This window comes from Juglans regia, chromosome 1, assembly GCF_001411555.2.
Source record: "Juglans regia cultivar Chandler chromosome 1, Walnut 2.0, whole genome shotgun sequence".
NCBI lineage: Eukaryota > Viridiplantae > Streptophyta > Magnoliopsida > Fagales > Juglandaceae > Juglans > Juglans regia.
In genome coordinates, this window is record NC_049901.1 from 14,953,073 (window position 1) to 15,016,281 (window position 63,209).

Consider the following 63,209-nt stretch of genomic DNA (forward strand, 5'->3'; position numbering starts at 1 on the left):
ATGGTTTTATCCTTTTAAAGATATTAAATAAGACTTCATCATTTTATTAATGATGAAGGAATATTATTTTATAAACTAAAGTTTAGTTTAAATAATATTCTACCTTAATTCATCTTAGTGCTTTTAATTAAATTAATGTTTACGCATTTTCAAATCAGTATTTCAAACCTATCGTTAGATCGTTTTGTAGATCCCAAGACGAACGGATCAGAATTAAAACCCAAACCCTTTTATATGGTGGATTAGCCCCATGTGATATTAAATAATTTGGATTAGATCCCTCCATCAGATTTTCTGTCTATCTCAGTTAACGGATGACACATGCCATCCCATGAGCTTGCCACTTATCAAATTATTTTTCTTATTTTCAACTTTCAAATTGAAAACAAGAAATAAAGTACCAAGCAGTTTCTTCCTCCCCTATAAAAGAAAAATTCTCTATTTTTTAATCTTCATTCCCTCACAACAAAAAAAGACACCCAAAAGTAGATACTTCCAGAGAGCATTCTACCTTTCGGCCATTTTAACTCGTCTATCCAATAATAATAAATCAAGTAGCCATTTTAACTCGCTGTTTTTGTGGTTCAGCCCTTGTGGTTCTTCTTTATAGTCCACATTCGACTCCCCATCTCATTGTTTTAATATTTTTTTAGAATACAAAAACAAAGGAAAAATTCAAGCAAAAAGGCACGGTGGGTATTTGAACCAGTGCACAACACTTAGAAAGAATAATTCTTCTCATTAGCCATTATTCATCATCCTACACCTTAGACCTTATGAAAAAAAAACTGTCAGGTGTGGAAATGAATAGTGACTGATGTAATGCAAACTCACTTGGAAAAGGGGGCCTTAACCGCTGGGCCACATAAAGTGTTGCAACCTTTGGTTAATAGAAAACCTTTTAAATGTGCTCATTTCAAATTGAAAAGTTATGACTTTTCACAAGTATCTTTTTGTTTTACAAAAATTGGAAACCACTTCCTCCTTCATTTTGTGTCTTTCTTTTTTTAGATTTTGTCTATTTTATATTGAGCTCAAGAATCTACTTTTTGTGTGGATCGAAAATGAGATTAATGAGAACCGACGTTATTGTATCTTAGGAGTAGACTGTCAACAAGCCTAGTGGATGTTAAGATTTTGAGGCGGTGGAATCTACCTTAAGGAAAACGTCCACCACAATGTGCACCATCACCAGATTCTCTCTTTCTAAATTATTTGTGTTATTTTATTTATTTTCTAGTTTACAAAGCATATGCACATAAATCCTTTATATCTTCCATTCTTTTCACAACAATATTAGGGTAGATCTCTCTTTCTTAAAATAGAGTTCCATTGTTAATTGATTGGTTATAACCATGATTTCTAACAAACATATTGTAACGCCCCATACTTAGATAAGTCGGAGAGTTACTACCTTTCACCTAAAAGCATGTCTCCCAAATACAAATTTAAGCTCCAAATTCTCAATTACATATAGATTTCAATGTTTTAAACTAACTATTCCAAAATAATTAACTAAAAAGTCACAAAGTCTTAATATAAATGTCAACCTCTCAACATACCACGTTATCAGAACACAACAAATTTATTGAATAACATTCTCCAATAACCATGATATCCTTTTGTGCCTAATCCACTATACTTAAATAATCTCTCTCATGCTCCATAATCTTGATCATCAACTAAAATATTCAAATCATCTGAAAAATATTGTGAAAATAAAGTGTAAGTTATCAACAACTTAGTAAGTAGAGAACATATAGTAGTATGTAAACATGAGCATTTTCACAAAGTTTAAAATGCAAAGTAAAACATTTTAGTTTCAGAATGCAGATCCCAAAAACATGTTATCAAAATATTAGAGCGACTGTTTAAAATGTTCATATTTAAAAAAACTTCTTGACATAACATAATTGAACATCATCATCTTATTATATCATAACAAAGACCATGTTTAACTCCAGTGGTTGGGTTTTGCTATCCCTGGTTGCCAAACCAGACAGTATCATAATGTGAGTCTTTCCCTTATTCATTCTCAGAGTCCTGAGTGGGCAAACAGGAAAGACCACGTAGAAAAATCACTTTGTTTTCAAAGTTGGTGCACTAAAAAATTGAAATGTTGGTACCAACTATATAACAGAATCAGAGTCATCAAATCAGAACCAAAAATAGAACTAGATACAGAATTAGAATGTTATGCCTAAAGTTTTCAGATATCAAATTATATAAAAACAGAGTACTGAACAGAATCATATTATCTTCACATAATCAAAATAGATCCAAAGCATCTTCACATATTCAAAATAGATTCAAAGCATCTTCACAAAACATGCACAAATTTTCAGATGTCATATTCGCTCTTTTTGCACAGTTTAGAAACATAATGCTAAATTTTTTGATCATATCTACACCAATCATGACAGAAAATACTTTCTCTTTTATACAAAATTTATGAGTAATGCAAAACACATATTTGAGGTTATTGTCACAGTTATTTTCAAAACATAACATGCATATTTTTCACAAATCAACCTCAGTCCATATCTTTTTTATGCAAAGTCTAGCATGAGAATCTCGTTTATCCAGACTTTTTAACTTCATCTGAATTTCCTCACAACCATACTAAGGGAATTCCAATCATCACCTATAAAATAGTCACGTAACTCGTGTAAATTCCCAATAGTATGTAACAATTTAATTAAGCACCCATTTTCTAATTTAAACCTGAAATTAATAAATAACCTAGACTTCATTTAGCCCATAATCATAACCCAAAATTTAATTAAACACACACTTTCTAATTAATATCCAAAATATCTAATTAATAGCTTAGACTTCATTTAGCCTATAATCATAAGCCAAAGACATCATCACTCCCCAAATAGTTAATATCCACATAATCCCTCCAAATAATCATGTGATTAAACTCTAAAATATCTACAACCTCCAACATCTAATTTCTCCTAGTTTTATCACTCTAATATCATCATAAGTAATAAGCACTGGATCACATATATGTAATTTACTATCTAAGGCTTAACAAAAGACGTGTTTTAACCGATGAAGTGGAGGAGAGAGGCTTACGGGCAGAGTAGTCATGTGATGTGGGTCGTGGGTTTAACCTTGAGCTTCCAGCGTGGGTGAGCAGCGATGGTTGTTCAGGACAGTAGATCATGAGAGAGAGAGAGAGAGAGAGAGAGAGAGCGAAGTGTGGTCGAGAGAGAATTGGTGTGGGGAAGAATGTGTAACTCACGACTTGGTTTTGTGGCGGTTCATGGTGGCCACTATGTGGTACGGTGGTGTAGTGAAGATGGGAAACTATGGCAGCGCAACAGTGGCCTTAGTGCTGCTGAGCAGTGATCAAGGATGTAAGGGGCCTAGACAGGGGCTGCACTGAAGTGCTCTGTTTTAGGTTGTTGGAAACAAAAGGGATGCGGTGGAAGGAGTCTGCCAGTTGGAGGTACTCAGGTGCGGACAGGGCTGCATTCACGGTGGAGGACATACAATACTGATTTAGCAAGAAGTCTTTTACGGTAGAACGGGTGAGGTACTTCACGGTTGGGTATGTCATTGAGGTGGCTTCCTAGTGTGATTCTTGATCTAGTCAACTTGCGGCTCACGAAGACAGAGCAGGGGCCTTCATTCTCAGCTTATTGTGGAGAGAGAGGGCAGCAGTGCAACTGTGGTTGGGTGGTGCATGGTGGTAGTGATGTGGCAGCTTCAGTTGGGTGGTGTGCTGCTTGTGGTTGCTGGAAATGGAGGAGCTTGCAAGGTTGTGTTGGGTGGCAATGTACACAAGGGTGACACTTGTTGCGGCAACCGTATAGCTTGAAGGAGATGAACGTACATTGTATGGGTCTATATATGTGTGTGTTGTGTGTGTGTGTGTTTGGTGGCTTGCGGTTTGGGTTGGCGTGGAGGGGAGGTTGCAGTACAATACAACATGGTCTACCCATGGGGAGGACGTGTGACATGGGACTGTTATGAATCACTGAAAATCCTAAATATGTAATGGAGGCAGAGATGATGAGCAGTGTTCGTGTATGGTTTTATACACGGGTTTGGATGTCGAGTAAATGGGTTTGGCCTTTTCGTGGGTCTTTGGGTCTTAGGCTTGGTTCATGCTTTTGGGCTTTAAATGATCAATTAGTCTATTTAAGAGCCAAACTAAATTTTTTTGGACCCGTAGCCTATTCAAAATTACTAGTTAAAATTCAAATGAGCTTCCCATAAAAATTAATCTCAATAAATTTCTCAATAAATTAATATTTCATGGGCTTGGGCTTGGGCTTGGACTTGGTGCTGGGCCTGAGTGTTACATCTATTACACCCGAAAAATTTGAAGGAGTCAATTTTAAGCGTTGGTTAGAAAAGATGAAAATCTTTTTTATAATGCATGGATTATATTTTGTTCTTGAAAATCATCTTTTTTCTGATCATTAACATGAATCCGCATGTACTATTGAATTGCAAACCTACATAGAAAATGATAACTTGTGTAGATGTATGATTTTAAATCATTTAAGTTATGCACTTTTTATTCTTTACCTACACCTTAAATCTGCCGAAAAGATTTGGAATACTCTTGATAAAAAATAATGTGTATAATATGCTAGAATGGATAAGTATATCACAAGTATATTTCTTGATTTTAAAATTGATGATTCCAAATCTGTGCTATAGCAAACTCATGAGTTATTTACCATGAATCGGACCAACGGGGAATGGGTATTATCGAGCATCTCGAAATTGCTTGTAGAATAAACAAGTCGACTCCTTTATGGAAAGATTTTGGTATATTTCTTAAAGATAATAGTGAAGACAAGAACATGAAAACCTTAATCTGTGTAAATAGGATCCAATAACAACACTTGAAAAATGATCATATCCCACATTTGATTTCTAAGTTTCGGTCGAAGACAAATATTGTAGAAGGCCAAAGAATACATGGAAATCTATTATGCCATAGATACAAATTCAATAAGGGTAAAACTAGTTATAGGCACAATTTACAACCAAAGTCATATATCAACAAAGATGATAAAAGATCCATTTATTTTAACTACCACAAATTGGGTCACTGGCTAAAAACTATCGCTGCAAGAAGAGGAAAAATCAAGACAACGAACAACCCAAGATTGCTTAACCCACAGGCTTATATGGTGCTTACAGGACTGACTCCGTTGGAACCAATGAACAGTATGTAACCATAAGTCTCCTAATTTATTTGACTTGTAGTTCTTATGATTGAAAAGTAGACACAAGAGCTACCGTACATGTCACTTCTAACCACAATATTTTTTCAATGTATCGGAATACAAACGGCATGAAAGTGAAGATGGTTAATTTCACATATGCACAAGTACTTGGAGTAAAAAAATTTGAACTCAAACTAACATTAGGAAACACCATTCCTTTAGAATAAGTGTTTTATGTGCCAGAAGCAACGAAAAACCTAATTGGTGGATTTTTACTAAGTAGGGCAAACTACACATTGTTATTTCAACCTAAGGAAACTATTGTAACTAAATATATGTCATTTGTGGGAAAAAAGTTATGTGAGTGATGGTTTATTTGTCATAAATGTTCAAAACAATGTCGTAGACAAATCCGATTCTAAGAATAGATTTGCATTTTCTAATTGTTCTTCTTAAGGATGACATACTAGATTAAGTCATGTTAATTATCATAATGTCAAAAAATGATGGATTTAAAAATTATTCCTACAGTTCTTATTGATTTAGATAAAAAATATTTAGTATGTGTTCAGTCAAAACAACCTAGAAAACCTTTAAACTTGTTTTAGGAAATCTGTCACTGCTTAAATAAATTCATAGTAATGGTTGCCATTTAAATGGTGTTTTGAAATGTGGTAATAAATAACTTAATTACTTTTATAGATGATTTGCCCAAGTGTTATCTCTACTTGTTTAAAACAAAAAATGAATCTTTTAATAAACTTTTTATCTATAAAACTGAAGCTGAAAATCAACTAAAGTCTAGAGAGAAATATTGAGATTATCAGGTCTGATAGAAGAGGTGAATACTGCTCTAATCAATTGGTTCAATATTGCGAGGAGAATAGTATTATACACTAGGAAATCCCTCCATATTCTCCTCAACCCAATGGTGTTACTGAAAGAAAAAATAGAATCTTGGCAGATGATCAAATGCATGCTTTCTAATTTTTGCCTACCCGAGCAATGATGAAAGGAAGCAATACTTATATCTTATTTTATCTTGAGTAGAGTACCATTCATGTGATCTGACAAGACACCATATAAATTCTGGAATGATAGAATTTCCGATATTAACTTCTTTAGAGTTTGGGGTTGTCTTGGCAAGGTTAATTTTTCAAAAATTACAAAAATAAAATTATGTCTCAACACAATAGATGCATTATTCATTGGATATGCTAAACATATCATGCATATAGGTTTTTCATTATCAAATCAGAAGCCTAATGTATTGAACCCAACACCATTATGGAGTCTAGGGATACAACATTTTTTGTAGATCTATTTCATTTCAAAACTAAAGTAGAAAGACCTTTATCTACATTTAGTTTCCCTTCCAACAATAATCAACCTATAACTTTATCTAATCCAGAGAGTTCATATGGATTAGAAAATAAATTTGGAAGAGGAAAACGAGCGAGAAAGAAAAAAGATTTTGGACAGGATTTTATACTTATTATGTGGAGAAGGACCCTTTGACTTTCAATGATGCCATGTTTTTTATTGATTCTTCTTTTTGGAAAGAAGAAGTAAACAATTATATGGAATCTCTTAAGACTAATGGCACCTGGAATTTATGTGATCCTCCTCCCTGATGCAACTCCATTGGATGTAAATGGATCTTTAAAAAGAAATTGAGATCTGATGGTAATATTGATAAATTTAAAACTAGGTTGTTGCAAAGTGTTTTAACAAATAGAGGGTATCGATTATTTTAATACGTATTCTTCTGTTACTAAAATAACCACAATTTGTGTTCTAATTGCTTTAGGTAGAATCTATAAACTTAAGGTTCACCAGTCCACCAAATAGACGTAAAGACCATCTTTCTTAATGGTGATCTATAAGAGTAGATATACATGCATCAACAAGAGGTTTTAGTGGTTCTAAGACAAAAACAAAGTTTGTAGACTTATTAAATCTCTCTATGTCTTTAAACAAACTTCTAAACAACGGCACAAAAAAATTGATGAAATAAATTTATTTTATGATTTTAAGATAAATGAATGTGATAAGTGTTTATATGCTAAAATAGTTTATGGTGCATATATAAGTAATGCTATATTTTTATGTTGATGATATTCTCATCTTTGGTACCAATATAGAAATTATTATTGATGTTAAAAATTTTCTATTTAAGAATTTTGACATGAAAGATATGGGAGAAGCGCAAGTAATTCTTGGTATTAAGGTAATTAGACGTCGTAATAGTATTAGCATAAATCAATTTCATTATATTGAAAAAATTCTTAAAAAGTTTGGTAGATTCGAATGAAAACCTATTAGGTCTCCTCTTGATCCATGTTTGCATTTAAGTAAGAATCTTGAAAATCCTATTTCAGAACTGAGATATTGTCAGGTTTTTGGTACATTGTTGTGCATTGCTAATTCTACTAGACTTAATATTTCATATGTTATGAGTAGACTTAACAGATTTACTTGTAGGACTGATGATTTTCATTAGAAGACATTAGATAGAATTCTTATATATTTGTGAGGAACCATGACATACAGTATCCCTTATTCTAGGTATTTTATTGTATTAGAAGCATATGATGATACTTGTTGGATAACTGGCATAGTAGACTGTAAGGAAATAAGTGGATATATTTTCACTCTTGGCGGAGCAATTGTGGCCTGGAGATCTTCCAAGCAAACTGTGATTCATGACCTACTATGGAGGCTGAATTTATAGCTGTGAATACTACCGGATATGAGGTAGAGTGGCTTAAGAATTTATTGTCAGAAGTTCCATTAGTTAAAAAGTCAATATCAGCTTTTTTATGTTCTTTGTGACAATGAGGCTATGATAAGTGTTTGTAATAATAAATACTTTAATCATAAGAGGAGACACTTAGTATCAAACATTCTATTATAATATACCTGAGAAAGACTCTTGAATGTGTAAATTCAGAAGATAACTTAGCACTTAGCAAATCATTTGATGAAAGGATTGTCAAAGTTAAAGGTTATACATACATTAAGGGTGATGGACGAAAATCCATTAATTAAGTCACCGGTAGTCAAAACCCAACCTTCCTAACTAGAGACCCCAAGAAGAAAGTTCAATGGTAAGAACAAGCTACTTGAGTGATTGAAGAGCATTATCAAAATATTACTATTAGTACATCCCTAGGGTGTGGGTGCTATGAATGCAATGATAATGAAAACGCTAAATGTTTTGAATGAGTCCAAAACTAAGACGAGGTATTAAATTGTAGGTATCCTTGGAGGACTCACATATGTGATTGTTACTGTGGGGCTATAGTCTATTGTAATTGGGCTATTTCCTAAAGTGCTCATGAATCCAAGATATAATGCACAACATTTATGCACCACTTTGATAGGAACATGATATATGTCATACTATGCGTGTGGTATGAAGAAGTCTGAGTTTAAATATTCTGGTTCCACACTTGGCTCAGCATAAATATTTCAGATGGAAACACGCTAACACTAGGTAGACATTCAAAGCCGCAAACTACCTCTATTGATGTATAGTATTTAGCTTAAAGAATTTATTTATTTTTTAAAATATTTCAATCAAGTGGGGGATTTGTTGATTTTATAGTTAATTGATCACAACATTTTAACCATATTTAGTATCAATATGTGCCCAATGTCATGAACCAATGCATTGGTTCAGTGGTTCGGCCTTTATGGTTCTTCCTTATAGTCCATGTTCAAGTCCCACAAATAGGCACCATTATAATTTGAACCAATGCACAACACTTGGAAAAGGGGGCCTTTACACAAAATGTTGCAACCTTTGGTTAATTAAAAATGTTTTAAATGTGTTCACCGCGAATTGAAAAATTATGACTTTTCACAAGTGTCATTTTATTTTCTGTAAATAGGGAACCCCACCTACGAATTTAATCACTCCAAATTCTATAGAAAATTTAGAGAAACAATTCATCCTTTATTTTGTGTCTTTCTTTCTTTGGGCTTATTTTATATTATGTTCAAAGATATCTTTTTATGTGCACAAAAAATGAGATTAATGGAAACCGACGTTGTTGTTGTATCTTGAGAGTAGATTATTAAGAAGTCTTGTGCATGTTAAGATTTGGAAGTGGCAAAATTGACTCTAAGGAAAGTGTCCATCATAATGTACCTGTAGGAAAATTGGTCTTGGATGATCGAATCATCTGAAAGTGCAAGAAGATTCAAGAAAATCCAAGAATTCTTTTGAAGAGGGAACTATATTCACTGTTATTTTGAAAGTGAAAAATAAGTAAAGAGTTGAGTTTACATATATATATATATATATATATATATATATATATATATATATATACAAGAGAAGAAAACATGTAAATGTGCAGCGCACATGTAATAAAATGAACTTACAACTTAAGTAACTATTTAAAAAATTTACAAAGTAACTATTTATAAGAAAATTTAAAAATGAACTTACAAGAAACTCCCCCTCAAGATGGAGTGTGAATGTCAAGAACAACCATCTTGAACAGAATCTTGGAAAGAACATAAAGAAATTGAGTAAGAGGCAAGGATTTGGTGAATATATCTGCTAGCTGGTGTTGAGAAGTAACATGTAGAGTTCGAAGTACACCAGATTGCATCTTCTCACGCATCATATGACAATCAATTTCTATATGCTTAGTTCTCTCATGAAAAATAGGATTTGCTGCTTTATGGAGTGCAACTTTACTGTCACAGAATAATAATGCTGGATACTGACGAGAAATGCCAAAATCTTGGAATAAAGCAATTAATCAAGTTAATTCACAAGCAGTGGAAGCCAATACTCTATATTAAGCTTCAACTGAAGATTATGAAACTATATTTTGTTTCTATGATTTTCAAGAAACAAGAGAATCACCCAAAATTATACAAAAGCAAGTGACTGATTTTCTGGTGTCTGGACAAGTTGCCCAGTCAAAATCTGTGAAAGCCTTCAAGTGCAATAAGGAGGAGATGAAAGAAAAATGCCCTGACCAGGTTTACCCTATAGATATCTTAATACATGATGTGCAACATCTAAATGTATTTAGGCAGGTTATCCATGAATTGGCTCAAGATTTGCACAGAATAAGCCAAGTCAGGTCTCGTTATTGTCAAATAAAGCAGTCTCCCTACCAACCTTCTATATACTGTGGGATCTTCTAACAATGCAGAATCTGTCTTGGCCAAACGCATGTTAGAATTCATAAGGACTTTAGCTAGTTTACAGTGAAAAAAACCAGTATGAACCAGTATTTCCAAGGCATAATGTCTTTGACATAGTGAAATTCCTTTACAAGATCTAGCCACTTCTAATTCAAGGAAATATTTAAGATCTCCAAGATCCTTAATCTGAAAAGCACCATTAAGAACAGATTTTATGTCTTGGACAACCTTAAGATCATTGCTAGCCACAATCACATCATCAATATATATTAAAAGGGCAAGGAATGTAGAACCAGAAACTCATGTGAATAAGGAATAATCACACTTAGACTGTGTAAAATGATGTTCTAAAAGACAATTAGTGACTTTACAATACCAATGCCTTGAAGGCTGCTTTAGGCCATATAGTGATTTGGTTAATATGCATACCCGAGTCTCCCCCTTTTTGTCATACCTTTGAGGTAGTGTCATATACACTTCCTCATCCAAATCTTCATGGAAAAATGCATTATTTACATTCAATTGATGTAAATACCAATTATGTGAAGAAGCAACGGCTAGCAAACATCTAACACTTGTAAGTTTGGTCACAGGAGAAAAAGTGTCAATAAAAGCCAACCCCTTTTGTTGAGTGTATCCCCTAGCTACAAGCCCAGTTTTAAATCTTTCAATGATGTCATCTTATTTATATTTAATTTGTACACCCATTTACAACCAATGGGGTGTTTATCAGGAAGCAAGTCAGTGAGAATCCAAGTATTACTTTTCTCGAGTGTAGATAATTTTGCTGCCATAGCCTCTTGCCAATGAGGAATTTAAATTCTTGATGGTAGTATTTACATTCAAATTGAGATGAGAGAGTTATGGTGAAAGCACGATGAGTGGGAGAGAGTTTGTTGCAAGAAAGGTAAGTAGACAAAGAATAAGGAGTACTTACCTTGGAAGAAGTTGTAGCAATGGAAGATTCCATGCTTGACAAAAAAGAAGTGATTAAATCATAATAATATTGCTGCAAATATTGTAGTGCATGTTTGGTTCTAGTAGACCTTTTGACAAAATGATTATTAATGAAAGGATTAAAACCTGAAACTTGGTGTGACTGATCAATAGGTAAATAATGGTGAGAATTCTCTGCATTATCAATAGGGTGTAAGACAACAACAGGTATATTTGAAGCAGAAATGGACAACACAAAAGATTTTAAAGAAATTGATTGAAGATCTAAAGAAATGTTGTTGTTGTTTTTATATGAAAAGACATGTTCATAGAATACTACATCTCTAGACAAAAAAAAAAAAAAAAAACAGATTTAGAGTTCAAATCATATAATTTGTACCTTTTTATCCCAAATGAATAACCCAGAAAAATATATTTTCTAGCTCTAAAATCGAATTTGGATCTTTGAACAACATGAGTGTTGGCATAACATAAACAACCAAACACTTTTAAATGGGAATAACTGAGTTTTTGAGAAAATAGAAGTTCATAGGGAGATTTGTTAGAAATGATAGGCGTAGGCAATCTATTTATGATATAAGCTATTGTTAGAACACAATCACCCCAGAAACAAAGAGGTAAATATGCTTGAAACCTTAAGGCACGTGCAACTTCTAGTAAATGCCAATGTTTTCTTTCCACTATTCCATTTTGTTGAGGAGTAGCTACATAACTCTTTTGATGAATGATACATTTAGCAGAGAAATAAGCAGACATATCAAACTCTAACTCATTATCACCTCTTAAAGATTTTTATTTTAGAACTGAACTGTGTCTCTACAATAGCAATATAAGAGATGAGTTTGGATCAAGTTTCAGATTTGGTTTTCATTAAGTATTCCCAAGTTGCTCTTGTGAAATCATCAATAATTGTTAAAAAATTATGGAACCCATCTAGAGTAGGAGTAGAAAATGGGCCCCATATATCACAATGTATTATTTCAAAGGGACAAGGAGTAGAAAGTGTGCCCCATATTTGTCACTATTGGAAAAAACTAATCTAGATTGTTTGGTATAATGACATACATCATCACAGTTTTATGTCTTGAAGGAGTTACAACATGAAAAAGTTTATGTATAAAACTTTGTTTGAGAAAAAAAGGATGACATAGGCGATAATGCCATAGAACCAAATTGATAGATGTACAAACAAAAGGTCCAATAGACGATGCATCAGAGATTGATGCTTTATGATGCAGCAAATAGTAAAGACCACTTCTTTCTTCACCTAGACCAGTTGTCTTCCATGCATACAAGTCCTGCATGAAGCAAAATTTGTTTAAGAAGATTAGGCAACAATTAGAAGAATGGGTACGATGACTAGTTGACAAGCATTTAAAGGAAAATGAAGGAACAAACAAAACATTGTTAAGAACCAAGGAATTTGAAATTTTAATAACCCATGTGTATAATTGGTGCTTTATGGCCATTTGGTAGTGTGAAAAAAGATGAATGCAATGGTATAAGAGGGAAAGTGACACTCAGCTAACCATATGGTCAGTAGCTCCAGTGTTGATAATCCATGGAATATCAAGATCAAAATGATATTGTTTAACAGAGAACAAACAAGGATCAAGATTCACAATAGACAAGAATTTACCTGATTGATTGAAAAATGACTAAGGATTTGGCCGAGATGTGGTACCTACTAAATGAGCCAAGGCAGGTTTTTTAGATGAATTGTGTATCTCAAGCAAAGAAAGTAATTGTTGGCATTGTTCTTGAGTAAATGGTAATTGAGGTATCTCTCTAACTTGTTTATCTTGTGAAATAATATCATACGAGTTACCATCAACTTAATTTATTCTAGGCTTTGTGTTCTTGTAGCCAAGACGATATCCATGTAGTTTGTAACACTTTTCTTTCGTGCGTCCTGTTATTTCACAATGGCTACAAATAGACTTCGATTTTTGTGAATAGAAGTTGGATCTTGGAACATATTTATGGGAATCAAATGTTTGTCTAGTAGAAGCCAAACTAGCGGAATCCAAATTGGAAACTTTATAAATGTCAAGGCTACGATGGCTTTCCTCTTGTAAAATTAGGGGAAAAAAATCCTGTTTATGGGTGGTAGAGGATTTAGCAAGAGAATTTGGGCTCTAACTTGAGAATATGTATCGTTAAGCCCCGTTAGAAACCTCATCACACATTCTTCTTGTTGATATTCTAGTAACCCTTTCAACACACCACAATTACAATTTGGTCCACATCCCATAAGGTTTTCAACTGAGTGTAGTAATTACTTACAGACATGTCTTCCTAAAGTAAAGATGAGATATCCTTATGAAGTTGGCAAATTCGTGGCCCACTAGACTACGAAAACTTCACTTAGAGGTCAGCCCAAAGTGCAGCAGCTGTATAAATCTAAATGCAACTTGCTGTTAATTTCTTCGAGACAGAATTGAGAATCCATAAAAACACCATACCATTGCATCGAAGACAAGCATCGTGCGCATGATTAGAGGAATTTGAAGGAAAATTCAAACTGCCATCGATAAACCTTAGTTTGTTCTTTGCCTTGAGAGCAATCCTCATAGATCTACTCCAAGAATTGTAATTAGCTACATGCAGCAACTGAGAAACAAGAATAATCTCTGGATTTTCGCCATGATGAAGAAAATACGGACTTTGAAGAATCGTCCGTGAGATTCACAGCGAGCGTTGCAAAAGTAGAAGAAGAAGCCATCAAGAATAGAAAATTTCTTCTAATACCACGTAGGAAAATTGATCTTGGATGATCCAATCACCCGAAAGTGCAAGAAGATTTAAGAAAGTCCATGAATTCTTCTGAATTGGAAACTGTATTCACCATTATTATGAAAGTGAAAAGTAAAATACAGAGTTGAGTTTACGTGTATATATACAAGAGAAGAAACCGTGTACATGTGCAGCACGTGTGTAAAAAAATGAACTTACAACTAAAGTAACTATTTACAACTAAAAAAACGTTTGGTGCAATTTAATTTGCCAAATTAACTATCCCTTATTTTTGATGATCAGCTTTGCTCGTTAGTTGTCAGGAGGAAATCAGTTCCATCGATCCATTTATGAGAAATTCGTTTTGGATTGCACCTGAGAGTCTGAGGCCATTTATAAAATCTCGATGACAAGGTGTTTCGTCAAGTACTACAGTTCCATGAGAAGTCATTCTCCGCAGGTGAAATGGTGATGAATTATTTTATTTATTATTGATGGTCCATTTTCTGATTCATTCAGCTCATGAGATTCTGTGCGTGTGGAACTACCATCTGGCCTGGTAATGGCAATCGATGTTTTTTGGTTTTAGATTGGAGAAGTACTACTCAAGCTCCATCTGGGTAACAGAGACAGCAATCAATATTGTTACAGTTTCAGTTAATGGCTGAACCGTTTAAGATTAATCGCTCACTCTATCTTTGAAGAGCACTTGTTTTTGGGTGTTGTCAGCTGGTTGTTGGGAAAATACAAATCATCTTAAATCTAATTATTATGTTTTCACACCCCTTCGGAGCTTTGAAATCCCAATCTCTTCTGCTGAAGTTGTTGATAGCCGACCATTGGGCCCCTTTTGTTCCCAAGCTCTGGTGTCTTATTAATGTAAAATAGCCCCACGCATTCCACGTTTGGTTGTCCGCTTGGAAACCCGTACATGCATTTCTCACACCGTGTATTGCACTGATCTATATACAGTATACACATGCACGGTTTCTACTTCATATGAGTTCTCAAATAAACGGGAGTGGTGAAGCCGCTCAAACTCCTCCTGAGAAATGTTTGAGCAGCTCTGAAGGAGTTTTTTATTTTTTTATTCTTTTGAAAGTTTTCATTTTGATCGATCATTTATTTTATTTTTTTATTATTATTTTTTAACAGTTAAGGAAGTCACTACTAATAAATTTTTATATTATATATATTTTTAAATATTTAAAAAAACAAAAAAAGTAAAATTACACTAGTGATAACTTTGAAGGGCCTCCTAAAACAAAGTTTGAAATTAATAATTGGTTATAAATTTCCTGTGTAGGGTGGGTTTGAAAACAAGTCATATTTTATCTCATCTTATCATTATAAATTTCTTAAATTTTTATATAAAAATATAATAAATAATTTAATTTTTTTAAATTTTAAAATAAAAATAATATTTAATAATATTTTATTTTTTTTTAATAAAATATCTCATCTCATTTTATCTGAATTTTATGTCTAAATCCACCGCATTCCATTTGCTTCCCATGCAGTTTGAAATATAATTTGAAAACAAAAAAAAAAAAAAGAAAGAAATTAGTGCAAGCCTCCAGAGATAGCTTGCTTTTCTGAAAGTACGTCCGACCAAAAAGAAAAAGGTTAATAATGGTACATAATAATGGACGTTCATGAACCAAAAAATAAATGGGGCCGTTTATGGGTTAGTAGTAAGTAGTACTCTCTGCATTAAATTATGGCCCCAATTACCTATGCTGTTAATCCTTAGATTAATGGGAATTAAAGACTACGCCTCACTTGTTGATGTATGTGCTAATGAAGATACATGTCATATTAACACACACATCTAATCATAGCTAGTAAGTCAAAAATATAGATCAGGTATCGGTGCAGCTTTTTATTCCCTTTCCGTGACACCATATCATTATGTAAAGACTGATACAAGATCACCATATTTTATATAGAAATGATATTTACTGTAACTCATTAGTATTCTTTTTTAAAAAATAATAAATTTAAAATTCATATAAAAAATATATTTTTTAATAATATTCTTTTTAAATAAATTACACGAAATTTATACACTTTAAATGATTTGCCGTAAATTAGTGGCCTCCAGAATTTAGCAGAAAACTAAATGCTTTCCATGCATCCATATAACCTTTTATTTCTTTTTCTCATAATTATACTTGTGAGTGTCTATATATATATAAATATCTCATTTATTAATTTGCTAATAAAATTAAGGATGAACTTACTGATATCTCGAAATTATTTAATTATGATAATTACACTTATGATGATATTATCAGTATAATTAAAAAATTTGGTATTAATATGTGTAATGATAAAAAATTGTTTCGTTAACAAATGAATAACGGTAAAAAAGTCAAATATGAAATGAGAAATTTTGTGAATAATTTGACCTTTCTCCTATTGCTTCATCTAGACGTAAGCACAATTTGGCCTTCTTCTACTAATAAAGATCTTGTTTTACTTAAAAATAATTTTTAAGATATAGAATAACAGTTATCCTCTCATTGTTATATTCAGTATTGCTTGGTTTGGAGAAATTAGTAGGTCCATATTAGGTAATATTTTTAGTGGTTCGAATAAAAAGAAATATATTATTTGGTCCCAATATTGTGTTTTTTTTTTTTCCTTGTAATCTTTATTTAAGATCCACATGGCCATTAATAATAGATTTGTACTTTAATCTTTATTCCCTTTTGGGTGTTGTGTGTGTGTGTTTTTTTTTTCTTATTGCGCTTTCTGCTTCTTTTTTTTTTTTTTTTTCAAAATTACTCATTGCGAGCATTTTTAGTTTTTTAAAAACCTTTTCGTTATTTAGAAAATAAAATTAGATCTTATTTTGCGTATATATGTTTTTTGTAATTTTGATTTTCTGGTTTTATGCCTATTTTTTAATTTTTTTTTAAAATTTCTGAGTTTTTCTTTCTATTTTCAAGTTTTTATTCTAAGATTTGTATACACATGATGTACAATTAATGTTTCAACTATCATCGATCATTGATGTTGATATGTCTCTTTTTTTTTGACGATTTATCAAACAAATTTTGATGGAATTATCATTTTAGTCATTCTTGCAATCACAGGAATAATTGAAAACTACGTGACCACTTTTAAGTTCGTATTTGACCCAAAAAGAAAGGCACAAAAAACAATATATAGAGACGTTTTCGTGCTGTTTTCCCCTTTTGGATATAATTAAAGTTAATTCCTAATAAATAACATAAATATATATATATTTTCAGAGTATTTATAAGTATCAAAATATCTCATATTTAATAATAAGATAAATATTAGTTATTCTAAAATTATTCCGACATGAGCTCTATGCAAATAAATAGCTGACCCGCCTAAAAAAAAAAAAAAAATAGCTGACCCTTGCTATCATTAGATTAATTTTGTCCGTATATGATCCCAACTGCAACGATTAGGGGGACTGTTACGTAATTTCGTTATCTCCAATTCAAACCAAGGAGTTGAAAATCATAAATGAAGCTGGTCCAGGCCCATTCTCATTAACCTTTTACTATCATAACTCTTTCCCACGCGCTCTCCGGCCTCACATTTTTTCCATAATTATTTCCTCTATTTTTTTTCTTTATTTGGTTTCCCTATCAGGCTATCATAACGTGAAATCAAACAGTATTTTTAATTCCATGATATTAATTGTAATTCAACGATTCCATTTGAAATTACCGCTTGAAGTTGTGTAAGAAAAACACTCTTGTATAGATTTGTTGCACCTTGTATCCAGTACTATTAATTGTGAAAGAAAAATTTTATTCATCATCTTTAAATTATATATTTATTTTTTATTTTTTTATTTTTTTAATAAGTATGTAGTGTAAAGATGACGAGTAGAAAAACTTATTATGAAATATTATTTTAAAATTATAATTAAAAAATAATTTTTTTTAATTAATTTTTTTTTTCATTTTAAATTCTGTTATTGTAATTATATCAAATTGTATGATCAAAATTTAAAAAGCGGACACAAATTTTTTATAATTATGTTTTACTTGGAGGACAATCACGTAATACAGAGATTTAAATAAAATAGAAAAGTTAAAAAACCTTAATATTTGTTTTATGAGAATATTCAGAATAAAGGATAACATGACTATTTTAAAATAATCTTATTAAAATGTGAATAAAATTTTAAGATAAAAGAGTCGTTTTCCATCTAATCCTTACGTGAGCGGGGTTGGTGAGTGCGGCGCGTGGGGACACCGAATAAGGGATCTTTTCTCTCGGCGAAACTGGAAAAAATAGAGCGTTTCGGGGGTGGCGTTAAAACTTAAAACAGTGGGGTTTTTTTATTTTTTTTTTGTTTTGGCAAGATCTTGTTGGCTGTCATAGTCAAGACCCGAAGACAGACGCAAAAACAACCGTTTTATGTTAGGCAAAGCACCACTGCTGCCAGTGCCGGCCACTCCTACCTCACTCTCTCTTTACTAAGCAGAAACACCAAGGATCAATATCACAGTAAAAGCAATATACATACACATAAAGCGTGTTTTCCCCTTTTATTCGGTTCGGCTAAGGAGTTTTTATTTTTTATAGTTCCTTCTTCTACTTGTTTCTCTGTACGAAACGGGTTCGTCCGAGGTATCTCCTTTTTCATTTCCCACCGTCTTTGTTTCCGCTTTCACATGTGTTTTTCTACTTACCTTTGTCTCACTGTTCATGTCCAAGTTTGTTGTTCCGGTTTCTTTTTTTTGGTCCGTTCGGTCTGAGGGTTGTTGGTTGAATTGTACTGTGGTTTTGAGCATCATGGGTTTTGGATCTTATTTACGAGCTAGTTTTATTTAATTTCTTCATTGATAAGAGGTTATCCTTTAGATCTAATGGATGTGGAAAATGTAGCTCAGGTAGTACTGTTTGTTTGTTCTAGAGTGGCCACCTCAATTTTCTTGGATTTTTTGCTCAATTGAGAACTCTGACGTTGTTTATTTTATTGATTTAGCGACGTCTTCATTATTGATTTGATCAGATGAAGATTTCCTTTTTTACTTTATATTATGTACTCTGCTGTTCTCCTTTTCCTTTTCCTTGTTAGTTGAATTGACTAAAGTACCTGGAAACGGAACTTCTATAAAGACAAAAGATTTATCTTTCTTCACTCAAGATGCCGTTGCTTCAGAATTTTGGCAATTTGGGCTTTTGAATACATAGAATTGTGAACTTGTTTGCACTGCATGCAAATTGTGTGCCATGTATCGATTTGATGATACATTTTATCTGATTTCTATGGTTTGTATGGATTCAATAATCATGAGAAGCATAAATTGCTTAATCCACTTGTTTTTCTTGTAGTTTGTGTAGTTAACAGGCTATTAAATTTGATTTCTCAATCTTAAATTATGAATACGATTGGATGGAATGTCTAACTTTCTCTTTCCGCACCTATAGCCCTCAAGTCTGAGAGTTATTAGTGTTAGGAAATATGTATTGGGACATATTTAAAAGTAAAGTTGTGCAGTCATGTCAGGAAAACCGAATTGTATATTTCTAATAATGCCTTGAGAAAAATTTAGTAAAAGTGGATATTTTATTCAAACCTGTCAAACGGTTCGCAAATTAAAGGAACGCAATCTGTATTATGAGTAATATTGTGGTTAAGTTCTTATGTAGAATCTACAATCTTTCATCTCAGTGCCTGTAACAGGTTCTCTTGCCACACGTTTATGTTGCTCAGAGTTGTAGCATTTGGATTGTTTATTGTTTTAATTAGAAGCTGATTTCCTGCACAAACTAATCCAATTTATCACTTATATGCAGCGTTGAAGTATTTATTCTGTTCATCTAGTTGAAAAGGAATTAACTAGTCAACTCTATGAACACCTAATAATTAGTTACTAAGCATGGATAAAGTATCATCTGACTGTCCGTACCCAGGGTGCTTTTTCTGCGTTATGAAGGAAGGGAATCCGAGTAAGCGCAGAGCAAGTATTCTGAAGTATTTTAGAGAACTTCCTTCACAGGAGGATGACGGTCAGGTTCTCCCAATCAGTGGTCTTTGGAACACTGCTATGGCACATCCAAATGACCCAGAGTTCATCGAGTTGGGAATTTTTGAATGCATGGCTGCACTCATATGGAAGGGCCTAAAAAATCGCCGTTGGCTTTCTCATGACCAAAACATATATATTCCTTATTATGCAGCTCATATTATTGGATCCTATACCATGAACATGGAAGAGTTTGCTGAAAGTTCTGTTCATGCTGGAGTGATCCCTCCCTTAGTTGAACTTTTAAGAGGTAGGTTGACTTGGGTTGAACGAAGAGTAGCAGTTCGAGCTTTAGGACATTTGGCTACATATTCCATCACTTTTCCTGCTGTAGCAAGTCATGGTGAGATTCTTGAGCTTTCCATTCAACTAGCAATGAGTTCCCTGGAAATAGTTTACTCACACTTTTACCAGTACATCGATAGAAGGCCCAGCTATCACTGTGATCTTCTTACACGTGGTATGGGTGGTGTTGAAATGGAGTCCAGGAAGGCAGAGGAATGGGCAAGTCAGTTACAGTGCTGGTCCCTTCAGCTCATTAATTGCTTTGCTTTTAAACCAGAGTTTCTCCCTACTATATGTAAGCCTGAATTCTTAATAAAGCTACCGGGCATGTGGGGTGGACTTGTTAATGAAAACTCACCTGCTGGGATTGGTTTATTAAGAACAATCTGCCATCATAAGCTGGGCAGGGGACCTGTTGCTAGCTGTCCTGGCATCATTGAAGCCTTGTGCAATATTGCGCGATCTTCAGATGATTGGCAATATATGGCTATAGATTGTCTTCTCTGGTTGCTACAAGACCCCAGCACATGTCATAAGGTATATATCCTTTTCACCTGTGTTGTTTATACGTGACCGTGCATCCAATTTTATTTTCCAATGATGATTATCGAGTTTTCTTTTGTTCTCGTATGCTTAACCTCATAAACTTTAGATGTAGAAATTACCTTCCACTAAAGCTTTATATTAACTTCTCTTATGCTTATTCGTTATGTTGAAAACATCACATGTGATGCTTGAGTTCAGTTTTATCATGGACATTGTTTGGACCTATAACAATACGAGATGTAAATCATTTTGAAGGCCTGAATTTTTTCAGCACAATTTGTGTCGTGTTATTCTTTTATCGCTACATATTATTTCTCTCTTTACCTATTAAAAAAAACGTATTATTTCTCTCTTAGAAAGTCCTTCACATGTAGGAGCATATCATTTTATGTAGTTGTTGGGGAATAGATCACTTTTATTGTCATGATAGGTATTCCTTGCATGAGTGATGCAAGATGGTCAAGCTTTCTCAAATTGTTTGGATGGGCATGTCTTCAGTTGTTATCTTTATGAGGTCTTATTTTTTATAGTTGCTGTAATTTTGATGTAGTTTTTGCTTGGTTTAATAGCTAAATGTACATATATAAAACACCAGTATATCACATTAATATTTTCGTGCATATTGAATTTTGAAAGTTAGAACTAGTAGGCGTACTCAAATTGCAGTTGAAATTTCTGCTGTAAAAAGCAGGTTGGACCACCAGCTATCACAGGATATGATTAGGTGAACATCAAGATGAAACTTCTTAGTAAAATCTTCGATTACTCATCAAGAAAAACAAAAGAAAAAAAGATAAGAGGAACTTCTTAGGAAGAAAGCAACCTACTTCTGATTTTTCTGCTCTTCGAGATATAGACTCAGCTAATACCCGCCCATTTAATGCTTCCCAAATTGCTTTTCAGGTGATAGATAAGGCAGTACCAGCACTCGTAGACCTTGCAGAAATATCAGCGCTAGGTGATCACAAGAAGCTTGGTGATTCCATTGTAAATGTTCTTCAGGAATGCATCCAGTCCCAAGGGACTGGACGCAACTCTCTCAGCAACCACACAAAAGAACAGATCGAGGAACTACTAAATTCTAGGCAGAGATTGAAATGGGAAAAAAGTATGCCAAAAGAAGATCTCCACATTAAACAGGCTGCAGCACTAGTGGTCAAGCTTGAAGGAAATTCCCTGTTTTCATCAGGAAATATATCTGGAGCTGCATCAAAGTACTCAGAAGCATTGGCATTGTGTCCAGTGAGATCTAAAAAAGAGAGAGTTGTTTTGTACAGTAATCGTGCTCAGTGTCATCTTCTGTTGCAACAGCCCCTGGCTGCCATAAGTGATGCTACACATGCTCTTTGTCTTCACAACCCTCTTAACTGTCATGCAAAAAGCCTGTGGAGAAGAGCTCAGGCATATGACATGCTAGGCATAGCTAAGGAGAGCTTGTTGGATGCCATTCTGTTCATAAATGAGTGCTCTCAGTCAAACGACCCTGATCTATCATTGAGACAAAATAAGGTTCCTGACTATGCTGAACGATTAGTGAAGAAGCAGATGCGTGCAGCTTGGTTATTTAGGGAGGCAGCTATCAAACATGGGGGTGTCCACTGTGAGGGTGATGCAGGTGGCATGTATGGCCAAGGTACTGATGATTCCGAGTGGGAGACAGCTAGTGAAAGTGAAATAGGAAATGATGGAAGGGATGAGATGGGGGATGAAGATGATGATAGTGAATGGAAGAATGATGAGAAAGATATATATGATAAACCCTCAATAAAAGGTACTGTTTGAGATGTCTAGAATTAGTATATTCATTTACTTGGCATTTTGGATCTTTGAAAATGCTTCGCCAAAGCTTCATGTGAAGCTCAGGAATATTTAGATTAAATGGTTTTGTAGAAACTAATGACTCTCTGGTAACATGAAAAAAAAAAAAACAAAGAGAGACACATTTCTTACATAGCTCAAGAAATTATTACTAGACTTTTCTCTGACTATAATGCTTAATTTATTTAGCTAAGGTAAATATCAATACAATTAGCCCTTTTCTACCTATCAAAAATAATATTAACCCTTTTTTAGGCTATTTTCTAGTACCTGCTTTGCTTTTGTAGTTTTCGAAAAGAGACTTGGTAAACCTTTTGGTGAAGACACATAGAGTTCTAATACTTGCATTACTTTATTGACGGTAAGATTGATGATGTATATTAACTAACATAAGGACCCTGGAGAAATGAAAGGTTTGCAGCATCAATTATCATAAGAGTACATTAAAGATGTCATTTTTTTCGACTTAATTTTTGGGCTATAGATTGGTATTAATTCCATGATTGGGTGTGGATGGTTTAATTACCATTTTACAAAGTGTAAAATTGAAATTTGAGTTTTTTTTTTTTTGTTATTGTTTTTAAAGCTAGGCTGTTCTGCAAAAAGTAGGTTTGTCTTGAATTGATTAAGATTTTATCTAATAGTTTAGAAAATATTCCTCTCTGTGATCAAGACCTTGGACCATAAGATTTGACAGGATAACTATTCACTTAAATGTAGATCTAAATTTATAATGTAACATTAAATCTAATACTATAACATCTATTAATATTGCAACCAAACCAGTCCATTTTGTAGGCAGCTACAGTCTCCATTGTACTTGTTCTTTATCTGTTTATTTCCTCCAAATGTCCCATTCCTTACTAGTTACTATATTTTTGTTTTCCCTTTTCTTCAGTTGAACCTTTCACTTGCAAAGTTTTTATACCGTGCTCATTTTCTTCTTTTTACATATTTTCCTGTCGGACCCTGAATGCTGTGTTTGAATATGGAACAGATATAAAGCATGGATACAAGGTGCAGCTTGCAGGGGATGAACCATGAGTGAGCCATCATCAAATGGAAACACTTACTGTGGCCGAAAAAGAACATGAATTAAGCAGCTCTAGTTTTTTTTATTTCATGTTCAACACCTATAGCTGCCACCTTGATACATTGGCAAGTATGTCTTCTGCGGGACAGTAAAACCTTGTTTGGGTCTGTCTTTTCTTTTTTGTTTCATTGTCAAAAAATACTTTTTCTTTAACCAATTTTTCATGTTATAATTCAACTGTAGAAAAATGATGAGATTTGGAGTCTAGAGCAATACTGGGTCTAAATTATGTGAAGCTTTTCAAGTGATTTAAGAGGCTTGTACATACGAAACCATGGGGTTATTGAATTTGAATTACATCTTTCTGTTTTTGGATGATAATGTCTGGCTATATATTTTTCCAAGTTTTTAGCTGAGAAATATGTACTCTGATTTGCTTGGATTAGCGTCTTTCTGTCTGCCTTCTATGGTGACACTTCATACTTGTGAACGATATACTACTTTGAGGCGGTGCCATTTTTCGTTTTTCTAAATAAAAATATTCTAGTCATATAGTAATTGTACAACAATAATCTTACAAATTCATATACTTTGATATGGTTCATCAGATTGTAAAATTATTTTTATTATAAAATAGATTTGACGGATCACATGAAGTAACGTCAGTTTATAAAATTATTTTTTATAATTTTTTATTATGACGGTAGCGCTTATCTTTTCTAAAACTCCCTAAATGACTGCTTGCAACGCACATGTGAGAATTGTATTCTTGATTTTATTTCTCCAGGGAATATATATATATATATATAATATTCGTAATTGGTTGAAAAGAAGATATCAATATTGGCGGAAGGTGATAGCGGTAGAGTAATAAAGAAACCATTTCATAAATACATTGAAGATTGAAGAATGAGGAAAGGGTAGAAGGGACGAAGATCGGTAGAGGTCAAAATCCAACTAAATGAGGGGTTCAATCCAATATTCAAGGACGCAGCAAATATGATGTGATTTTCTGGGTGACGGGTACGGGACCAGTCTCTAGACTCGACTAAAATCGTCCTCAGTCCTCACAAAGAAGTAAGAAGGGCCGTGCTACACACGCATCGTACCCTCAAAGAAATAGGGACAAATAAAAGCAATGCCCCCACATCGCAGTCGCACCCACCTCAACTCCCAACTAAGATAATACATTTATTCAATTTTAAAAGAGAAATATTATACATTAATCATTATTTATCTTTATATCTTATATTTATAATTTTTTATATAAATATTTTTTATAAGATGTAGAATATGAGATAGTAAATAATGGTTAAAGAAAGGAATTTTTTATTTTAAAAAGAGTTGGACAAAAAAAAATTGTTCAGGTAAATATTAAATGTTGAGCAGGATTAAAATTGTTCAGTTGCGGAGTAGCTGTGCATAGTCAAGCCCCGGGTTGCACGTGTGGCTGACTGACTGTTCATAGTCAAAAGACTTGAAAGTGCGCTACATCATTGAGCCCTTTTTCTTCAACTACAAGTTGTGTTTGAGAATACGATTATTTTATCATTTTATTATTATTCATAAATTATATCATTATTATTTACAAATAATATGAAGATACTTTATATTTAAAGGAAGCCTCGATGAAATCAATTTGAAACCTCTTATAAAAATATATCTCTAATCCGATTATTTTGTTTTTCACGTTTTTCTAAAAATATACTTATATGTGATGTTACAATCTCATATCGACTAAGTATGGGATTGGTTGGTAGTTTATAAGTCCCTAATCATCATTTTCTTGTAAGCCTTGTTACGATCTCACATTAACAAAGTATGAGATTGATTGGTGATTTTTAAGCCTCTAAGTACCCTTTCTTTATAAGCCAGTTTTTAAGGATAAGTTTTATCTAATGAGTTGATAACAAATGATATCAGAGTCACTCCACGTATGCAATCCATATTGGCAGGTTGCAATTGTGCGGCACGGGAGGTAATATCGACATGACCGTGTTCATCCAGAATTAGGAAAGACTTAGCAGCGCATAGCCAGCTCGTGTGAGCTCCGAGGCCATCGTAGAGATCTACTGCGAAGCATGATGCTTGTTACTATCTCACATCGACTAAGTATGAGATTAATTGATAGTTTATAAATTCTTAAACACCATTAGTTGGTAGTTTGTAAGTCTCTAAACGCTATTATCTTATAAGTCAATTTTTAAGAGTGAATTCTACTTAATGGATTTATAACACATGAAATACAAACATGACTGTAAATATAGTCTCTTGCGATAAGACAAAGAGTGGTATTTTCTCTCGATTAATTTTGTTTTCTTAGGCCCCCTACAACATAGCTTTTATACTTGAACAAAAGTAGCCAAATTTACGGCACACATGGTTGGTGTGAATAGTCAGACCCAACGTAGTATCAGGATCATCCAATGTAGCAATTAAATTAGGTATGTTCAATTCCCGATGGAAATAAAACAAACTAAAATTCAATCGCAATTTGAGCCAAAATAAGATCAAAAGCTAACGGTTAGATTGAAGTGGTTGATAGGTAGGCACAGGTGAGTAGTAGCATCAATTTTCTTCGCAAAGGAGCGTGTCATAGGGAGATAAAAGTACAAAGAGAAATTGCTGCCATGTCCTCTGAGAATCATAGCCTATTATCCCTTCATGCATATGCATGTATATAGTAAGCAGAACAGAATAAAATAAATATTGCCCAGTGTCTGAGCCTGAGGGACCGAAAATTTTGCTGGGACTGGGAGAAGGCTCCTCGATTCGTTTTATCATCGCCCGTTATCTTTGCTAGAAAAATCGTTGTAGTGGACCGTGGCAGTAGAAGTTACTCTTTCTCTCGTCTTCCGCTCTTCGATTCGGATGTCCGGTTCTTTACCAGCTATTCAAAGGCTTCTTGTGGATTGGGAAATCCTAGGGTTTTCGATCGGAAAGCTCTCCTTGTCCGCCTGATTTAGTGTCTCGGACGTTTGGCTTGGACTGGTAGATGAGAGTTAGATAGAAGAGAAGAAGGAGCTCCATTTCTTATGGCGGCGTTTCTGTTTCTTGCCGATGAATAATGAGGTACCGGCATACTTTCCTGGAACTTCAAATTCCTATGGACTGTGGGAATTGAATTCCTCTGTTTTTTTTTTTTTTTTGGATGATGTTATTTTGTGGCAATTTATATTGTTGAAATTATATCTGCTAGGTGTCTGGTATTGTTTAAGGGATTCTTGATCTCGGAAATGGTATATGCTAGGCATGGCCGTGCGATGCCCAGCTTAATTAACAATGAATATTCAAGAAACATGTACATACGCAAAAAAAAAAAAAAAAAAAAAGGAAGGAGGAAAAATCTAGTAATAAGACATTCAATTTGAAATTCGATCCTAAAAGCAAAGAGGGGAAACAAAGAACTGAATTGAACAGAGGGAGGGAGGGAGGGAGAAAAAAAAGAACCAGATTGCATGAATGGTTCATCTGAGTTTATGCAAACCTTGATATAGATGATTATCTGATGGTGATATAAATGCACTACAACTTACATGTAGTTCATCATGATCTGATTTTAAGTCCAGTATTTATGGCATTTTTCTCCGCAATAAGGTTTTAGGCTCTTTGAGCATTTGACTTATCTCTAGGCACATGTAAGGAAGTGCTTGGGTTTTCTAATTTGGGCAACACATCCTGGGAAAGTCTCTTTGGGTGCTGTCTAATTGCTAGGAGTATGTGAGGAATTGTGTAGATTTCTAATTTTTTTTTTTTATAAGTAAGAAGTTTTATTAATCCATGTAAATAGCCAATGCCCGAGTACACAAGAAGTATACAAGAAAGAGCCTAGTTACAAACTACTCGATATGAAAAGTAGCATAAAAGTCATAAAAACTCGCTCTGTTCAATACTATAGGTGAAGGCCAAAGCAACAATGTGTGATGGAAAAAAGGTCCTAAAACCATCCGGAGAGCATTCCACGCTTTCAAAACATCGACCATTTCTTTCAATCCATGTCCACCACATCAAACATAGAGGCACCATCTTCCAAATAGCTGTAATATGACCGTGACACCGAATCCCTCTCCAACATGACAATAAATCCATCACCCTCCTAGGCAAAACCCATGCGAGACCAAGCCTAGTGAAGATGTCATCCCATAAAGCCTTGACTACTTCACAATGGAGAAGCAGTTGGTCTGCTGATTCACTGATGTGTTTACAGATGAAGCACCAATCTACTAAGTAAAGGCCACGCTTTTTCAGCTTGTTGATAGTCAATATTTTCCCATGGGATGCCAACCAGCCAAAGAAAGCAACTTTGAGGGAAGCATTGCACCTCCAAATGCTCTTCCAAGGGAAGGCATTAGAGGGGTGAACCGTCAATACCTTGTAATAAGAGCGGATTGAAAATTTCTTATTCCCTGTATGTGTCCATGGTAGTCTCCCTTCCTGCTTGCACTTTCAGCGCATATAAAACATTGTAGAAGTCAACAATGTTGTCCACCTCCCAATCCTGTACAGCTCTAGAAAAACTCATGGACCAATGAAGAGAATCAGCAGAGATGCTCATATTACAGAAGCATCTTTATATGACGCAATCCTATAAAGAGAGGGGAAAACGTTTTTCAAGGCCACATCACCACACCAAATATCATGCCAAAACCTGATTCGCGTGCCCCTTCCCATCTCAAGTATGAAATTACCAAGTATATCTTCCCATCCATTCTGAATGAATTTCCAAACACCCACCCCGTAGGCCCCTCTTACTGCATTAGAGCACCAATCTCCCCAAATGCTCCTGTATTTAATATCGACAATGCTTCTCCATAGAGCATCCCCTTCTTGATGGTACTGCCATAGCCACATTCCAAGAAGAGCCTTCTGCGAGGAGGTGTCATCCTCCATTGGGCTGCCTCGGTTTGAAGGCTACTACGACCCTTTGCTTAAATCTGGTCCCTCTCGACCCTCAGAGGTTCTTTTTAGGGCCCAAGGCCTTCATCCATCGTTTTGTGAATTAGAGACCCCCTCAAGGGTTCTGTGCACAGTGGCAGAAGGGGATGATGAGTCATCGAATGATGGGGTTCTCTGGGATGTTGAGTTTTCACTCGGGTTTGATTTACAGTTAGTTTGCAAGGAGTTTGGAGTTGACACGGAACTGGGGGATTCCGGAGACGTACCTAGTCCTTTATGCTCGTTGCCACTGGCTCTTGGGTTTTACAAAAGGTAGATGAACTTCGTCACTACATTGGGATTTCATGCGAAGGATTTGATGACCAGTTTAAAGCTCTTCTCACTGCCCTGGAAGTAGGACAGCCACTTCTTGCCAAATTTGCCGCTAAAAAGGATAGGGAGCTTAAGAGGCTTGCTTGCTCCATAAACTATGATGCAAGGGAAGGAAGTGCGAGCAGGGGGAGACACGATGATAGGGTGAACCTCAGCATTCCATGTTTCATGGAATGTTTGGGGATTGAATGACACGAGCAAGCGCCTTAGAGTGAAGAACTTATTGCGGGAATGGAAGGCAAATGTGATTTGTTTGTAGGAGACTAAGTTGAAGTCTATTGACAGACAATTAATAAGAAACTTGTGGAATTGCCCCTACGTGGGATGGACCACTCTTGTATCCAAGGGTGCTTCAGGGGGCATTTTAGTGTTGTGGGATAAGAGAGTAGTTAATTTGGTGGAGGATTTCGTCGGCAAATTTTCGGTAGCATGCTCTTTCTCGAATGTAGAAGATGGTTTCGGTTGGGGGTTCTTAGGAGTTTACGGGCCAAATGTCGACAGCAAAAGACAACTCCTTTGGTATGAGATCACTGGTTTGTGTAGTTGGTGGAGTATTCCGTGGTGTATTGGAGGCAATTTCAACGTCACTCAGTTCCCGAGTGAAAGATCAAGGGATTCTAGCATGGGTATAGCCATGGCTGACTTTTCAGCACTTATATTTGAGTCTACCTTTGGCGGGAGGAGATGTCACTTGATCTAATGGAGGGCCTAGTCTAGGTTGTACGGGTTCATTGTCTCTCCCTCCTGGGAGGTCCACTTCCCCAACCTTTGCCAAAAAAGGCTCTCTAGGCTTTGCTCTGATCACTTCCCCCTCTTATTAGATTGTGGGGGTCTTCACGGGGGACGAAGATACTTTAAATTCAAGAATATGTGGTTGAAGGTCAACGGGTTTAAGGAGAAAGTTAGATCGTGGTGGGCCTCTTATCAACCCACGGGCACCCCTAGTTTTGTTTTGGCCGGGAAGCTTAAAGCTTTGAAAAACGATCTAAGAAAATGGAATTGTTGAGAAAATCGAATGCAAGTTGGCTTGGTTAATAATTTAACGAAGTGGCTGCCATCTTGAGCTGCAAGGTGTCATCCTTGCCTATGAAGTACCTGAGACTTCCTTTGCGGGCTCCTCATAAATCCAAGGCAATGTGGGATGGGCTTGTTGAGAAAATCGAATGCAAGCTGGCGGGTTGGAAGAGAATTTACTTGTCTGAAGGCTGTAGAACCACACTTATTAAGAGCACATTATCTAATCTTTCAACGTACTTTTTATCTTTGTTCCCTTTGCCTGCAGGGGTGGCAAATAGACTGGAGAAGATTTACCGTGACTTCTTGTGGGGAGGGTTAGAAGATGATGTAGAATACTGGTCCAAGAGTTAGTGATAAATTGAAAAGGAAAGGTGAATCTGCACTTTGACAGTTACTATGGCCCTATTTAGATATATGATTGTGTTAACTGTCATATATCTCCATTTTATTTCCTAAATATAAGGTTAAGGGTAGCACCAAATTTCATGAGTGATGCAAAATAAAATTTAATTTCCTTTAAAATATGTCTCTCTGACTTTTATTTTCATGCTACCACTTTGATGGTGTTGGTATGTAGAGCTCACAATCTAAATGCATTGAGTGTTCCTACTACTTCTCTCCCTCAAAACCTCTTGATCTCTCTTATTTTTTACTGCAGATTATCATACTCAATTCCTTTTGATGTTTTGAAGAATTTTTGGCTCCTAGAGATAAGAGGAAGCTATCATAGTTGCTGATATTTGTTGATAGGGGAAGGTTGATTTTGAGCCATGCCTTCTCTTCAACTTTTGCAATTAACCGAGCATGGTCGAAGTTTTCTGGCTTCAAGGAGGTATTAACTTCCTTACATGCATGCTTCTACTGATACTCAATCTTGCTACCTGATCAGATAAACCAAATAAAATTGGGTTGTCTGTTTGATAGATCTGGTTCTTGTATTTGTGCTTTATTCCCATTGCCATGATTAGTAACATTGTAGTCTATTAAAATGTTCAATTTTGATATATACAAAATTGGTTGTTTAATGTGCAATAAACAAGCCTAATTAATTTGCTAGTCAATATTCATTAAAATCACAGTTCATTCAAATTATATTTAGGTAATATTGGAGCAGGCCTGGATTGCATCTGGTTCAGACTATATGCTGGCCTCTCTCTACGACAATCAACAGCATCTGGGTCAGAAGCTGTGGGAGAGTCTAGTTTGAGTCTTGTCCTGTCAAGGATGCAACTGAAGAATCAGCAGTTGAAGGGAGTTTCCCTCTATTGAAATCATAGGCTGCCAATAAGGTGGCGATGTTGGCGAATTGCGATGTAGGGGGCAATTCGGGCAATGTAGAGGAGGGGAGTGTGATGGATAAAGTGATGCAAGTAAGGAGCAGGGTATACAAGTAAGTGGAGCTGCAGATACAAAGGGGAAGGTTGTGAACTTGGATAGAACATGCTGGTAAAGCATTTGGGATTTTTTTTTTAATGAATGGTGCTTTCCTGAGGGCCTTAGATTGGGGGCCTACAAAGTTTATGGGCTTTGCAGTTGATGCAGAAAGGGTTTATGAAGAGAAATGAGGCTGGGGGAAAAATTAATCGAGCATAGGAGTACCCAAGATGTATCAAAAAGCTGATATTGACAAAAGATGCTAGAAAACTTTGACATAATTTTGGGGCTGTCCTGTGATGGGTTCAAAGGTGAATTGTTTACCTTTTTTTTACAGCCATTGAACTCGGTCGAGTACAACAACAAGCTTTGGATTTGACTCCTAATTTAGGTGAAAATAGGAATAGGGAATTGAAGCGACTGACTAGCTCTATTAATTAGGATCTCAAAGAAGGTATAGCTCAAATAGGGGCATAGATGAGTGTACATGCGTGTAGAATACTTGTGACGACAAGAATCATGTCTTGGAATTTTTCTTAGAGTGAAAGGCTGACAAGCTACAGCGAGACTTCCTTGGGGATGAGTTAGGTGATTATTTCAAATTTCACCTAGTTTGTTGGGCTAAAATGTGTTCTCTGATGTTTTATATTGGTTTAGGAGCTCAGATTGTGTTATTGCTTAATCTTGCACTCTTAGGGAAGTGGGGTTGGAGTTATCATAATGAGAGAGAAGCATTGTGGAGGTCATTTGTACACTATATATAGGTGTTTGTGGGTTGGGTGGTGTTCTAATGAAGTCCAAGGACCTTCTGGGATAGGATTATGGAAGAACATAAGAAAAGGATGAGGAAAGCTTTCTAATCATGTTAGCTTTGAAGTGGGAGATGATGCCAAGATTAGATTTTGGCATGATGTGTGGTGTGGTGGTAGGGCCCTTAAGGAATGATATAGATTTTAAGGACCACAAGCTGATGATAGAGGAGTTTAAAACTTTCTTTTTAAATACTCTATTCCTTTGGACAGCTTCTACGGACTTTAATGGGCTATTTTCACAATATTCTTCTCTTTTCCTATTTCTAGTTAGGTGTTTCTTACACTTTTTGTATACTTGAGCATTTTGTGTTTTTAATAAAATCTTCACTTAATCAAAAATTAAAAAATAAAATTTATAAGCATAAGAATTTTTTTGGTCAATTGAAGTTTATTTCATTGAAATGATTACTAATAAAGATTTTAACAGTCACTCAATGGTTAAAGTGTATAGAAAGATAGTGGTCACTGTACCTTTTTTTTTAATAGGTAATTAAGAAGTTTTATTCATAAGAGAAAAGGGCATAGCCCAAGTACACCAGAAGTATGCATCAGAAGTGCCTAACTAGGGTTTACAATCGAAAGGAGAAAATCATTTACATTTAGTCCATTGAAATCAAAGACCCCCGCCCATAAGAACAAAGTTTAAAAAAAAAAAAGAACTTTAAGCTCATCCATTGTCCTCTCGTGATCCTCAAAACTTCTTTCATTTCTTTCCCACCAGATGCACCAACGCATACATATAGGGGCCATTCTCCAAATTGCTACCACTTGAGGATTACCTTGGAGACCTCTACAGCTTGCTAGGAAATCTACCAGTTTAAGAGGCATGACCCATGATAATCCAATGCCTGCAAAAAAATCTTACCACATGGTCTTGGCCACCTCATAATGTAGAAGCAGGCGATCTATTGATTCACCATTCTTCTTACACATGCAACACCGGTCCAACACCATTACCCAACATTTCCTCAAATCATCTGTAGTAAGAATCTTGCCCAAGGAAGTTGTTCAAACAAAACAATCTACTTTTGGAGGAGCTTTTGTCTTCCATATATTCTTCCATGTAAAATGGTCATACCCGGGATCGTTAGAACTTGGTAGAATGATCTGACTGTGAATCTACCTTTCTTGGAGTGGCTCCAATCCATCTTGTCTATGATACCCTCAGTCACTTGACGGATACAGTAAAGCAAAGAACTCGGTGATAACGTCCAACTCCCAATCTTGTGCTACCCTAATGAAATCTACATTCCTTTGAGGGGAGCCACGAGAGAGAGCCAAGAGATCATCCTTCGCTCGTACAAGCTCAAAAATGGTAGGGAATGTGTCTTTGAGACTTTGTTCACCACACCATTTGTTGTACCAAAATTTAACATGAGAGCGGTTACCCACCACAATATGTGCATGTCTTAGGAAGATCTCCTAGCCACTTGTAAAAAAAAAAAGGAAGATCTCCCAGCCTTTTTTAATGTTTTTCCACATACCCACCAATATGGACCGCATACCTCATTTCAACAGCATCCTCCCCAAGCCTCCCCAAACTTCGAATCTATAATTGACTTCCATAGGGCCCCCTTTCGTGTTGGCATCACCACAACCATTTACCCAAGAGAGCTTGATTGAATTTCATCAAGTTACGGATCCCAATCTGCCCCTAGATATTGGTGTGCAAATAATTGACCACTTCACTAGATGAAATTTGAACTCTTCCCCCATCGCACTCTACAAGAAATCTCATTGTAACTTCTCAATATGGTTGGCAACCTTTGTGGGGAGTGAGAACAAGGACAGAACATAGGTTGGTAGGTTAGAAAGAGTACTTTTAATCAAACTAAGCCTACCCCCTTTAGACAAGTAAAACCTCTTCCAAGAAGTGAATCTGCACTCCACATTTTCAACCACAACATTCCAAATTCCCTTTGATTTGAAGGAAGCACCTAATGGTAAGCCAAGATATTTCATGGGTGAAGTAGAGAGACAGGCTAGGTTCACCGCTTTTTGGTGTCGAATGAATATGGCTGCACCCACTTATGTTTATCTAGCTTTAGGTTCCTGGATTTTTTATTTTTGATTGGCATCGGGTGTTTGATAACAAAATTCCGACTAATCCTGCGGGTGCATAGGCCCTCGACAAGGAGTTTTCCGCAAGTGCACCTTGGGTAATTCAAGGGGAAGTTTATTTCATTGAAATGATTACTAATAAAGATTTTTATAGTCACAAAATGTTTAAAGTGTTTAGAAACATGGTGTTCATGGTACGCTTTTCTATGTTGAATATGGCTTATGTTTCTCTAGCTTTAGGTTCCTGGATTTTTTTTTTATCTTGATTGGCATCGGGTATCCGAGAACAAAATTCCAACTAATCTCGGGGGTGCACAGGCTCTACGCAAGGAGTTTCCCACAAGTGCACTTCGAGTGATTCAAGGGGAAGTTCCCCTAGTCCAATGACCCCTAGGAATTTTTTGCACTCAAGAGAATTGGAACTTTAGACCTGGAGGGAGCAAACTACCAAGACCTTTACTTCCTTCATTTAGGTTTATTTGGTGTATTGTTCCCTTGTACTTGGATAGTGCCTATTTTGCTTATTAATAAAGCTTATTTACTTATAAAAAATAATCCCTGAAATAATGGACGTGATGTCTGGTTACAATGAAGGCCTGTATTAGATAACGAATAGCTGGTGGACTTGTTTTCTTGTTGGAAAGGGGAATTCCCATATTGCTAATATATGAAGAATGATTCTTTTATGTCATGTGGTATATTTGGCTTGGAATGACCGGAGCTTTGAAAATGGCGCCATCTAGATTAGCTTAGAAGTTTCTTTCCATACTTTATTCTTTGGGCTTCTGCTAGTGTTTTCAACGGACCCAGCTTTCATGACTTTTTTGTGTCACTTTCTAGCTCCTAACTTGTAAGTAGGTGTTCTCAGTTGTATACATCCTATGTACTTGGGCTATGACTCTTTACTTGTTTCAGTAAAAATTTATTTTACCCATAAAAAAAATAATACTAAAGAACTAATAAGGAATATAAATATAGCCGGATATGCTGTGCATTTATTCATCACCTTTTTTTCGTCCAATTAAATTAAAGACACAATGCTGCAAAGACACAATTCATCACAATGCTGCACTTTTATTTTCTTTCAAATAGCTGGATCTGAGATGGATGATGGATTTGTTTTCAGCTTACTACAATGTGCGCATCCCCTGCTTCTGCTCTTTGCATTGCAGCTTATGTTATTATTATTGTTGTCCCACAGGAGAACTCTACTGCTTGCCACTGGTATCTTAGTTGCTGGAGGAACTGCTGCCTATGTGCAATCACGGTTCAGCTGTAGAAAGCCTGACTCTTTCAGTCATCATAATGGGGTTGATGATACTAATAAAAATTCAGAAGTGGTTCAGGGTAATAATGTAAAGAAAACAACCCGAAAGAAAGGAGCATTGAAGTCACTTCAAGTCCTTGCTGGAGTTCTACTGTCTGAAATGGGAAAAATGGGTACGAGGGACCTGTTAGCTTTAGCAGCTATAGTGGTAAGCCTCTTGTGTGTAGATTTGAGACATGGGATTTGATAAGATTTTGTTGTTATTTCCTGTTTTCTCTTGTAAGTATTAGTGCAAACCACTGCAAGCCAAGAGCATTAAAATAAATTTTTGCCATGATGAATCTTTATTGTGGTGGTTCAAGATGACTGTTTTCATTAAAGCCTCGTTTGATTGGCCAATCCAATTTTTAGAGCAGTGGTTAAACATATCAAATCTCTAAATATAAAGGGTCATTACCCAAATGTTTGTTCTACTATAGTGCAATCTTGCGAGGATGGCTTGGATATGGTCCTGCCCTTCAAATGTTTGCATGAAATAGCTGCTCTCAAGACTTGAATCCCTGCACTTATTCTTTATGGCCCGAGACTTTTTAATGTTCAAACTACAAGGAAATCTGCTTGAATCTAATTTTACTTTTGTGACTATATATGATAATGAGCAATTTATCGTGATTCAATTGCTCTCTCTCTCTCTCTCCTAATTAAAAATAATTTTTTTTTTCTTAATTGATGGATAATGGATAAGGATCTAATACAGTCTGTTAGATTGTTGATATATTAACAATTTCTTCTAAAAAATCAATTATGATGATGCTTGTTATCAGGCTTATTTGAAGTGAGAAGACAAGCCATTCTGTGAGGGATATAACAGGTTTTGAATACGCAGCAACATGTCACTACTTAGCATGGAAGAACCAAAAATTTTAATGTTCTCTGGGGTTTCCTCATTTTCATTATATTAAACTTTGGATATTTGTATGGGTAGAGGTTAAAATGAAGGATTTTATACATCGTCTGTCTCAGTATCTTAGAGAAGGGAAAAGAGAACTTTTAAAACTTAAGTTATATGCATCACAAAACTTATTTTAGAATTTCAATTGTTTACTTATAAGGAATGGACAAAACTTTGATCAAGAGTGTGTTATTGGACACCCAGTGTTAATAAAAAAAAAAAACTTGACCAAGAGTGGTTCTTGTAGCATTCTGTTAATAACCATTCTTCCACCGTTTCAGGTTTTTCGAACTGCTTTGGGCAACAGGCTGGCAAAAGTACAAGGATTTTTATTTCGTGCTGCTTTTCTTCGACGTGTTCCATTATTTTTCCGGTTGATTTCAGAAAATATTCTATTGTGTTTCCTTCTTTCAGCCATGCATTCAACTTCAAATTACATTACAGGGACCTTAAGTCTGCGATTCAGAAAAATATTGACAAGACTTATCCATGCTCATTATTTTGAGGTACCCATGGTCACCATTTTGTGTGCAAGATTGCTGTATCAAGGGACTTTTTTCATAGTTAACATCTTGTGCAATTTTTAGGTGTAACATTTTTGTAATTTTTTTATAAGCAATTTATTGTCATTAGAAAATCTAGAAAAAAACTATCATGAGCTGCTATCCATGTGTGGGAGTTCAAAACATTCGTTTTCAGCTCAACCACTGAAGTTGCTCTATCTTCAAAGGCTCATGCATTCCAATCTCTCCAAATACACCACATCAAACATTAAGGAGCCAACCTCGAAACTTTCACAATGTTATGATGTCCCTCCTGTCCACCCAACTCACCAACTCTCGTCTTGGCATAACTCAAATCAACACCAAATAACATAAAGAGAGAACTTTGTAAATTCCTTGCTACTTCACAATGAAGAAGGTGATCAATGGACTACCTACACTTCTCACACGACACCAATCCCCCACAATGATGTTCCACTTCCTCAAGTTATCTAGCATCAATATTTTTCCCAAAGTTTTCTTCCACACAAAATGCCTCTCTTGAAGAGCCTGCATTCTCCAGATACGCTTCCAAGGAAACAGGTTAAAACTTGAAAATGTGATTTCACTACAAACTGTCTTTCTGGAAGGGTCCAACATATACCATGCACACATCCCATCCTTGCTCTAATTTTCTCCATTTTTTTTCACTGTTAACACAAGAAAAAACATTTTCTAATAATTTGAGATGCCTAATGAATACCCACCAAAAAAGTTGCCTAATGAATGCATGATGATGTTTTGCCTGTTCTAACAGTGTGCTCTATTTATTGCTCATTAATCTTTTTTTTTCCAGAATATGGCGTATTACAAAATATCACATGTTGATGGACGGATTAATAATCCTGAACAACGAATTGCAAGTGATGTACCTAGGTTCTGTTCGGAGTTGAGTGAACTTGTACAGGATGATCTAACTGCAGTGACTGATGGTCTGCTCTATACTTGGCGCCTGTGTTCTTATGCCAGCCCTAAATATGTGTTTTGGATATTGGTAATTTTCAAACTGTTGTCTGCACTACTAATCTGTAAAATCTTTCAGTTTTTAGATGTTAGGGTACAGTTGTTTTGCAGACTATCTTCTGATAGTGTAGATTACTGTAATAGTTATTACAGTTAATGGTATGCAACCTCAACCTTCTACTTTTCTTTCCAGGCCTATGTAGCAGGAGCAGGGGCCATGATCAGAAACTTTTCTCCTTCTTTTGGGAAACTTATGTCCAAAGAACAACAATTGGAAGGAGATTATAGGCAACTTCATTCACGATTAAGGACACATGCAGAAAGCATAGCATTTTATGGTGGAGAAAGGAGAGAAGAATCTCACATTCAGCAAAAGTTTAAAACCCTGGTTAGGCATATGGGTGTTGTCCTTCACGATCATTGGTGGTTTGGCATGATTCAGGACTTCTTGCTGAAGTATCTTGGGGCTACTGTTGCCGTTATCTTGATTATTGAGCCCTTCTTTTCTGGCCATCTACGACCTGACACTTCAACCATAGGTCGTGCCGAGATGTTAAGCAATTTAAGATATCATACTAGTGTTATAATCTCACTATTTCAGTCTCTTGGGACTCTTTCTATAAGTTCAAGGCGACTTAATCGTCTCAGGTATTATACAATCCGTTCTTTGCAGCACTTGCAAAAAATAAAAGAGGCATTTTATTATAATTATTATAAGTATCATTCTAACTGCAGTGTTACAGGTCTTTTGGGTGCCATTTATAGCACTAAATTCTTGTGACTTCTTGAATAAAATTCTGAGGTTTTTCTCTATGTTTACAGTGGTTATGCTGACCGCATTCATGAGTTAATCGTCATATCAAGAGAGCTAAGTGCGGTTAACGATAGATCGTCTCTGCAGAGAGATGGGAGCTCCAACTACATTAGTGAAGCTAATTACATTGAATTTGCTGGTGTCAAGGTTTGTGAAATTTATACAATTATATACCCGAGTCTTTTTTCTCATTTTTGTGTTTCTATGTTCTCATAGTAAGTGTCTTCCAGGTTGTTACCCCCTCTGAAAATGTCTTGGTGGATAATTTGACTCTTAGGGTTGAATCAGGATCTAATCTTTTGATCACAGGTACCTTAAGAGCATCTTTATTTGGTGAATTTCATTGTATTTTTTCTTTGCTTTGTGTGTCCTTGCCCATTGAGCATTATTCTATCATCTTTATGTGTGCATATATATATATATATATATTTAAAAATTTGATTCTAAATGATGGAAAGTTCTCAGTGTAACAGTTCTTAGTATATATTTTCAAAACTAAGAGGTTAATTTGGCGTGGTCTTCAGAGTATTGGTAGGTTATGGCTTGTAAAATGTTGTGTTTTAAATCTAGAGACCACGCACGCTAGCTAGGTGGTGTGGCAGAACTGGGGGATTTGTTGATTTGGTGTGGTGTGGGGATGATGTAGCTGGGAGTGATGGTGGAGGCAAGGTAGCATCAATGCTATCCTCTGATGCTATGGTTCCTGTGGTGGCGTGTTTGAGCTAACACTGGTGCTGGCTGTGGTTTTAAGATGGTAGAGTGGTCGACATATGGAGATATAGTTTAAGCTGGAGCTGATGATATTGAATGGTGATTATGTTTAATGAATGGGTGTTAAGGGATGGTGGTCTTGGTTTCAATGTCAATGATTCTGATGCCGATGATGGCAGGGGTGTGGAAGGTGGTAATTTGTTCTGTGCTAGTTGCATGGTTGAGAATTCTACTACCTACTTGGTTGTGATGGTTCTTTTCCAAGATTGAAATGTCTTTAAGTTTTCCATATTGTTGCAGAAGATATTGTGCTGTTAATATATCCTTTTCACCTTCTTGGTAGGTATCTTTCTTGTATGCCTCCTGTGTACTTGAGTTGCGCCTTTTGAGCTTATCAATAAAGAATTACTTATTAAAAAAAAGATATTGTGCTGTTAATGGGTGGCTGCCGCATCCAGAAATATACTTTCTTCTGGAATCTATAAGGTGTGCAAATGTTTTGCTGCACATCAGTATTGGAAATGCGTGTATTTTGGGGGCAGAAGCTTGAGTTCTCTACTATTTATTCCTGCTCTTTTTATTGAATGGGATTTACTGGCCAATAAGTACAAGAAGACAAACTACTGCTTGCAGTAAAATCAGAAATAACAAATCCAAAACCAAGAAATGCAAACTAACAATATAAATGAATTTTTGCAACCAGTAAGTACAGAGCACAAGCTACTGCTTGACAGCAGAATAAGAAATGACAAACATAAACCAAGAAATACTATAACCAAGCAACAGATATGCAATCAAATGCACTTTTAGGCATGAGCAGTTCAATAAAGTGATGTGGGAAAATTTAGGTCCAAAAACATTTCTACTGAGTATCCCCATTTGTGAATGTATATAGGCATTGTTTGTGATTAGATGATAGCCCATAGAGGGCATCATTGATGGCTGTTGAAAACTTACATTAAAAAGGATTGAAATTTTTTGGTTATCGAATAAAAAGGGTAGAAGGGGGCAGCCGGAGGTGGCTTCCCTACCTACGGGTGACTATAGTAGCACCCTACCCGTTAAGAACTGGACAGAAGGGGCTTTTAAGACGGCAAGAACCGTAGGCGCTTCTTCAAGTCGGGTTTGAGACATAGATTATACCTTAGCCTTACGAGGGAATTCAATGAATACTTGGACAGCTATTACCAATACGCAAAGCAGTCAAGTCAGTTCGGAGGGGGTTTGGGGGGATGTGGCCCCGCCCCCTGAAAGGAATGGATTCTTTTAAGAGAAAGTTGATTCGAACGCAGGACCTAGTACCTACCTAACCCAAGGACCATTAAGCCCACCACCCTTAAAGTGTAGAAAAAAAAAGGATTATTACTATTATCTCAATTGTTAACATAGTCACTAACTCTTGTTGTAACGCCCTAATGAAAGGCCCAAACCACATGATCTATACTCCAAAAAGTAATGCTAATCATCATCTCAATTCTCATTGTCCTCTCATCATCCCATGATGTGGTGTTAGATAATTGAAGACTATTTATTATATTTCACTTGTGAACTTATAATTTAATACCACATCATGGGATGATGAGAAAATGGATGATGAGTAGATTTATTCTACCCTAAAAGGACTAATTAATGATACAATTGGAGTCCCATTGAAACCTTATAAAGAGCAAGAACTTCTCATTCCAAAGCAATGTGAGATCCCACACACTACCTACCCTTATCTTTATCATATGGGGTATCATAATCTACCCCTCTTAAATTTCCAATATCCTCGTCGGGCCAATTCGTCGTAGGTGGCACGGCTCAAGTCCCATATTTCTGGTTGGGATAGACTCTGATACCTTTTGTAACGCCCCAATGGAAGGCCTAAACCATATGACCTATATTTCAAAAGAACTAGTCAATGATACAATTGGAGTCCCATTGGAACCTAATAAAGAGCAAAAACTTCTCATTTCCAAGCAATGTGGGGATCCCATATACCACTTATCCTTATTCTTATCATATGTGCTATCACACTTCTTGTTTACAATTAATGCTTTCTGAGGATTATAACTATTATCTCATTTGTCAACACAGTCACTGCCTCTTGTTGTTTACAATTAATGCTTTCTGGGTGTTATACCTTCCTCCATGAGTATATGTAATTGTAAATCAAAATGTTAAAAAAAAAAAAAAAAAAAAAATGCTGTTTCAATATGAATGGGTCTAAAAGGTGTATTTCTTTTTTCTGAGATTCCACCTCGGTGTGTGATTATGTTTATTAATTTCTGCTGAAGGTCCAAATGGTAGTGGGAAGAGCTCACTTTTCCGAGTTTTAGGCGGCCTCTGGCCTCTAGTATCTGGCCACATCGTGAAACCTGGGGTTGGTTCTTATCTTAATAAGGAGATTTTCTATGTGCCACAGCGACCATACACTGCTGTGGGAACGCTGAGGGATCAGTTAATTTATCCTCTTACCGTTGATCAAGAGGTTGAATCTCTCACTTCTAGTGGAATGGTGGAACTATTGAAAAATGTAAATCTTCGATCTTACCCTTTCTCTCTTGTTCTCTTTTGAGCACCCTTTGATGTTTAAACATGACTCATGGAGTAGGAATTGTGATTTTGTTTTAAGGTTGACCTTGAGTACCTGTTAGAGCGCTACCCACCTGAGAAAGAGATAAACTGGGGAGACGAACTATCTCTGGGTGAGCAACAGAGATTGGGGATGGCCAGACTGTTCTATCATAAGCCTAAATTTGCAATTCTTGATGAATGCACGAGTGCCGTCACTACCGATATGGAGGAACGCTTTTGTGCTAAAGTTAGAGCAATGGGAACATCATGCATAACTATATCTCATCGACCGGCACTTGTTGCATTTCATGATGTGGTGTTGTCCTTGGATGGTGAAGGAGGCTGGAGTGTTCATTATAAAAGGTTGGATTTCTAAGTTCATTAATTTTCAATGTTTTTGTTAGTTATGTTAAGATTTAAGACATTTGTTTACCAAAATTTGTCAGTGACTTAAGGGAGGATTCTCCAGTCGTTAGCCAAGCAGAGATCACCATGATGAGGAGTTCTGACAAAGAACGCCAGAGTGATGCAATGGTAGTGCAACAAGCATTTTCTGCAGCAGGAAAGGTTAAAATTCAAATTTCAGTTGCTGATGTGGTTGTTTTCTTATCTTTTACCATTGTACTTTATGCAACTCTCATAAATGCTTTTTGTCCAGAATTCTACTCTCTCAAGTTCCAAAGCACAATCATACATCACCAAGGTGATCGCTGTGTCTCCTCCTGTGGTTAAAACAGTTCCCTTGCCAGTTTTTCCACAACTCCAAACGGCTCCAAGAGTCTTGCCACGGAGAGTGGGTGCTATGTTCAAAATACTGGTGTGTCTCTTCATTTGGTGACACCTTTGTTCATGTCTTGTTTATTTTATATTCTTGGCATGACATTAGTGGGCTGGACTAGTGTGTTGTGGTTAAGTTTCATAGTTGGGGTTATTTTCTCATGTTCCAGCTCTTGATTTTGGGTGCTCTGATGGCTAGATGGCCCTAGTAATTTTGCATTTCTTTCCTCTTTCCAAGTTCTCTATATCGAGTCCCATGGTATTCATGCAAACTTTGCATCCTGATGATTTTCAAGTTATGATGGTTGAGAGCTTCACATACTTGTCCTAACTTCTACTTGTGTGGCAATGTACAATGGCTGTAGTCTGCAATTTTTTTTTTTTTAATATATAGGCATAGCCCTAGTACATAGAATGCACACAAGAGAAACACCTAACTAGAATTTGCAGCTGACACAAGGAACTCATGGAGACTTGTTCATTAAAATCTATTGTGTTTGCCTAGAGGAACAACTTGTTGAGAAAGAAAACTTTAAGCCCATCCACTTTCCTCTCCCAACCTTCAAAACTTCTCTCATTCCTCTCCCTCCGAATGCACCACAATAAACATATGGGAGCCATTTTCCATATTGCTGCATTTTGTGGGTTACCATGTAAGTCCCTTTAATTTGCTAGGAAGCCCACCAATCTGTTAGGCATGATAACCCATGTTAACCCCATTCAAGCAAATAAATCATCCCACAGGGTCTTGGCTACCCCACATTGTAATAGCAAATGATCATCCACAGTTTCTCCACTCCCTTTGCACATACAGTGCCAGTCCATCACAATGAACCGGCATTTTCCTTTTTTCTGATCAGTATATAAGAATTTTATTGATGAGAACTAAGCATAGCCCAAATACATGGGAATGAACAGAAATTTCCTGAGGTTGTCTATAGTGAGGATCTTTCCTAATGTCGCTTTCTAGACAAAAAAGAAGCTACTTTCAAGGGCGCCTTAGTCTCCCAAATGTTCCTCCGAGGAAATGGAGATAGTATCTTGGATGATGAGGACCTGACATAATGATCCAACAGTGAACTTCCCATTTTCTGAGTGGTGCCAAAGGATCTTGTTTGCACCTCCCGCAGCCATTCTTGAGGAGTACAATAGGTTGAAAGACTCTGTGAAGGCATCCGCTTCCCAGTCATGTGCTGCCCTAGAAAAGTTAACATTCCATTGCAAGGAACCACTACAGACTTCCATGAGATCAGTGGCAGTCTGTGACTTTATGTTTTGACCTCTAGATTTTTTCTACTTATCAAAAAAAAAATTTTGCAGCCTACTACTTGATGGTGAGAGTTTTGGTGGTTTTGATGTTGAGAGATTCTTTTCTAAGTCTGAGGGATGAGTAGAAAGGATTGTGTGCCCATGGAACAAATATCTTTATCCCATTGCTTATATTTATCTTCGTCTGCTGCTTATCGTGGTTTGTGGGCAAATCTATTCAGTTCAGGTAGCTTTAATTTTTTTTTTAACCCCTAGGGGTTGGCTCAAGTGGTAAAGGCCTTGGGCTTGGGGGTATGGTCCCTCTAGGTCTAAGGTTCAAATCCTCTTGGGTGCAAAGAATCTCTTGGGGCCATTGGATTGAAGGATTTTCCTCTTGAATTACCCGATGTGCACTTATGGAAAACTCCTTGCCGAAGGCTTGTGCACCCCTGAGATTATTTAGGATGCTGTTCCGGACACCCAGTGCCAATAAAAAAAATTTATTATTAGTTTTGCTCCTTATGCACAGTTCAATATTTTCATGATCTCAAATTTGGAGATTTATGTTTACTAATAACATTTTTTAAGAGCAAAAACTTGTCATTTTCAAGCAATGTGGGATCAGATACACCACCTACTCTTATCACTTATCAGAATGGGGTATCACAATCTCTACCTCTTATATTCCCGATGTCCTCGCCAGGCCAGTCCGTTGTAGGTGGCACAGCTCAATTCTCATATTTCTGGTTGTGATAGGCTCTTATACCATTTATCATGCCCCAATAGAAGGCCCAAGCCACATGACCTATAGTCCAAAAGGATAAGCAATGATACAATTGGAGTCTCATTGGAACATTATAAAGCAATGGTTTAAATTCCGTTCTGGTGATTATTCCGGTTTAAGTACTGGAACAAAATATTTCGGTACTAGTGTGTTTCGGTGTACCGTTTCAGGATTAACTATATATATATAAACTGATAACTAATAAAATAAATACTTGTATATCTAAGTGTGCATCATGTGTGTGTGTATATATGTGGAAGAATTGAAGATTTATAAAATGCATGTGTTGAAAACATTAAAAAAATAGAGATATTAGTGTCAAAATAGAATATTAAAAAATCACAAACTTGAATTAAGACAAAAAAGAAAAAAGAAAAAAAAATGAGCAGAGAAATTATTAAAAGTGAGGATATTTAAAAAAAAAAAAAAAAGAGAATGAAGAGACATATTTAAAGTTACAAAAAACTTAAAATTATATAAATACCTTTTAGATTTTAGAATTAATTAAATACCATCTAGATTTAAAATTTACAAAAGTGTCATCCAAACTCAAGAAAATTACAAAACTGCCATTAAAACAATTTGGAGCGGAATGGGCCTGAAATGCCAATTCCGGACGGAATGGCTGGAATTTGACCGGAACGGGCTGAAACCGGCTAGAATTTGGAACGGAACAGAACGAGGAGGTATAGTGTACCGTACTACACCGGAACGGAAAATTCCGGCTGGGATGGCCAGAACGGAACGAAATGGAAGCCTATGTTATAAAGAGCAAGAATCTCTCATTCCCAAGCAATGTGAGATCCATACACTACCTACCATTTTTAGGTGTAATATATCATGTTATGGAAACCTTTTTAGGTGTAATATATGTCATGTTATGGACACTATCCGTAATACATCCAGTCTATTCCTTTCCTCAACATTTATAAAACCTTGCTGTTTTCTGTTAATACATTATCTGTCTTTCATTGTATCTCTTTCGACCATCGCTGTAAGTTTCCTGAAGTTCTTTTATTGGCATTCAAACTGCTTGGTTTTCAGGTACCAACATTACTTGATAGACAAGGAGCTCAATTCCTCGCAGTTGCTTTGCTTGTTGTATCAAGAACATGGATCTCAGATCGCATTGCCTCACTGAATGGTATTTTCTTTTCCTTAGCATTTGACGATTTTAGGGATATTGCCTTTGTTATTGAAATGCCTTAATATTCACAGGAACCACTGTGAAGTATGTTTTGGAGCAGGATAAGGAATCCTTTATTCGGTTAATTGGTGTTAGTGTTCTTCAAAGTGCTGCATCTTCTTTTATTGCACCTTCTTTAAGGTAATTTTGTTTGACTTGTGGAATACATTTTATGTTGAATTCAGTACATTTATAAACCAGTTTGAGTGCTGGGTACAATAGAATGGAAATGTTCTTATTCACATCTTCACGAGTTTTAGAGCTTGCAATTCCGGAGGTTAACATAGTAAATGGTGGGTGGGCAGTCAAATGGTGTTGAATTCAGTACATTTATAAACCAGTTTGAGTGCTGGGGACAATAGAATGGAAATGTGCTTATTCACATCTTCATTAGTTTTAGAGCTTGCAATTCCGGAGGTTAACATGGTAAATGGTGGGTGGGCAGTCAAATCCGGAGTTTTAGACCTTGTTCCTCCAGAAAAGTCTAGTAATATTCCATCTGCGGTAATTTTCTTGGGTGGGGTTCCATATGGTACCTCTATTGCTTCAATTCATCATACTAGTTGCCTGTTATCCTTATAGACTTAATGTTGTATGCCTTGCATATTGGTGGGAATTCTCGTGGTCATTTGTAATGGTTCATCTGATATGTCTGATGAATAAAATGGTTCATCTGTAATGTTATCCACCTCAGATAAACTGTGTTCCTATTAATTTTCTACTACATCACGAAACTGTTGATTGCATCCCTTGCCCTTTTAGCCATCTGAGTGGTATGATGAAGACAAGGTTAATTAAATGATAGTTCTCATTCATTTTGCAACAATCAATTTGATTATGTTTGTTTTATAGGCACTTGAAAGCCAGGCTGGCCCTTGGGTGGAGGATCCGTTTGACTCAACATTTATTGAAGTACTATTTGAGAAATAATGCATTTTACAAGGTACTTATGTTAAAGTGTGAATTCACTGATATAAAAAAAATTATGTGAAAGTGTAAATTTGATTTTTTGGCATGCCTATCTTGCATGAACCCTATAAATGCGCTTGGTAGGCATTGCAGTGTTTGGAATAAAAGCTATTTTCATTTACTGTTTTCATTAACTGACAGTGTCATAGTTCACAAAAAAAGAATCGTTTAATCCCTTATGATATGGATAAGTATGGACAATTCTTGTTGTGGTAATTATGTGCTGCACGTTTGATATTTGGATAGTTCTAATCTGTTTTGTTATCCAACATATCATTGTTTTTTGTTTGTGACCAACTCATTAGAAGTTTATATTTCTTTTGTCTATGAATTCACTCCCATTGTTTTTTTTATATTACCCCATTGATATATTACAATTTTTTTAATGTTACGATTGAACCTTTATAGGAAAATTTCTGCTCTTCATATTCAAAATCTTTGTGGGTTTATTCTTTAGAATTGTTGTCTGATCACGAAATACTATTTGGATTATTTTTAAGCTCTTTGATGAGACATTCAGGATCAAAGCAAAACTCATTTGAAAATGCATATTTGTAGGTCTTTCACATGTCAAGCAAAAAGATTGATGCAGATCAGAGAATAACTCATGATCTGGAAAAGTTGACCACTGATTTGTCAGGACTAGTTACGGGAATGGTAAAGCCATCTGTGGACATTCTCTGGTGAGTAATTCATTGAGTTAGTTATCATGGTGTCGGGGGTTTGGTCTTTGTTGGAGCTTGATAAGAGGTTCAATTACCTCTTGCTATTTTGCCTTTTCCATTGATACATGTGAATGTCTGCTATTTTCAAGGTTCACATGGAGAATGAAGCTGCTAACTGGTCAGAGGGGAGTTGCCATATTGTACGCTTATATGTTATTGGGTCTGGGTTTTCTAAGAACTGTTGCTCCTGATTTTGGTGATTTGGCAAGTCAAGAGCAACAACTCGAAGGAACCTTTAGGTAACGTCTTGTTGGTTCCTCCTTACTATGTCACTAATGCTTGGGCAATATTACTTTTCACATCAACCTGACTTCACACATTATGCATAAATCAGGTTCATGCATGAAAGACTGCGTACTCATGCTGAGTCGGTTGCTTTCTTTGGGGGTGGTGCTAGAGAAAAAGCTGTAAGTGACCTGAAATTCATGATGTTCTCTTTATATGGGTGCTAAATTGTTTTCCATTGATTATAGATATTGATGTTACTTAAAGTTCTGGACCTTTATCTTTGAACATGGACATGGCGTATGCAATTTGACATAAAATATGGGTTGTCAGCCATTACCCTAAATGTTGAGGACTGGAGTAAACAAGTGAAAAGAAGTAATTACTGTTATAGAAATTACTAAAAGGGGAATAAGAGCAAGAACCTGGTGAATTCCTGGCTTGATGAAATCTAGATGCACTTCTCTGCAACCTTCTCTCTTTCTCTCTTTCCATTGGTCTTTCCGATGAAATCATGAAGATTATCCCCATTCAATTCAAGAACTTTTCGCCCAAAGACAAAGTTTGAAAGAAAAACTCTCTGAATTCTCCCAACGAACGTTCTCTATCATCAAAACACCACCCATTCCTTTCCAACCATAAGCACCACATCAAGCATAGAGGAATCATCTTCCAAATAGCAGCAATGCGACGGCTACCCAGAAAACCCTTTCCAACAAGCCAATAGATCCACCACCCTCTTAGGCATCACCCAAGCAATTCCCCCCGTCTTACTGAAAATCTCATCCCAAAAGGTCTTGGCCACCTCACAATGCATAAATAAATGATCAATGGACTCACCATCTTTTAACACAAGTAACACCAATCTAAGTAGATAATACCATGCTTTCTCAAATTATCCGAAGTCAAGATCTTCCCAATAGACACCAATCAGCAGAAAATCCCACTTTACTAGGCACCTTGGATCTCCAAATGCACTTCCAAGGGAATTGATTGGCACAATGGCAATTCAGCGCTTTGTAGAAAGAACTAACAGTGAAGCTGAAGTTACCAGCATGATTCCACAGCAATCTGTCCTCCCTCCCTTCCCTGCACAATCTTCATATCATACAGCCTGCTGAAAAAATCAGAAACAACGGACACTTCCCAATCATGAACATCTCTACTAAATTTCACATTCCATTGAGGAATATTATTAGAAAAAATAACAGAATCAGCCACGGTAGCTTCTTGGTCCCTTGCAATCCTCAAGAGAGAAGGGAAAGCATTCTTAAGAGCCATGTCCCCACACCAAAGATCATGCCAAAACTGAATCCTATCACCTCCACCCACCTTAAAAGAAACATGGTTAAGAAATTCCTCCCAACCATTCCGAATAGATTTCCACAAACCCACATCATACACGCCTAAAAATATTTTTTGAAGTTGGGGCATTCAAGGATCATCTGTTAACATCTTAGAATTTCTGGTTATGTATTTTTTTCCATTATAATGTCTACATGAATTTTATTCTCATGCTATGGAAGATCAGCTTGAAGTTCATCAAACCCATTCTGTTTGAGGCAATGAATATGTTTAGTTGCCTAATTTACAGTTGTTTCCCTTACATGGCACATTCTTTATGCTATTCCTGTTTGGTCCTTACCCATATGCTGGGTGATCATTCCGCTCCTTGTAGCAGCCTGCAGTTTTCATGCTTGTCTGCCACTTCTCAAGAATGTGGTAACTATTGATTCAATTGAACCACAATGGCTCAAGACCTTGTTTTTGTCTTTCATTTGCTGTAATGAAACTTGTCATTAGAATTTTCCTATAGGCGTCATGGTTCAATATGGCCAAATAAATTTGTTTGTGATGCACCCAATATTTTTGAAATAATTGGCATTAGCTATTGATCTTATTACTGAGCAGATGATTGAGTCAAGATTCAGGGAGCTTCTGACTCACTCCATGTCACTTCTGAAAAAGAAATGGCTGTTTGGCATACTTGATGATTTTATCACAAAGCAACTCCCTCATAATGTGACTTGGGGGTTGAGCTTGTTATATGCCATGGAACACAAGGGTGACCGAGCATTGGTTTCTACTCAAGGTATGATTATCCCAACAATGATTTTGAGCTCTGTTAGCTTGCTATTATAATTCTCTCATATATACATCTATGACAATATCTTTTCTAGGTGAGTTGGCACATGCATTGCGCTTCTTAGCTTCTGTTGTATCTCAAAGCTTTTTAGCTTTTGGTGACATCCTTGAATTGCATAAAACATTTCTTGAGCTCTCTGGTGGCATTAACCGAATTTTTGAGCTGGAAGAGCTTCTACATGCTGCACAGTCTGGTACGCCATTCTTTGTTCCTTTTAGACTTTAAGTAATATTTTTATTGGACCATTTTAAAGAGCTCAGTCCAAATTTCTTGTGACTCAAGGCCAATGAGCAGGAAAAGATGAAAACTGAAAAATAAAGGCTTATGAGATTTTGGAAGCTTTGAGGATCCTAATTAATTTAGTTAAGAGTTATTTATGTGATTCCTTAGTGGCTGGAAGACCCTCTTGGTTGGGACAAAGTAATATATTTTACGCTGGGATCAAGTTGTCAGGTTGTTTGTAGCTCCTTTTGACTTGTGCCAGCAATGTGCACTTGAATTAGAAAATAAGAAGGGAAGCTGATATGTGGTTTACTTGTGGATAAAGTGCTTGTAAGTAATTAAGTCTGGATTAGATTTAACATATCATATACACTTTTCATTTTGTTTAGGATCTCATATTAGGTTTTTCATAATTGAACAAGAGAATTGTGATATACACGAGATATGAATGAATTTTCCCAATAATGAGATAAGATTGTTGGGACAGTTGGACATGATGATGCCGGTTACAGTGTGGTTTGAAAAGGCTACAAGGTTGTTAGAAGGGAGCAAATAAATATCTCTACATATTGACATTAGTTGCTGAGCCTTCCAGGAATTAAGGTTTAGTTTTAGTCTCTCTTCAATCTTGTGACTGTAAGCCAATTCCATGTCAAGATGTTTTTCTTCCAATAGATTGATTAGTTGAACTAGACTTATTTGATGTATATAGGTTAGTTAGTATTGAAATTATTGTATATCGATAGCAATTGTTCTTGCTTGTTTTTTGTTTAATCGAGTCATCAGGAGTACATGTTCATGCTAATTGAGTTGTTGACCTTGCAGCAAATTCGATGTCTGATATTAAATCAGAATCAAACAGGAGAGATATCTTCTCTGAAGAGACCATCTCCTTCTCTGAGGTGGATATCATTACCCCAGCACAAAAAATGTTGGCTAGGCAGTTGAGATGTGATATAGTACCCGGGGAAAGCCTGCTTGTTACTGGTTAGTGAAGTAAGTTCCCTTATTTATCTTCTTATGTAAATATAGATCTGACAAGTTTGCATTGTTTCAGGTCCGAATGGGAGTGGGAAAAGTTCGGTCTTCAGAGTCCTTAGAGGTCTATGGCCCATCGTAAGCGGAAGACTCACTAAGCCATCCCAACATATTGATGAACTGGCAGGATCTGGTTCTGGTATTTTTTATGTTCCTCAGCGACCTTATACGTGCTTAGGAACACTGAGGGATCAAATTATATATCCCCTCTCCTGTAAAGAAGCAGAATTGAGGGTATTAAAGTTATATGGAAAAGGTGAATTTCTTGCTTCGTTTAGCATGCCTGTGTCATACTTTGCACTTTCCATCTTATGATTCCTATACAGATGTGATTAGCAAGTCCTTTTCTTCTTTTTTATTGTCGTTGCAAGTACATGGTAGGTAAGTCTCCATTCTCTTATATGTCAAAATGTTTGACGTGCTTATGTTTTCTACTTCATGACTGAAATACCGGTGGACCATAGGCCTGATGAAATACTTGTGGAAGTTTTAGAAAAAAGGCTTTATATCTGTCTTTTTGGGTCATTACCCAGCTCACCTGAAATTGCACCTATTTTGTCTAGATTTTATATTTTACCCCGTGGGACCCACAGAATTGTGGATTCGTACGATCATGTAAAGTGCCCTTTACTTCAGTGGCACATTCGATCTTTTGAAGTGATGTCAAATTCTCAGCCCCCAGGGTCTCATTGATTTGGCCATTCCAAAGCATGAATGTGTGTGGAAAACCCTGCCCAGGCTTGCCCCATGAAAATATATCTAAAGTTCTTGGCATAAACATATAAGCAAGAGTGCTTAGTTTGGAGACATCTAGATGAAATTGAATGTTTGATTGGATCCTGCTGCTTGACTTTGCTGTGGTTTCCCAATCAAATTCATCAGGCTCCATCTTCAGCATTTTATGGGTGACTGTAGGGGTGGGCAAGACTACCGCTGGTTCCGACTCCGGCCGATGCTTGCTCCGATTCCAACTCCAGCGGAATCGGAAAAATCGGAGTTCAGAATCGGAGTCGGAGTTGCTCTGAAAATTTATGTCGGAGTTGGAATCGATGTTTGCTCCAACCTCCGAACTCCGACTCCAACTGAAAAAACAAAAACTCTGCTGCGATTTTTATTGCTTTTCAAAACAAAGAAGAGGAGTCAATATTATTTTTAGTGTATTTTTTGGGTCTGTCTCAGTATGTCTGTCTCTGTCTCTGTCTCTGTCTGTCTGTCAGTCCGTTTGTCTTCTGTCTTTCTGTTTGCTTTTTATGTTTACATTTGGGTTCTATTTTCAATTCACCGTCGTTTATTTTTTTTGAGTTTTTTCTATTTTTCTTTCATGGGATGGTGTAGAGAGTCGTAGACTTGTAGATTTTTTAGTTTTCAAATCAGTGTCAGTTTTTTGCTTCTTTTTTTTTTAAATTTTTGTTCTAGGGCCCCATGAGGAGTGATTTTAGCTTTTTTTGAGTTTTCACTTTTCAGATCATTGTCAGCTTTCTTTTTTCTTGAATTTTTTCCCTTTTTTTATTACTTCTGGTCTAAGGGCGGTGAATGTTAGTTTCGAGATCCAATCCTGACCGCTCATTCCTTTATATCGACGGCTCATTTGAATATAGTGGTAACAGTGCACATATATATAATTAGTTTTTAGTCTCTCTTTATCCCAGCTCCTCCTCATTCTTCAACACCGAGCCTCTACTCTCTTCCCAATCCCATTTCCTTTTACGTTTCTGTGGAGCATCTTACGAAGGAAGAAATGCACTGGAGGAGTACATGTATACCATTCACCGGAATATACAGGTTTCATATCATCACAGTGGCTTTAGCAGCGTCGACTATGCCATCGTTCGACGACGGCGGCCAACGGAGCTCTCTCTCTCTCTCTCTCTCTCTGTGTGTATGGCACCGACGCTCCGACTCCGACTCCGACTCCAGCAACTCCAATCGGAGTTCGACTCTGATAAAATTCGGAGTCGGAGTTCAGAGTTGGGCTTTCTGACTCCGTCGGAGTCGGAGCCCAGACCTAGGTGACTGCTTCATGGTGGCATGGTGGGTGATTTTAACGATGCTCAAGTCTGTTCTTTCTGCATCAAGAAATTCAAAGAAGTTGCTATTAGCGAACTTTTATCCCATATACATGGGAACCAGACATGACATACACACACACACACACATGCATATATGTATGTATTCTTCTAGTTAAGCAGTGGTGTCATTAGTCTATTTCTTGCCATTATTAGGTTGAGGATTGTTATTGTGAAAATTCAGGTCAAAACACTCCTGACGCCAAGAACATACTGGATTCGTGCTTGAAAACTATTTTGGAGAATGTTCGATTAAATTATCTTTTGGAAAGAGACGAAGGTGGTTGGGATGGTAACTTGAATTGGGAGGACATTCTTTCTCTTGGAGAACAGCAGAGATTAGGCATGGTGAGTCAGATATTTACAAGTCCTTTTTTACATGAGTACTGCCAAGAATTTTTATTATTTGACATGATATATTCTTTTATACCAGGCACGCCTATTCTTTCACAAGCCCAAGTTTGGCATCCTTGATGAATGTACCAAGTATGTTACAGACCACGCTTCTTCTTAAAAGAAATGTTTGCCAGTTATCTGATATCTTGGTTTTATGTTTATCTTTTCTGAAATTGCAGTGCAACAAGTGTTGATGTTGAAGAACACCTTTATAGGCTTGCAAAGAATTTGGGTATCACTGTTGTTACATCCTCGCAAGTAAGTTTTCTAACAATGCTAGAGATGCACTTGGGAGTTGGGACACTGTTGTACTTGAGATGCACCCGTATTGAATCTGTTGATTAGTTGGCCCCTTCCATTTTTTTTTCCATGTATATATATGTTAAGTTCATAAGTTGGTGTATATTTTGTGTTATTTTTAGTAAATATATATATTATTAAATAGAATATCAAAAAATTAAAAAACAAGTAGTCATGCATTTTTTTTTCTGACCATGCTGACACCAGTCAATTTACGTGTGTTGAGCAAAGATCTAATTGACAAGTGGATCTAGTTTGGCTATTGGAGAAATGATTTGTAAAAGTCTCAAATAGACAAGTCATGTGAAGACTTTTGTAAAAAAAAAAAAAAAAAAACTATTCTTTTTTAGTAGGATCCACTTTTTTATAAAGGGCCTGCACGAAACTGATCTATTTGAGACTTGTACTAGCATTATGCTTATGTTGGTGTTCCTTTGTTCCCTTTCATCATGCCACCTTAAGCATATATTCGTGTTCCCCCTCTAATTCTCATTATGCTTATGTCACTATCATATATATATATATATATGCTGCAGCGTCCAGCCCTAATACCTTTCCATTCCACGGAATTACGGCTAATTGATGGTGAGGGAAACTGGGAACTTCGATTAATCAAGAATTGAGAGCGACTGTGGTAGTATCATTCTGCAATCCAACTTCCTTTAATGTGCCGTGTAAGATATTATTAATTCTTACGCGTTTGTGGTGGGACAAGCCAAAAGTAGATATTCATCTTTCGTTTCTGCCTAGCTTCTGGTAAATACCCGCCACCATTTATTGTGCTTCATTACTTATTGAGGGGCCAAAGCATCCACAGATCAATCCAAGCGCAGAAACTATTGAATAGCGGATATAATAATAAGATTGAATAGTAGTCGCGTATCCTAGCTTCTGTAGCATAACGATGTCCTTTCTGTACAGTTTTTCTTCTCTTCTTCTTTTTTACTTTTTTAACCTTTGCCCTTTCAGTTAGCTATTCAATCAGTCATATGTTGTAATAATTCGAGATATATATATATATATATATATAGATTATTGATCACCCCCCAATTAATAAAATTGCAGAAGAAATGGCCATTAGCATCTTGCATTTTGTGCATGCGTTGTTTCCTTCCTCTTTTTGTTTCGTCATTTTTTATTTTCTCCCAGGAACTTCCAATGTCCCATATTACTTGTGGTCGTCTGTTTATGAACGTTGGGTTAATGAAGTCCTCTTTTGTCATAATTATGGATTGCTGATTACTCTTATCATGTGTTGTAGCTCACATCAACCTATTATTTACGGCTTAGCGAGGCAAACAACTTGTTTTTAATTTTTATTGTACTAAAGTCGGCCATTAATGAAATAGGCGTCCTATAGTGCTACCACCACTTCGCTGTGAATCGTGGTCAAAATTACTTTTAAATGGCTCACACTTTAATACATTATATTAAATAAACTGTCGCTTTTAAATATAGCATGTTTATCTTTTCATAACTGTTTTTAGGGTTGGTTTGGGTATAAAAATTAACTCATTTCAGTATTATAATTTTTTTAAATTTTTACATTAAATATAATAAATAATTCAATTTTTTTAAATCTAAAAATAATAATAATATTAAAAAATAATATTTTATTTAATTCCTCTAAAATCATCTCATCTCATCTCACTATCTAAACACTCTTATTTGAATATGCTATGCTAATAATGCTGGTGAAACTGGATTGGTAGAGAAAAATTTAAAACTTTGAAACTTTAGGGCACCTGACAACATAAATACAAGGACGAGGTCATGTTGCTTTTGTACACTTCCATCTTAACCAGAAAGTACTTTGAGATTGGTATCATATTGTTCTAAATCTAATTACTCACATGTTACTATATAGTATATATTAATTAGTTTATAATGTCTGGTAATGGAGTCGTTTTAAATATTTTTCACTGATAATGGGGGGTGAAATTGGCGTGTGTCAGAGAGAGAGAGAATGTAGGGTCCATGGACAACGTCACAAGGACGAGCTCCTGTTGCTTATACATGCTTCCATCTTAACCAGAAAAGTATTGGGGAGACGTCTAATTACTGATCACATGTTCATATATTATTAGGTTATAAGCTGTGGAAAGGTGGTCCAACTAATGTTTTGAATACTGTACCGGACGCTGTACCGATCAAGGCACTGGAATGAAATATTTCGATACCGATACTGTTTTGAGATAGCCTTTTGGGATAACATTTCGGGATAGTCGATATATAAATAAATTATATTTCAAAATTATATTCTAAAATAATAGTCTATATATAAATAAATTATATATAAATACATATATATATAAATTATAAATAGTCTAATCTGAATTGGGGGTAAAAAAATGAGCTTGTAGTTTGAAAAAAAAAAAAAAAATGAAGGTCGAAATATCGGCTGGTACAGGTCGAAACACAGGTCAGTACAGGTCGAAATACAGGCCGGTACCGGCCAGTACGACCGGTATTTTGGCCGGTACGAAATACAGGTAGTACCTGTACCGGTCGGTACAAAACGATTTTCAAAACATTGGGTCCAACAGGTAATAAAAACGGTATCCCTGAGAAATTTGCAAAGGGATATTGGACAATACTATATGCAATCGTTTTTTAAAGTGTGAAAAATTTATTATTAAAAAATTAAATTTTTTATACAAATTTTATATTTAATTTTTTTTTAAAAAAATTATATAATACTTGTGCACTTCAGAAATATCATTTATTATTACTAGGCGAATAGAGATAAGCTTCGCTGCATCAGGCACCATAACCACTTTCTTATCAACTTTTGGATCATGTACGGTCTCTATCGGGCTATAACACGCTTCGAAAAAAAAAGTAGTACTAGAGATAAATGTTATCAGAGTTTTTTAGGATGCTGAAATCAGCTCAGATGAGTTCTTTTTTAGACTTCGTCTGCCATCCAAACGTACATAAAAACCGAGTTTCAAACCGCAACTTATTTCTACACTGTAGATGAAATAAGTTTCTCCCTGCTTTGCAGAGATTCCTGACTCGGTCTGCCATTTGAATTTTTTTTTTTTTTTTCCGTTACAACTCCTCTATCTCTCCCTCTCTCTTTCCCGTCCATCTTCCCGAATATTCCCAAAACTACCGTTCCATTCAAAATCCAACGGATTCCTCCATGGTCTAGCCGTAATCGCGGGCGCCTTAGGAATGTTAGCTGGAATCGCAAGAAGGCAGCTTGAAAACTAGGTCCGATCGACTGCATCGTGCCATCGTCCCCCATAGTCGACGGGTTGGTTGTTAGATGTGTGCAGCCACTGTTTCAACGGAAGAGCTTCCCATCGACGGAGTCACAGCCGTCTGCAACCCGCGTGCTCCAACAGTAGAGGAGCAGCTTTGGGCTTGTCCTTCCCGTCTGAACCCATATGTACCCCCTGACGAACATCCCTTCAGCGTGGTAAATAAACAGAACACACTCCGGGTACAATTTGATTCTTTACCTCTGCTCTCAACTCAATTCTTTCCAATCACTTGCAGGTGCTAGTACAAACCCGCATGATCATCTCCTCTGTTGTATTCCTATATAATGGCCATGCCGAACTCATCCCTAACCACCACGATTTGTTTACTACGGAAGCAAAGGGCCTCCACGGTCAAGCTTCGCAACCGAAGGCGAACCATCAAGAGCTCAGTAATCACGGGTCCAAGGACGCGATCTTACCGGGTAAGCGACTATCTGAACTTTATTTTACACATTTCCCGTATATGCATTTCATCAGAATTTAGTCAAACATGTGGAGTGCAATGTATGATTTACTTATGAAAGATTGGTATGGTAGCTTAACCTTTATTTACAACCTTTATTTACATCTTGCAACCGACCCACTATATGAATACAAATAAATCACACTTTTATGATGAACCAAGTGCTCTGTATGTATGCCGTCTGACTCTTGGTGCTACATGATGATCAAGATCAGTAGAGATTTTGTTTTTGGTGGGGGGCCCTGCTGCCGTAGGTGGGGGAGAGCTTAGGGAATTTAAGCTTTTCCTTGCATGTTTAGGGTTGGACCCTTTTGGTGTTGATGCCTCTTATCAAGGAATAAGGATAAAGATTTGTGCATTACTAAAGCACAAATCTAACCATGATGAGAAACCGAGTTGGCAACGATAACTGCATTTGGACATAAAATGGGCATGGATTTAACCAGTGCTAGTATGGTCAAACATCGGACACATTTTTTCAAAAGAAACAATAAATCCTCTGCTTTGTTGCATGCATAGTTAAATTTCTTGTGTGTATGTGATTTCATTAGTTTATAGCTTACTTAATTGAAAAAATTACTTTCTTTAGGAGGATGGAAAGATTGCCATCAGTGCAAGATGCTGTCTCTTTTTCTTCCTCTCATTTTTTGTCCCTTGTGGTGAGATGCTGTTTTGGGCAGCTCATCATCATGTGATTTCAAGCCATTACACCAAACCCGAAATGGCATTGCTGAATTAGCATGCTTAATTCATATCTCATAAGAATTAAAATTACAAAAAAGATTGCTTTATATAGCTTTAGCTGCCTTTACTGTCACAAACAAACCTCTTGGGTTTGGGCAAACCATTGCTTAAAAGATAAAATACATATGCAAATGCACTTTTGGTACATAAGCCAAAATATGTACCCAAATTTCGTTGGTGTTTGGGTACATATTTCTTTTCCAAAATACATACTGCTTTCATCATTCTTTTCCAAATCCCATTTTACTGGTTCTTCCATAAATATGTACCCACAATTCCATTATAAATATTAATTTTTGTAATATAGTATGAGTACCGACAGTTAATGAGAATGATCCCTTTCAAGTCTTTCCATATGCAAAAGCTAAACAAGCTTGATGATGTCCACGTATCAAGTTATCAATCAATGTGTCAATTGACTTTTTTGAACCTCACTCATTTTCTTCTCATAGGGTTTCTTTTTGTCTACACGACACTTGCTGTCTTGTTTCTTTAACTGCTCATTTGCCGCCCTAATTGAATATCATAGTATTGTACCTACATGGACATGATTTTAGTAATGTCATGATTTATTTACTCTTGCATCTCAGCTGGCCAGAATGATAATATTGTAAATAGTTACATAGGGTGTTTGGTTGTCATTAAACAGATTTGTAGATAAATGTTTTACATCGAATTACTAAGGGGGCATTGATTTGTGAGTACTGGTTATGGCATTCACTCAAAAAGATATATATGCCGTGTGGAAAGTGGGTCAGTAACCCATCAGCACAGGGACATAGGGAAAATGAGACTAGAAGGTATTCCTAAAGTTATTAGGAATGAAAACTTTAGCTAGAGCGTGTTTAATTTCTTTGGCCAGCTGGGTTTTGTTTTAGTACTGGTCTTAGAAATTTCCTAAAGTTTTGCACTTTAGTTTTACCTTTAAGCAAAAAAACTAGAGTTTTTGTACTCCACTTTCAATTTGTTTTTGTACTTTAGTTTCATTAAAGCTGAAACTACTTTTTTCAGTTAAATCAGTAGCTGAAACGACTATTTATTTCTCTTCTGCACACACACACAAGGGAACCTACATCTTACAATATAACCTCATCTACCCAATCTTTTTCGAATTCTTTTTTTCTTTTACTTTTGTGTGTTAACAATCTGAATTGAGAGTGGTGGATTGCAAAAAGTAAGCAGCTGCTTCTACAGTTTGCTCAAAATAGACAAAAACCCATGACTGCATATTATTATTTTTTGGGCAGATTTCATTCTAATTGCTATGTATGAATTGCAGCCCTATTTTCTACGCTCATCCAGCAGGTCCTCGTACAAGGTATTAGAACATTGACACTACAAATACATTCTAAATTGTTCTTACTCGTAAGTGCATTGTCTATTGTTTGCATTGTTTGCATTGTCTATTGTTTGCATTGTCATTGTTCGCCATTAGCAGCATACCATGGATGACGACGTAGAGGTTATACGTGATCGTGAACTGTGGTCTGGTGGGTTGGAGGAGATGTTGGTTGATATTTTGTACCAGGAAACATTGGAGGGTAAATTGGTGGGGTCTAGAGTTACAAGTCGTGACATTGACCGACTTGTCACACGCCTCAATCAACTTGGAATTAGACCAGTTAATGCCCTACAAGTGAAGGGGAAAATTGCCCGTCTTAAGAAGACGCAACGCGAGTTTACAGATTTAATGGGCCAAACGGGGATGGGTTGGAACCCCATCACAAAAACTGTTGTTGGTACGGAAGAACATTGGGCAAACGCGATCCGGGTAAACACCGTCTTCATTTGGCTTAACCTTCATGTATTTGAGATTTCTTGCATTTTCTTTATATAATTTATGGTTAAATATATGATTAAATGCTTTTATCAATTTATAATTTATGGCCAATTAAATGATTAAATGATTTTATCAATTTGTTTTAACTTGTGTCATTATTTTTACTATTTCTTAGGTCCGATCCCAGTGGAAAAAGTACAAGACCAACGGTTGTACCAACTACGACATCCTTTGCACGATTTTTGGTCAGGCCGTCGCAACAGGGGTCTTGCATTATGCTTCAACGCAGGAACCCCCTTCTAGAGAGGAGGAGCAGCACCTGGAAGAGGAATTGAGGGCCCGAGGTCCCGTGTTGGGTAATGGGGTTGGATTAGACACGACGGTTGATTTGGATGACATTACCATGACTCCATCGACTCAAGGAGGGGTCTCACAGCGAAGGGCTCCTCGTAGGCGACGTAGGGACGCAGCCGGACCATCATTCTCACCAGTGCTTAGTGATGCCATACAGAAACTTGCCGCCACTTCTGAACAACGGCTAGAATTGGATGCAAAGATGTTTGAACTTTGCAGCGCCAAGCGAAGTAGAGGCGATGAGAATAGTGGGTTGGATGCAGGCTTTAACAGTGTAGCACAGTGTATGCAGTTTTTGCAGGATATCACCCCTCCCCTACCACCGGACGTTCATCTTCGTGCAGTAAAAGCGTTTATGGATCCTCATGTCCTAAATGTCTTCCAGCATATGACCCCAGCGATGAGAATAGAGTGGGTTTGGTCACTATCCTGACCATACCCACTCCGGACTTGCTATGTTTTTCTAAACTAAATGAGACATTAGTTTTTATGTTTAACTTTATTAGCTGGTGTGTGATTTCTAACAATCTTATTTCGTGTTGTCTAATTTAAGTTCAAACTTATGATTTAGTTTTAAATCATTTTGCATTATGTCGTTCCTGCTCTATATGAATTCCTTTTATTATTTGGATGACAAATTGATATGCAATATGTAATGTTTAATATTTCTGTGAACATCTTTTTTTCAAAGGAAAGCATGGACAATGATAGCAATGCGTGGAATGATAACGACAATATCGAGGAGAATGACACGAGTGAGGAGGGCTCTAGTAGTAACGCGTCGAGTACAATTGATTTTGATTCGTGGGCGGAATGGTACGCATGGTCTAGCCGTAACGATGGTACGGAAGAAGCGGTTCTTCTTTTGGGCATGTTGATGGAGGAGCAGCAATTCCATGCCCAACGTCGTATGCCCAGGCCACAACATAACATTGGCTTGCGTGGTTATCAGTACATCATCGCAGTACTTAATGGACATCCTGACACCTGTTATGAGATGTTCCGAATGGAGGTATATGCATTCCGGCGTTTATGTGATCGTTTACGTAGCGATGATATCTTGCGTGATTCGTCACGAGAGGTCACGGTTGAGGAAGCCTTAGGAATGTTTTGTTACACTGTCGGACATGGTGTCGTTCAACGGAATGCAGCTAATTTGTTTCAACATTCGGTTGAAACTATAAATCGACATGTGTACAACGTAATGCGTGCATTATGTCGCCTATCGCGCCGTGTGATTAAACGGAGCCAGACAACTGGGGTGATGCCTTATATTGAAGGAAATCCAAGACTTTATCCATGGTTCGAGGTAAATATTGCCCATTACATGATCGGTCCTTTCGTAGCTTAAAATTTTACAAATGTCAAAAACTGTTTGCGATACGATATTTTGGAATTAATGAGAATTTAAAATGAAATTTGCAGAAATGTCATGGTGCAATGGATGGGGTCATGATCCATGCAGCTGCGCCGGGTTCCGTAGCAAATGCATATTTAAATCGGAATCACAGGATTTCCCAGAATGTCTTGTGTGTATGTGATTTCGATATGAAATTCACATTCGTATATTCCGGGTGGGAGGGTACAGCCCATGATGCTCGTGTTTTAATTGATGCGTTGAGTCGTCCGGATAACCATTTTCCATGGCCTGAAGAGGGTAATTTTTACACATTATTTTATTTGTACCTTGAAAGTTTGCTAGAATTTGGATTATTCAAACATTATAAATGAATAATATTCTATTCTAAATTTTCAGGTTATTATTATCTAGTAGATTCAGCATTTCCCTGTACCGAAGGATTTATGCCACCATATCCGAGGGTAAGGTACCATAGATCTGAACGAAGAGGCTCTCGTACCTTCCAAGGATATAAAGATCTGTTTAATTATCGGCATTCATCCCTTCGGAATGTCATTGAACGAGCTTTCGGTGTGTTGAAGAAGCGTTTTCGAATTTTAAATTTAATGCCCCCATACCTTCTAACTCGACAACGATATCTTATTATTGCATGTTGTACGATCCATAACTTCATCCGCATGGTTACACCTAATGATCAGGATTTTCTAGCATATAGCAATCCCGATGATTATCCAGGAATGGATGCAGATCACAATACAAGTGAAGAAGCTCATGTTCCTGACATGTCGACTGCATCAGCACAGGCGATGGCCGCAACTAGAGATGCTATTGCATTACCTATGTGGGAGCATACTTATGGTCAACAAGGAAACACCTAATTGCTAGTATGGTATTGTATTTCTTTTTGTTACGTCAGTATGAAACAATAGATTGTCAATTCGGGACCCTTTATTTATATATATTGATGTTTAATATGTAAATAAATTATTAAATAAAATGTGGCCATGCTCTTAGTAGTATTTTTTCCCACTAATTCAATAATT

At 36.3% G+C, this 63,209-nt stretch overlaps 2 protein-coding genes across 5 annotated transcripts; both read left to right on the forward strand.

Annotated features, from left to right (window-relative positions):
- The first annotated feature begins 18,491 nt into the window (after positions 1–18,491).
- LOC109013231 lies at positions 18,492–24,175 on the forward strand. Its single transcript, XM_018995246.2, has 4 exons — positions 18,492–18,686; positions 19,860–20,911; positions 21,824–22,691; positions 23,736–24,175. The coding sequence occupies exons 2-4, from the start codon at positions 19,943–19,945 to the stop codon at positions 23,780–23,782; spliced, it is 1,884 nt and encodes a 627-aa protein (XP_018850791.1). The 5' UTR covers positions 18,492–18,686; positions 19,860–19,942; the 3' UTR covers positions 23,783–24,175.
- A 2,089-nt stretch (positions 24,176–26,264) lies between these two features.
- LOC109013229 (ABC transporter D family member 1-like) lies at positions 26,265–55,279 on the forward strand. Of its 4 annotated transcripts, none has more exons than XM_018995244.2 (26): positions 26,265–26,843; positions 30,715–30,888; positions 35,505–35,778; positions 36,804–37,028; positions 37,861–38,058; positions 38,221–38,675; positions 38,850–38,988; positions 39,072–39,150; positions 41,832–42,070; positions 42,170–42,474; positions 42,567–42,678; positions 42,770–42,928; positions 45,965–46,064; positions 46,139–46,247; positions 46,959–47,049; positions 47,634–47,758; positions 47,890–48,039; positions 48,135–48,207; positions 49,937–50,117; positions 50,206–50,364; positions 51,219–51,380; positions 51,451–51,687; positions 53,682–53,845; positions 53,931–53,983; positions 54,073–54,151; positions 54,730–55,279. In XM_018995244.2, exons 2-26 carry the CDS (start codon positions 30,827–30,829, stop codon positions 54,814–54,816), a joined length of 4,017 nt encoding a protein of 1,338 aa, XP_018850789.1. In that variant the 5' UTR covers positions 26,265–26,843; positions 30,715–30,826; the 3' UTR covers positions 54,817–55,279. The 4 variants fall into 4 exon arrangements, with proteins under 4 accessions (XP_018850789.1, XP_018850788.1, XP_018850790.1 ...); XM_018995243.2 differs by having other exon boundaries at positions 26,266–26,843; positions 42,558–42,678; XM_035693935.1 differs by lacking the exon at positions 26,265–26,843 and adding an exon at positions 30,322–30,427 and having other exon boundaries at positions 42,558–42,678.
- Positions 55,280–63,209: the final 7,930 nt, after the last annotated feature.

What these genes read in the sequence shown, in the direction of transcription:
- LOC109013231 (XM_018995246.2), top strand. Translation starts at nt 19,943, where the DNA reads ATGGATAAAGTATCATCTGACTGTCCGTACCCAGGGTGCTTTTTCTGC. An exon ending in ACCCCAGCACATGTCATAAG is followed by an intron (nt 20,912 to 21,823) that starts GTATATATCCTT and finishes ATTGCTTTTCAG; the next exon opens with GTGATAGATAAGGCAGTACC. An exon ending in TGATAAACCCTCAATAAAAG is followed by an intron (nt 22,692 to 23,735) that starts GTACTGTTTGAG and finishes AATATGGAACAG; the next exon opens with ATATAAAGCATGGATACAAG.
- LOC109013229 (XM_018995243.2), top strand. Translation starts at nt 30,827, where the DNA reads ATGCCTTCTCTTCAACTTTTGCAATTAACCGAGCATGGTCGAAGTTTT. An exon ending in TCGCATTGCCTCACTGAATG is followed by an intron (nt 46,065 to 46,138) that starts GTATTTTCTTTT and finishes TAATATTCACAG; the next exon opens with GAACCACTGTGAAGTATGTT. An exon ending in GTGGTGCTAGAGAAAAAGCT is followed by an intron (nt 48,208 to 49,936) that starts GTAAGTGACCTG and finishes ATTACTGAGCAG; the next exon opens with ATGATTGAGTCAAGATTCAG.